The following is a 72,089-nucleotide window of genomic DNA, read 5'->3' as shown; positions in this document are numbered from 1 at the left end:
GTACAAACTGCTACATACAGAGCAGGTAAACGACAAGGTCCTCCTGTAGAGCACAGGGGGCTATACTCGGTATCTCGTAAGAGCCTATAATGAAAAGAACATGAAAAAGGATACATTTGTACATGCATAACTGAGTCCCCGTGCTGTACACCAGAAACTAGCATAATGTCGTGAATCAACTACACTGCAATAAAAAAAAAATTACGTAAACAAATAAATAAATAAGTTATGGCTGCTTCCCCGGCCGTCGACCCATCCTGGCTTCAGCTTGTCTTTCCTTCTGGGGGAGCAGCCCCACGCAGGCAGGGCTGCGTCACACTCCCTCCCAGTCTCCACAACAGGGAGTCTGTATTCCACACTCAACAAATATTTGCTGGTTTTTGAAACTTTACTGAGAAGTACTGAAGAGCCCCAGAATGAAGGGAACCAACACATTGGAAACTTCTCTGGGAGAAACTCATGTTTGCAAAGAAAAGAGCATCTTCCTTTAAATACGTTAAATAAGTTCTTCGCGTGGAGATGCAAAAAAAAAAAATGGTGCTGATAGACTTGCTCAACTCAGGGTTGCCATAAACCTTCTATTTGTTAAAAAAAAAAAAATAGAAAGAAACCCACGCATTATCTGTGAAGATTTCATGAAGAGCCTTCACGAAAGGAGGTGTGCCTGCAGACGTGCCAGCACCTTCTGTGCGTCTGCTCCAGCTGCTAAGCTGAGGGTATCATCTTCCAGAACTGGGGACAGGAAGGCTCCCCCACCTCGGTGGCCCGGAGCTCCAACCGCAGGCTTCCCCCGGTTTCCGGCTGGAGGGTCAGGTCTGGGGGAGTCTGCGAGGTCTGCAGGGTCAGAGCCGCCCTTTGCCCTCACTCTGCAGAGGATCTGGGCACCGGGAACCTCCCCCAGGGCTTTGCAGGAGTCTCGGGAGACCTCTTCTCAAATCAATGCAGGAATCAAATGAGAAAAAAGGTTTTGCAGGCAGATGTCCCTGCGAGAGGTGACCACCCTAGTTCCTAGGACGTGGATGGTGGGTAACCCCAGACAGATGGAAAAGGGAGAGGAAGGGGGATAGTTCAGCAGGGAACAAAGAAGGCAGCATTATCACCTCACAGCTGGGTCACGGGCCACAGGGGACTGTCCACCGTTGGCCACCACTGGAACCAGCTGACCCACCTGGGCCTGGCCCCCTAGGCATGCCCAGCTGGCACGGAGCTCCTCCACCATCTCGCATTTTGCCTTTTAGGGGGAGCTACTCCCAGCCACCAACCCAGGTGTTAGCATAATGACTAACCTAAGGTCCCGAAGACTGAGGTCCTGGCCCCCCTCTGCCTCTACTTAGTGTGAGACTCAGGGCCTCAGTTTCCCCTTTTGTCCCATGAGCTAGTTGCATTTGAAGCCCCCAAGTTTCCCTTCAGCAATCATCCCCCCAATTCCAAGGTAGACACCCCAGCGTTCTTAGCACGAAAACAGCTTCCCCAAAACACCCATCGTGAGGGTTAATTGTATGTGTCAACTTGACTGGATCACGGGGTGCCGATTTGGGGGCTGGAAGATTACTTCTGGATGTGTCTGTCGGGGTTTTTCCAGATGAAATCAGCATTTGAATTGGTGGATTCGGTAAAGCAGTGGTGGGGGGGTGCTTCATTCAATCCACTGAGGGTCTGGGGGCGGGGAGACGTGGGCCCTTCCAGCCTGACTGCTGCCCTGGGACGTCGCTCTCCCCTGCCCTTGGTGGTCCTGGACCTCTGGCCTTCAGACTCGGACGGAACCACGCCACCAGCTCCCCTGCGTCTCCAGCCTGCAGGGATCATGGGACCCTGTAACAGCACAAGCCAATTCCTTTTAGCAAATAAATGAATAAAGTTCTTTAAACTAATTCAGAGAAGAAGAAAGACAAGGCAAGGCTGTGACTCCCCCAGCCCGGGCTCAGGAGTCTGGCTCTGGGAGCTGCCCCAGCTCCACAGCCGGAAACGCCCGCTCCAGGGGGACCGGCTTCTCCAGGCCAGTGGAGTCAACCGCCCTCCTGGGAGGGCTCTCCCTTCCTCACAGCATCATCAGGGCCTGTGAGTACAATTCTCATTATGGTTCATTTAGAGGAGGGGAAAAGAAAAACATTAAACATGTGTCCTGCAATGCTGCACTCTAGCAGGAAATTGAAATGCCCTTTTTTCTGGCACCGAGGAGCGCCCGGCGGACGGAGCCTGAGACCCCAGAAGCCAGCTGTCCCGGGCGGCCTCTCCGGTCGGCGTTCTGCGTTCACGTTCTGCGGCGACACTTAGGATCTGAGCAACACAGGACTTTTATTGTCTGCCTCTCTAAATCTGCCCTGCCGTAACTTAAAAAAAGATGTTACAGCATCTCTATAAAACTATTTGGTTTTAACTAGGTTGTTAAATCTGTTTGCTGAAGTCAGCTCTCAGGCATTAAGAACTCCAATGGCACGGGGTGTCAAGGATAAATACTGCAGACCATGTGTGGCACTGGATGAGATTTATTTTGCAAACGGTGCCAACCCCAAAAAGGAGATTATATGTTTCGGGAGATAGGGCACCATTCTATGAGCGATGTTCATTTAGATTTTTTTTTTTACACCAAAGGGCATTAAGTCTCTTCATAAATATTAACTAAAGTTTGTTGCAGGGCATAAGCTCCCAAGTAGGGAGGCCAGCGGGCAGACTGGGCCCCCAGGTACGGACTGTGCCTTCCCCAGGGAGAGCTGGCCTCTCCCTCCCGTGTGACATAAACCGTCTGCTTTCATGATTCCTGAAGAGTCAGGAAACACTTAGAGTCAGCCCATCCATATTTTTAATTGTGTCTCTCACGGTAGCTGCTTCTTTGGTGGCAACTGAAATATTCAAATACCTAATCAGTGATGCTCTTTTCCCTTCCTGTGACTTATATTTGTGACACCGCAGCCGTTCCGAGGATGCCAAACCCTTACAGCTGTTTGTTTATAAAAGTAAGAAGACACACGAGCCTATCACGTGCATTTCTAAAATTTACTTTATTTAAACCAGGGGCAGCTTTGCCGTCTGCCCCCAGGAGGCATTTGATGATGTTACTTTCTGTTGTCGCTCCTGGGGTTGAGGGGTGTGGCAGCACCTGGCAGAGGCCGGGGAGGCTTCTAGACATCCTGCAGGGCAGAGGACAGCTCCGCAAGCAGGATTCATCCCACCAGGAGTGTCCGCAGTTCCAGCGGCAATGAAATCTGATAGATCAACAAGAGCTCTCCTTCCCACAGAAAATGGGAGCGAGGGCTCCCGTACTCGAGAGCTCTGAAGGCACCGGTGCTTTGCTGAGATTATCTCATTCAATCCTGCGTCTATTTGAAACAATCTTTTCTAATACGACCTGAAATTTTGTGTTCTACAAAAGCCATGTGTGATCAAAAATTGTCAATGACCTAAATCCAACCAAAAATGTTCCGCCTACATCTCATTTGACCTCTGGGCAGCATTCAGCCCTGCCCACCTCATTTCCATCTTGGAAAACTTTGCTGACTGGCTGGTGCCACCTCTCCAACCTCCAGCCTCCCCTTCTCTGCCACTTTCCCAGACCTTCCCCAAGCCAGTTAATGCCAGAGCCCTTCGAGGCTCAAATCGAGACCCTCCCCTCCTCTCCTGGTGGGCTCTGTGCCTGGAAAAGCTTGGCCACACCTCCCACCACGGACAACTCAGAGTATAGGATTCCAGCCCCAAATTCTCAGTACTCCACATTCATCCCGCTGCCCGCCTGACTGTCCTCTCCTCAGGGCATCTCAAAGGCAACTCGAAGAAATGTAACTGAAATCTCCCCCTCCCCATCCCTGCCCTCTTCCAGGCTCCCTGGCTGGCTGGGGGATGGCCCCCATTTACCCAATTGTGGGGCTGGAGCCCACAGTCAATCTCTCCCCTTCCCTCTTCCCAAGGGCCTATAACCAAAGCATCACCCAACCTTGTGGTTACTTCCAAAATACTTTCAAACCCATCCACTTCCCTCCAATCTCTGTTCCACACCCTTGCACAAATTGCCACTGGCTCTAACCTGGACCCCCGAGGGAGACCCCCTCCTAGAACACCAGCATCCCTCTGCTTCCTCTCACCTGGAGCCACCATGGCCTTTTTAGATGCATGTCACACCCTGATAACCCCAAAGCACCTGCACACTCACACACATGCAGGAACGTACTCCTGGCTCTCCAGTGCTCTCAGGGTAAAGCACAACTTCTGACCTTGGCCTGTGAGACCCTGTATGTTCTGGTCCCCACCTTCCCTGCCAATACTTTGGCCTTTCAGTGCCCCCACTCCCCGTGACTGCAGGGCCTTTGCACATGCTCTTCCTCTGCCTGGAGCACCCTCTCCTCCCCCATCAGCTCTTACCCATCCTTCAGATCGGCTCACCCTCACTTCCTCCAGGATGACTCTGCCCTCTCCCTGGCCTGTAATGTCCTCTTCGAGCATCGTGATCCAGGCTCCGAAGCACCCACCCACTTGTGATTTTACGTGTTTTTCGTGTGTCATCGTTCAGCTGTCCTCTGTGTCTCCATCAAGCAGAAACAGCTTGAGGGCAGGGAAACTGGGGTCTTAGAGACGTTAAGTAACTCAGCCAGCACCGATGAGTAAATTCAGATGCTGTCTGACTCCATAGGCCACCATTCTCTTAAGGACATGGAATTGCAGTTAAAGACGTGTAAATATCTAAACTCTGGTTTGATCTAAATAGCACCTCGATCACAGACAAATCTTCTAAATGGAACAAATGAATGAATGAATGACTTACGCTCTCCATTTGCCTTCCTCTCAGATCCTGATCTATGTTTACAGTTTTCAAAATTTAAGAATTGGCTGCCTAGAGAGAAACATCCCCACTTCCACAATGTCCCTTCTGATCCAGTGCGCCCTGTTTGACGAGCGTGCCCCTCCCTCCATCAAGAGCCAGAAAGGCCGTTGCTACATCCTTGCCTCTTCTCAGCGCCCAGCCCTGATTTGGGAAGGAGGGAACTGCTCAGCCTTCAGAGCAGGCACGTCTCTTGTTCAGGCCTGACAATCACGGGGCCCTTTTTGTGGTGTCAGTTTTATGAGGATAAATGCTTTTAGTGTAAGGCTTAGCATAATCATTAATAAAAAGAGTCACTGGCAGCCAGTAATTACTCTGGACCTGAGAACGCAGAAAGAACCATGGTGAAATCAAGTAGTTTTCATAAAGGGAAAGGGCAAAAACCTGGAAATACATATTTAGTAAAGAAATGGGATGAGAAGGAAAAAGAGCTCAAAAATGGAAGATATAGGAAAGTGAACCAAAGACAAGATACTGCAGAAAGTGGAAGTTTTATGGTTTCGATTGGGGGAGTGATACATGTTGACTGTCCAGAGACTGACCCAAAACGTGGCAACAGGTCACTGTAAAGGGGGGGGTTGATAAATAGGTAGCTTTGTTCCAATTTTCCATCTCTAAATTTACCTTCGTTGCAGAACACAGCTCAAAGTCTTAAAATGCATTTCAGAGTAGCTTTATAAGGTTCTGAGCTGACTTCATTCACTTTGTCCTGCACTTTCAAATGTGAGAGAGATTTTGCAGAGCCCACGAATCACATTGCCTGTTAGGTGGGTAATTGATCTTAAATTCTTTGTTTCTGGGATCCCCAGTTGGATCACACTTAACTACTCTAAAAAGAGTGCAGGAAGCCGTGGAGGGCCGTGCGTGGGGCGCCGGGGAACCAGACGCCCCACCCCAGGAGGTGCGGGGCTGGCGGGGCCGCACCAGCCCCGGTGTGAAGTCCCAGGCTCTGCACGGCGGGGATCAGCAGGCGCCCTGAGGACAGACGAGCAGGGAAGCCCTTAGTCACACCGACTGCTCGCAGCTCTCTTCTCTCTCCTCCCTCCGCCCATCCTCCACCCCCCTCCCCGTGCTTGGCACACAGGAGGAAGCTGGCCACAGAGTCCTTTCAAACCATCTCAACCAGACCCAGGAGGAAGCTCAGCTCTTCCCGGTAGCAGCCGAGTGGTGGGCTGACCCTCCCTGAGCGCCATTTCTTCACCAGCGAGATGGGATCGTAATGCCAGCAGGAGAGGCTGCTGTGAGGATCAACAGAGGTGACCCAGATTCCTCTCCCCGGACAGTGCCTGTCACGTTCCACCAGCCACTGCTCCTGGTCGCCTCCCTTCACTCCAAGTTCACCCCGAGACTGTCCTGATGACATTTGCTGAGTCATCGCCTCCCTAGTGGAAAGCTCTCCTCCCTCCCCGTGGTCCCCAACAACCTCAGACCTGGGACTCCTCTTGCCTCCTGTGTACTTTGGGGCCTGATGTAGCTTTTAATGCCACAGGACCAGAGTCACAGCTCCGTCGGGGTCCACCGCGCCTAGATCGTAAGGAGGCAGGAGTCACCAGAACCACCTCCCCACATGTCAGGAAGCAGCTCTCCTCCCCAAGAACATAAGGCTTATTGCAAAGTAACCCAAAGCGATGCTTCCCCAGTGCCCCTCGGGTGTATAATCTCATGCAAGCCTCTGCACCCAAATTACAATTTTTGAGAAGACAATGTTTCTGCTACTAAAGAATGCAATATCTCAGGCAATCGGAGAAAAGATCTAGGCAGACGTGTGGAATGAAAGCTTCATCCCGAGTTCTGAGGATGGAGCCAGGGGGTGAGGGGGGAGCCACAGCACCCACAAAGCCACTTGTCTAAAGAACCCTCTTATTATACAGCCTGGACCCCCAGGTGCACACATGAAGACGAAAAGCTGGAATGGGAAGAAGGGGAGGGAGGAGAATCAGAGGCTCAAGTCTGCTGTGCAGGAGGGGACGGAGGACGGGCCAGAACTCACCAAAACATCCTCCCAGATCCCAAGCTCCTCATACGGCCGTACTTTCCAGCAGGTGATGGTTAACATCATCAGTGTGCGGACACGCCGAGGCTCCTTGACTTCTCCACTCCCTGTGACTTGACACCTAGCTTTCCTTCCCTTTCTAGAACTTTGAAGGGCGCTACTGCTGAAGCTTCCAGTGCTGGGCACTTGCTGGCTCTCACACAGACTGTGTCCAATGGCCCAGTCACTCAGGATCGAGCTGTTCACTCACTGTCAAAGGCGGTCACAGGATCTCCAGCAACACAGAGCATCTCATTACACTGGATTCAATTAGCAGCAAGGTCGCAAAGATGGAAAATGCTGCAGCCTGGGGGGAAAACGAGCTGAGAAGTAGAAGGCTGGATGTCTTGGGAAGGTGGGCATGCACATCGCTCCTTTTCCAACTTCTCGAATTCAGTTTATTACTTTTATAGTCCCAAATCGATTTTTTAAATTGTAAGTGGCTAAAAAAGATTGTGTCCAAAAAGTACGTTTGTTAGTCAGTATTCTTTATATCAGACTGTAATGTCCCTTGGAAAAAGTATTTCCAGGCTAGCTCACCAATGTAATTTTGCTCTGATTTCAGCAACTTAACACCTCTGGGGACCACAGAGGGGGTTCACCCTGTTTCTTGGGAAAGTCGTTCTCCAGTCGTGAGCCTCTCACTCCTCCTCCCCCAGCTCAGACAGGGCAGAGCTCCAGGGAAGCCCAGAGGGCGGTTTCCTGGAGCCCTGGCTGAAAACGGGGTGTCTCTAACCCGCAGGTTGCAGAGCCAGAAGGCAGAGTGACACCAGAGTCCTGTGCACCAGAGAGAACTTATTTAGGTCAGGAAAGTGCTCTGACACCAGGGCATCCAGCCCCGGACCTCACACAGACTTGGGTAGAAAGGGGCCAGTGGGAGGGGAGGAGAGGGGCTTTGGGGGAACAAGAGGGCAGAGCTGGTAGGTGACCAGCGCCCTGGCCTCATCCTGAAAGGGAGGGCCCCTTGCCCGGCCTTCTAGCAAAAACCCCAGCAGGTGCATATGCGCCCTTGGGCCCTGAGGATCCTGGAGCCCCCCGACCCTGTCTCTAGACCCCACTCCCGTCCATAGGGACAGGGGCAGGGCAGCCCCATTCCTGCCCTGGGCCCCCAGCACAGCAGTCCGGGCAAGAAACAGGACCACATGATAACGGGGGCCCTTAGTGCGCCTCGGGCACGGCTGCCCACAGAGAGGAGTCCGGGGCTCGGGGCCTTGTCCCACCCCTCCACCCACAGAGTTCAATCCTTCCTGCAGAGAAGAGCTCGCTGGCCGGCCGGTCGTGCACAGGAGGAGGAGGAATTGCCTTTCACATCCACGGGGTCACCACTGTCAGGGCAGGACCCCCGCGGCCAGCGGGCCAGGCGAGGCGGCGGCTCCAGGCGCGCGGCAGCACTGGAGCTCAGGGCTTGGGAAGGGAGAGGTGACTTCGCCCCACCTCGAGGCCCGGTCTCCCTCTAACGACTGTGGACTCACTCCAACCGCAAGCTTCTCCTTCATCCATGACTCTCACAGGCCTGTTTCAGTGCTTTTCAGACACCACTTAGAGAAAGCTCAGATGCATTAAAGCAAATCTCCTCTCACCTGTTCACCCCCCGCCCAGGTGCCCAATTGTGTGCCACCTGGCAGCTACCAATCCTAACTTCACCCAGTGCCTCTCGTCCTGCCAGGTCCCCGCGCCTTTCATCTCTCGCCCTGGAGGTAAGTGGCACGGTTGCCTGTCAGTCCCATGATGATCGGCATCTTCTGAAGTGGGCAGCCTCTCTTTTTGAGTCAATTTGTAACAAACTCCCAGAATGAGGGACAGACATCCAGCATCTCTCCTCTGCATCTGCTGGATGGAACCTGCACTCCCCCTCCCTTTCTCACATGTCCTCTGCTCTGCCTTCTGGTTCAGAAGTCACCTCCTTGGAGTCGATGGAGAGAAATAAAGTGACCGATGACCGTTGACTTGAGGTATCTGGTGCCCAGTATCTGAGACCATCCCTGGCTCGGTCACTTTGGAAGAAACTCAAACTCAGTTACTCACTTAACCCTGATACCTGGCACCTGTGATGGAACTCAGGCGGGAGAAAGAAAAGCCTGGGGAGTGATCGAGAGAGAAACTAACCACCACCCTGACAGCTCAGAAAGAAATGGCCCGGGGGCTCCTCTTGGTGGAACAGCACAGACGCTCTGGGATGTCCTTGTGCAGGAGAGCACCTTCACCCCGCAGTGAGCCTGTGTTCTCTTCCAGTAAAATCCCAGTTTGCACGATGATGTCTGAAGCTGGGCCTGGGAGAAATAAAAGGAGAGCACCACCACCCCCCCGGCCCCGCTTACAGCAAATTCCCAGAACAGAAATCATTTAGGGCCACCGTCCCCTCATGGCATCTTCTTCCGGGGCCACATCTGTTGTCTCGTCTGACTGTGCCTGTTTGGTCCCTTCCACTGACTTCCCCGCTTCCTTTTCTCTTTTAAGCATCCCCACCTCCTGCTTTCAACCCTAAGCCTCCTCTCGGTGATGGGTGGTGTCAGCAGGACAGGCAGGAGAGGCCAGTACAGCCACGTGCACTTGGGGCTCCCAAAAATAGTCTTTGTTTAGGGTGGATTTGAGCCCGACACTTGTGTTTGAGTCAATGTCTTTGCTGTAAATGGCCTCAGTTTCTGATGCTGTCCTGAGAGGCTGGCCATCCAGTCCCCACCCCAGGCTCATGAATCACAGCCGACTGTCTCAAGACAAGCTCTGGGCTGTCCTGGAGAACCTCCAGGGTCCTGTCCCATGCTCGCCACCTCCCGCTGGCCCTGACATGCCGGCCAGCTCCCTTTCCTGGTCCCTAGCCCAAGCAAACACGTCCAGTGGGGTCAGAAGCTCTAAGGTGCCCATCTGGCCACTTTCTTGGACTTCCTGCGACCAGCTCCATGTGGCCACACCTGCCTGCCATCCTCTTCACCTTTATTTGTGTTTCGTCTCTTCCTTCTGACATCCACCATCTTTTCCACAGCCATTAGCCAGCTGAAACAGACTAGAGAGAACAAATATGGCGCCCAGCCACCCCTGCACCCACCACTCCTTGTCCAGCAGCTGGAGTACGCTGAGTAAATCACTGGCACATGGTGACAGTGTTGGAGACGTGCCAAAGGCCTGTCATGGCCTCACCAGGCCACACGGGGTCAATGGGAATGAAGAGGCCACTGTCTCCATTTTATAAATGAGGAAACCCCACCTCCAAGGCCTCGGAGCGACTGGGCCACACAGCGAATAACTGGCCGCCCCTGAGCTCAAACCTGGAATCTCGGCTGCCAAATCCTTTAGTTCCTCAGCATTGCCCTGCTCCCTCGGCTGCTGGGAAGTGAGGAGACAAAGAAGGAAGATGGCCTTGACCCTCAGAGAACTCAGGCCCACAGTGGGGTGCAATGTTGAAGCAGCAGGAACACAGACTACGATCAGGGGCCCAAGGGGTGGTGCCCAGGAGGGGAAGGGGTCGGGGACGAAGGCCTGAAAGAGCGGGGCTGGACCTCCCAGGACACCCCCACCCCCGTTGGTCTCTCCCACCGTGTTCTTGGCACTTAGAATTAGTCCTGATTGTTTCTGGCTATATTTAGATTCCGATTATGAGCTATGATTGTCATGTACGATTCCAGGCTCCAATCCGAAGGTGTTCTTGTGTATTGCAGGCTCCCCAGCAGACTTTGAGCTCCAGGACCATGTCTGGCACTTAGTAAGTGTTCAGTGGACATCTGCAAAGTGAATGGATGGTGGGATCAAAGTCATGTTCTTTCCTACCCCACACACTTCATTGTCACTATAGAGTGATGCTCCCCCGAAGGGCTCAGGAAGGCAACAAACAGATCACTTGGGCTCTGGTTCAGGAAGACTGACAGCCCTTGCAACTGTGAGAGGCAGGACAGGGCAGTTTCCATCTCCAGAAGCAAATAAAATAGATGGGGTTAGGATATAGGAAGAAAGGCTAAAGGAACGGTGATTATTTTCACATTTAAAGGGAAAAGTCAACTGGGTAATTTAATAAAGAGCTCTAAGAATAATTCATTAGACTTACTGCTCCTTCACTAGATGAAGAAAAGAAACTGGTTTTCAGTTTCACCAAGGTAGTGCATGCAAGAATTCACTACAGTAAGAAAGCAGAAAAGAGAAACCATTTCCTTGGAAGGCGCTTTCTAGAAGCATGCAGGCGTCCTGTGCACGGGAGACAGCCCGGAGGCCGGCAGAGCAGGTGTCCCCATGTGGTCTCACCTGGATGTCGTTGGGGAATTTCTCTAAGACAAGCATTTCAGGGCCCATGGAAAGGTCCCTCGGTTATGTGTCCATAACAGAAACAAAAATCTTCTAATAAAAATATTCTTGTTCCAAGTTCGCAAATGTTTTCTTTTAAAACTATTCTTAAAGAAATTCCAATTACCATGGTGTCCTGACCTGTTTCAGTGTTTTTCAGACACCACTTAGAGAAAGTGACCACTCCCCACTGCTCCTGGGAATCCAGAGCACAAACCACATCAGTGTAGACACACCCCGGGGAATGAGGGAGACATCACACACACACACACACAAACCAATTTAAAAATAAAGCTGTGTCTTCATTCTAGAACAAATAAAGGAAGGGCTTGTCAATGGCGTCCAGTTGGTAAGAGCTTTGTGGTGGACACTGAGTCCCAGCCCGGTGCCCCACCTCCCCGGGCGCCGAGGACCCGCGTCTCAGGTAACAGAGCAACGTGGAAAGGTTAGCCGGCCTTCCCATTCATCGCGGATTTCCACGCTTATTCAATACGCCAGACAAAGCCATCAAGGCAGCAACCAGTCACCAGTGACGTCTGTTTGAATGTTCCTCAGGAGACTACAGAGCAGGGCACTTCCCAGCACACCCAGCCTGGATGAAGTTAGATCCAAAATCGTCGCCCCGCTCTCCAGGTCTCCCGGTACCCAGCGAAAGTACTTCCTGAGCCTCGAGAATCAAACACTTCTACAGATTCTGCCGCTTCTCCAACTTAACCACAGTGATCTTCCCAACCCGACTTGAATCGTCAAAAGAAAGCTGAATCTGATTTGTGCCTCTCTGCTCAGTAGAGATCGCAGTAGCAACGCCAGTTCGGGAGATCAGAAAAAAAGGGGACATCGAGGCAACACGGAAAATCAAGACAGAAAAGTCCTTTTATAATAAAAAGTTGCTCTCGCTCTGCTTCTCAATCCAACTACCTACCTGCCTGGGGTGGCGCACAGACATCGCCCGTGTCTTGCTTCTGTCCTTACAAGGATGCCCAAGATCCCTCCAATAAGCCGTGCTAATCAGTCAGTGGGAATATTTGGGGAGCCTTTTATATATGTCTTTCATGTGTGTGAACTGAATTGCCAATTCATCTCAGAACAGACTCCAAGCATCCAGCAGATCTTTCCCGGCTGGAGGTCATCATAGCAGAAAGTCACCTAAAAAGCTTCCTCAGCATGTAAACTAATTTCAAAAGGAGCAGCGCAGTTTTACGCTTGGAAGAAAATAAGATTAACCAGAAGGAACTGAGAGAGAAAAAACCAAGATCAAGGCAGAGCGGGGGGAAAAGCTTGAAAAATAAAACCATGAGAAAGCTGAGTCATTTCTGACAGAATTTCAAGGCCCCGTGGAAGTCCCCACCCAGCATGAGCGTAAGAAGGGGTCACATCATTCTCTTCTTCTAGGGGTCAACCAGTGGCATCCAGCGTCATTGCGGGGACAGGCGTCACCAGGCTGAGTTGATAACACTGTGACGCAGAGTAGAAGACATGGCCTTCCTTTGATTTCGGTGGCGTGCTGCAGCTCACCTGCCTTAAACTGACCAGAAATCACATCAGATCCAGGGAGAGACACGTCGGGCGGCTTTTGACACGGGCTGCAAAGACCAGCAGTGAGACTTCATTAAAAATGTTACAAAGATACACGAGGTTCCTATTCAAGATCATCTTTCTGTTCTGAAAACCCAAACATCGATGTCAGGCTCAGAAAGTAAAACTGACAACGAATAGGATGTGAAACTGGCCAGACAGACGGCTCTCACTTCGCCATGATGCTAAATGAAAGTGCTGAAAATTCCAGCGGTGAATCAAACGTTTAAGGTTCCTCGGACGAGATCTCTGAGGTCTCCCTCATCCTCATGCTCAAATGTTGTTCACAATAGAAAGCGCAGTTTAAATATGTGATTCCGTGATTTTTTTTTAAATGCATTTGGGGTTCTTTTGAGAGTTCTGAAATTTCCATGGCAGCTGCATACTTCAGTCCTGGTGGCATTTGGGGAAACACTTGTCAAATCCATCTTTGGAGCCAAAACCGCCTATGTGAAAACAATTTTTCCCCCTATTGTTGAGTGAAAATTCCATGAGCAAAAAATTCTTGCACTGTGTCCAGTGGAACTACGCATTTCCACTGAAAGTATTACCCCAGTGAGCTTACTCGTAATGTTGACATTGGAGATAAAGGAACAGGATCGCGCAAGATTGCTCCTTTGCTGTTTCTCTTCTGCTTCTCTCCCACCTCGTCCTCCAGTCCTCAGCGAGGGAGTGGGAGGAACGTGGCAGAAAATCAACATGACAAATGCAACTGCTTGCCTCTCAGGCACCGGGAGCCCTGAGCCACCCTCCTACCCCCACCACGCACCTGTTTGCCACCCCCCCATGGTGTGTCCCTCTTTGAGGAAGAGCTCCGAGGTTCTGGCTTGGAGCTGTGGCCAAGGCTCTTGGCACCGCACGTTTACAGACTGGCGGAAGTAAATCTTTGCTCCTTTATCAGCCAATTTAGGTCTCAGCTGCAGTTTCCGGCTTTGATCAAAGCTGGAGCCCATATCATCATCCCATCATGTGTGAGCCTGGGTCTGGGAAGACCAAGATGAAGCACAGAGGGGACACAGAGCAAGGCTGGGCCACCTGCTCCCCACATTAGGATAGGAGGAAAGGGTGCAGCTGATTGGCCTGGGGAGCAGGGCTTGGGCCGGGGAGATGGGCAAGAGAAGATTGAAGCTGTCTCTGACTTGGCACTTTGCAGAGAAAAAGAACCCAGCCCTCAAGAACTTAGAGTCTAGAGGGGCCCCCGACACACAGAGACGCAGCTAATTCTGATATATGTCAGGCCGACGAAGGCATGAATGAGGAAACAAAAAACACTAGGGACAGAGAGAGAGAAGGAAAATAGCAGCAGGAGAGTCTGCAGGGAAAGCCTGGTCGCAGAATCAGCTAGAAAAGGGAAAGTTGAGGAAGAAAGTCACTAGGACCTTGCTCCTTTCATTCAAATCTGTTAATTGAGCACCTACTAATACAATCATTTACTAAGCACCTACTACATGCAAGGCATACGAATAAATACAGTATAGTTTCTGAACTTGCAGACGTTAAGACAGGGACGCAAATAATGGAAGAAAAGAATTTGTGATAAGTTATTTGCTCGCACAAAGCACCGGGGGAGTGTGGAGGCCAGAGGAGCCCCTTTTGACTGGGAGAGCCTGGAGGACTTCCTGGAGGAGCTGCCATCTGCAATAAGCCTCCCAGGGTGAGTGGGATTTCACTTGCCAGGCTGGCAAATTTGGGCTGGGCTCTTGGGAGCCTCAGAAGCTCCCAAAGCCAGGTAAAGAGCTTTCCTCCCTTTCCTGGAGGTCTGAAGGAGCGAGTCTCACAGCCTGCCGGCAGCACACACCCTGTGTTTTCTTAACAGAAGGGGTATTTTGAGCAATGGCCATTGTGTCTGCAAGGAGGTTGTCAACACTGAGCAGTTAGTGGGGGCGGCCCTCAGATCAGGAACCCGGGAAACAGCCGGGCTGTGAGAGAGTGGCCCTGCCCCTCCGGTTTGCACAACACGCTGCTCTGGTCCCCGCACTTCCTTCTCAGCCTCCTGGACAACACCCCTTCCCTCCTACTCTCCTCCAAACGCCCCAAACTCCAGCCCTGCCCCCAGCCTCCCACTGCGCTGTGCAGCCTTGGGCAAGCTACTTAACTGCCCTCTGCCTCAAGTTCCTCCTCCGTAAACAGCGATGGTTAAAAATAGCATGTTACAGGATTCTACTGAAGATGGCGTGGGCTGGGGCTTCCCCGGGCTCTGGGCACAGAGGGAGTGCCCACAAAGCTTGGTTGTTATTAGTTATTGTTTTCTTACAAAGTGAGCTCATCCACACCGATGGCCTCATCATAGTCTGTAAGCTGGTAACCCCCTAGTCTGTATCCCAGGCTTGTCTCGTCCTAGAGGTCCGCCCTGTAAATGCAAAGCTCTGGTGGACATCACCCTGTATCTCTCGTTGTTCTGACGGGCACCGCAAACTCTTCAGACCCATCTAAAACTGAATTCATCGTCCTTCTCTGACCTCCTCTCCCTCCCCATCAGAACTTCCCTTTGGCCACTCGGAACTCTTTCTGGTTCCCGAGACTTGTCATCCAGGGAAGGGGACTTCTGTCTCTCCTCATCGGATCCAGCTGGTTCCCTGCTGAACCGTCAGCTTCCGGACTCCCCCCAGGTCTATCTCCCTAAGAGTCCTTTTACTGGTGGTCATTCCACTAATCTCAGAATTCCCTGAAGTCCAGAATTATTCATGCTTAACAGCAAGTCTCTGCAATAAAGTCAGCACACTGCCTGGTCTAAAGTCAGGCATTCCATTAACGATGTATTAACCCCGGAGAGAACGGATCCAATGCCAACGGTGTTACATAACAACACCAGCAAACGGAGAAATCAGTGTGGCATCTCTTTTTTTTTCCTTTTGGCTCTGTTTCCATAGGACCTTGCCCCGAGTGCCACATTCTGCCTTCAGAGATGAGAATGGCCCTTCGTTCCCTCCCCTCTATTTCTGCCAGACTCAGTTCCTGCTGCTGCCTTGACAGACTTTTGAAAGTTTCACCTTTCCCTCCAATTTCTCATGGTGATTAAGACCCATAATTGCCACTGAACAGTCCAGTTGAGTGCCAAGAAAGCCAACCAACCTTCACCGGCGGACTCTCAACACTGGCAGTGGAAACAGCCAAGAGAAGTTCATTAACTGCCGAGCAATAAAAAGCGCAGGGGAAAAATAGAGACAGAACAGCTCCCCCGGGCACTGCAAGAGGGGACCTTGGTGATGCAACATTCCTCAAGGAATCTGGGGAAATTACATTGTAAAACTGCAACTGATGGCAGGGTAGAGTAACAAGCTCCGCCGAGCATCAGGGCGACGCAGTAACGTTCCTGGGGAGGGAAGCGCCCCAGGCAGCCCCGGGCAGGCAGGCTGTCCAAGCGCCCCCAACGCCCGGCCGTTTCAAGCGCCCTCTGAGTATCGCCATGAAGACCACCGTTATCCCCATGGCACATGCACCCGGGGGGTGAGAAATTGGGATAGCGCACTTCCCTACTCTGCATGTGCGGTTGAAAACTGAGCGCCGGGTACATTTTGACATTTTTTGTTTGTTTGTTTGTTTCTAAAGGGGCCAGGGGTCCACAGAAAAACTGGTCAGTCTACCATGAATGACTCTGACATTAAAAGGGTTGTTTTCCCACACAGGACCGGCTGGAAAGCTGCATCTTTGAAAATGCAGAGCAAAAGCATTACGCAGAAACCAGGAAACTTGAAGTGTTGCAGGATATGCCAGAGCTGCAGCAGAGTGTACACTCTTAGTGTGGTACTTATATGGTATATATTGTCCACAGCAGGACATTCTTGAGAGCAGGCAGGTAAGGTGTTAACCAGTCCTGCAAATGAGCAGGCATGGTCCCCTGGCTCTGAATGGTGTCTCTGTGAGTTAGACCTTCAGGTGAAGAGGACAAAGTGTACCTAGATTACAAAGGCCAAAAAATACATTTTTAAAAAAGAAGGTCCCTCTGGACTTAGTTCTTTGACTGTTCCCTGATGTAGCTGCAACCCAAATTACACAGGCATTTCTTATCAGTAAAAGCAGACAATAAAATATGGGAAGAACTATAAGAGAAATGGGCCAGGGCTCTTGTGAAATTCTTTCGCCACCCTCGCGTGCTTCTGCAAACAGGAAGACATTTAGCAAGAGGTGCGCAAGCTAGAGATGCGACTAGATGACCCCAAGGTGACTATCAGCGGGTGCGCATCAGCGTTTCTCCCCTTTAAAACTCAGCCGTAAAAGTGAAGCCTTGCCTCACATGTCCAAGTGTTTCTGTGTCACAGAAATAATCTCTATCCCAAGCAAGTGATGTTGAAAGAGGTGACAATGGGATACGGAGCATGTGCGCTGGCAACTTCAAAGCCTCCTTAGGAAAAAATATTGGCACAAAACGGCTGATTCCATCGTACTGCCCTTGTCTGTCACTTCAAGGTCAGGTCATCTGAGACAAGTTTTATTCCAGCCCAAACCCCCCCCAAAATAAAATCACCCTAAAAATCTGAAGTCAATGTGACCATGATTTTCTTAAAAAGGAGAGGAGGTTGTTTTGCAACATTTTCTTCTATTCACTAGTACCTTTTTTACTCCTGGATCTTTAATCCCTTCACCCCACCCTCACCCCCCCCCCCAAAAAAATGGATCTAAGACCTCTTGACCCACAGTCAGAGCAAATCTAAAGAAGAGAATTGTTGCCAGCAACTACATCTCTGCCTGGATGATGCTCAGCTCGTGATGATGCTTCTAGTGGTGACGCTTAATCCGGTTAGTGAGGGAAGCATCGTTGAGATGCTTACGGCAGGGAAGAGAGCCATTTCTCTTCTCCCCAGTACGGCCAGTGCCATGCTGTGAGCCAGGACCGCTGGCTTCTGGGCAGCCCGCACAGCGCACCCCGCAATAGCGGGCAGTTAGCCCTTCTGGGCTCAGCACATCTGCTGAAGGGTCTGGAGAAAGTCCTGCGTTCCCCCTGAGGCCAGGCTCTGACTCTGCTGCTCCTTAGCTGGAGGCACCGAACAAGAAGCAGGCAGCTGGGAGCTCAGGTGCTCCAAGCTTCCCAGGTTTACACATGTGCTCTGTGCTGCACCCTGTGAAGGAAATAAAACGTCCCTGAGATCTGTTTTCCGTGGACTGTCCCCATCAATCCTCCAAAATGTTGCCTCCACCACTTCCCCTCCCCCAAGCATGTTTCACATTTTTGACAAAGCAAAACCTATCACTGTGAACTAAGGTAAAATTTCATTAACCCAGAATACACCGATTTGAAATCATTCATGCTGGGCTGAGGTTTAACTTTGCCCAGCAACCCCATTCTTCTCTCACACGGCAATTTAAATTTATAAATAGTATTTGGGGGGAAGTGTCAAACGCATCAGAGAAGACATTGTTTCAACACATCCGAAGCACTCATTTACAAATAATTGTTACAGGAAGTAAGTAATGGTTAAATATTCAGTATCTCAGCTCCCTAGAGACTCGAAAGGCAACATTTCCATCTCAGTTGTGTTACAGTAACCCTTTCAAACAGTCTAAAGTTCTGACTGCTTGCTCCCTGAATTATTGCAGATGAATGCCATCTTGTCCAGAAACCTTTAACAACTGAATTTTACAGCGTTTGATAACTAGTCCCCATCAGAGTGTGGTATTGATGGAGCTGCTTTTCATATTTAAAAGCAAAGAGCCACACATTTCCAATTGCTCCACCACTGAGCGCTCTCTGTGCCCAGTCTCACTCCCTGCACCCTATGGAGGAGTGAAAGTAATTGAGGAGGCAAGACTAGAATTTATGAGAATATTTGGATCCCAAATTCTATGGTATGGAGCCCAAGCGAAATAGAAAATCTCAGAAAGGCAAGAGACTGAGCAGAATTTGCCCGAGTCAGGGACACTGCATGTGCCAGGGGGAGCCCCTCTGCTCCGCCTCCAGTCACCTGTCCGGTCTGCACACCTCAGCTCAACAGCGTCTGCAGGGCGCCCTCTGGTTCTAACGGCAGCCTCGGTGTGCCTGCCATTTGCACTGCCCTGTGCACATCATAGTGTGTCTAGTTATCATTCCCCACAAACCAGCAGAGGACCAAGCCTGGGCCTCCGGGAGGCGTCAACATCTTACCAGGAACCAGGCACAAATTAAATTCTCCAATGAAAACGAATGTACGTACGTATATGCGTGACTGGGACATTGTGCTGTGCACCAGAGATTGACACACTGTAGCTGACTGTACTTCAATTAAAAAAAAAGAATTTTGCAAGACAAAAATTTATTTATTTATTTATTTATTATTTATTTTAATTAATTCTCAACAGTGCTTTGCTGAATGAATTAATAAATGCACTTTCTCCTGTACATTCCTCTTTGTGGAAACTTCCCAGCTTTCAGAAATTAAGTAGTAAGTGGGGGCTGCCCCATTTTTGCCCAGCAGCCCTCCTGCATCAGTTTCTGTGGCCCGGCTGGAGTGTACACATCGTTTTTAAAGGTCAGCTTTACCAGGCAGTTGCAAAGGTGCTACTATTCCCCCAGAGCGGAAAGTCCCTCAGCTGAGTGGACAAGTGAGCTTCCGGTTTCCGTGACCCACATCTGCAATTGCTCAGGCATCTGTACATCACACTGGGCTGTGCCCCACATTCAGCTGGCCTCTTTTAACTGTCATCTTGTCTTCAGGCATCTGTAATCACCTCCATGGCAACAACTTTTCTTATGTGGTACGACCTGTGCGTAACAATGACTCTGTCTTCTGGATGGAGGAAATCTGATATCATCAATATACCAAGCGACGGAGCAAAGTCCTAACATTCTCAAGGGGGGCTCACATCAAGACCCTCAAAATCACAGCATGAATTATTTAGCCCATGAATGCAAGCAATGCGTGACTACAGAGGGAAAGGATTTCTAGCTGCCTTCTTTTCATATATATTTTAGTGTTTTCACTTATCTGAAACAAGCCATCAGCTGGACTTAATTCCCTTCTGACCTTAGTTTTTTATTGTTACCCTCTCTGACACATCTGTTGCCAGAGAACCTGTATCCTGACTCCAAAAATGTTATTCTAATTGAAAACTAATCAATCTGTAACCTTTCATTACGTCACATGCTTGTTTCCAAAGTCTGAACCGCTCCTTAACCCGGGCCAGGTTTTAACCTTCAGTACTCTGATCAAAGTTGGTTCTAACCTGTGCTTCAGCTTTTTCCTAACATCCTCTAGAATCCCTTGCCCTGCCAAGACATGGTCACATTCAGTAACTAGACTGGGCGCTCGGGCAGCCTGTGCCTGGTTCTGCCTCCAAGTGCCGGGACCTCCTCCCAGGGCTGCCCCAGGGAGGAGGGGCCTGTCTGCCCTCACCCGCTTCCCAGGCAACCCCCCCCCCCCCCGGCCCTGCACAGGCAGCACACCCAGAAAGTCAGCTTCCTCATTCCCTAGCAAGACAGAGGCTCCAAATGGCCCCCAAATTCCCCCGAGGACCGACACCTCTCCAACTCCGTCAAATGGCTGAGTGCGTCCTCCTAGACTGACCGCACGGATGAGCAAGCCCACAGCGGAAATGCAGAGGATGCAGTGCCCACCTGGCACCTGGGAGAACCACTGACTTCATGGTCCTCCAGTCTGCCTTGGATTCTGGCTTTCCTGCTCACGGGCTGTGTGTACCTCAACACCTGTTGTCATCTTTCTGTGCCTCGGTTACTCAGACGTGAAAAAGCAGCAATAATATTACCTGCCGCACAGGGGAGTCATGAAGACTCACTGCGATGCTGTGGTGAAGGCAGCAGAGCCTGGCGCACAGTAGACACTCAGTTAAATGTACACTGTATCTGTCTTCCCCTCTGTTTACCTGTCTATACATCTGTGTCTACCTGTATCTTTTTCTTTAACCAATTATCAGCTTTCTGAGAGCAGATACCATTCCTGGTTCATCTTTTCACCCATCAGAGAAGGTAGTCCCTAAGTGCTAATTGATTTGATGTTGTTAAATTCACACTCTGACTCAACTTTCTATCATGTTAAAAATATTTTAATTACTCCAAGACTTTGCTAAATAAAAATATGAGCTTCTCTTTTCTCTTTCCATAGCAGGCTTCCAGGATTTTATAAACCTCCGTACATAATCCTACTTCTTCTGAAAACATCTGCAACCCAGCGTGGCAAGAAGCGTGGGAACTAGCCTGGCTGAGGGTGGCCACATCATGTCTTGCCACATGCGTGCCGGCTCTCGGTCTGCACACAACACACACACGCGTGCGCACACATGCAGACACGTGGAGAGGGGGCAGCCAAGGTGACCGATATTATACGCACGTCTTATTTTGTGAAGGCTTCACCCGGTAGCGCCCACAGGCTACACTGTACCTGGACAGACCGATGACCTGTTTATTTGGCCAACAGAGAAGCAGAGGGTGGTTATTTACATGCTTCAAAAAAAATTTTTCTTGCCCTAAACACAGAGACAGTTGAAGTCAAGGTCAATTTCTTGGTTGGCAGTAGCTGGGTAATTGAGGCATCTGCCTCACACCATCTATGAAAGATACACTTTAAAGGACTCTTCAGCATGGGAGTCACTGCCAACAAAACGCCTCTGAGCGTTGGCAGTGTGCCAGGTGCTACGAAAGCTGCAGGTGGCAAGAAGGTGCCCCCATCTTATCGGCGGGGAGGAGCCACGTAAAAAGGACAGAAGAGGGAATCCAGGGTTTTGCTGCTGCGACGGAAGCTTGTTCGGAGGCGGGCCACGGGCAGGGAAAGATCCATCTGAGTTTACAAATGAGCTCGACAAATGGGGCTCATTTTAAAACGTAGATCAAGTAAAAATTGCAGTTTATTCAAAACCACACTTGGAATGGTGTCCAAATGTTCCCAACCAAGACAGTTCATGGAAAACCCTGAGAAAATGAGCTCCAACCATCCCTCTTCTGTTGCTATAATCACTGGGCAGGGGCAGGGGCCCCAGAGGCTCAGGTCTGACCCAGGGAGTGAAATGCCTTGTCTCTCACCAGTCTGACACAAGAGAGTTGACTCTACTGGGGGCAGAAAGACTTCAACAGCACAATATTTCGCAACCAGAAGCCGGTGCCTCCAGCACTGCTGAAGGGGGAGCAGGGGCTGTCTTCCCTTGGACCCCAACCTTGCCTCATTCCAGTCCACCAGGGTGGACTTTTCCCCTGTCAGCAAATACTCCTGGGCGGTCACCATGTGCAAAGCATCAGGCTTCATCTGGAGACAAGCAGAGCGAAAAGCCCCCACCCCCGATGGTGCAGTCCCTTGAGCCTCGTTGGGAACTTTAAGTAGCAAATTTCTCAAAGGCAGGCAAACTGCAAGGATAATGACGACACTGAAAAATCCATAGACTGGCTTCCTCCTCTTGACCTGCCCCTTCTCCTAGACCAGTATGGTGTCGGTTGGATTTAAGGGGATTTTTATGGGTGTTTTGGAGCACTCTGGAGGTCACGGCATCGTGGTTCTTCGTGCCTGAGCTGTACCAGTGCTGCTGCGTCCACTCAGGCAGCATCTCCTTCCCAGCATCCTTCCAACCAGTCTCTCCCCTCGAGAGTGCAGCCAGGTCAGCTTCCTGGGGCTCTGTGCTTCCAAGGCCCCTGGAACCCTTGCTCAAGCCACGTGACCTCTGGTTGGAATCCCTTCCCAAGCTTGTTTTCATGGTATCTGTTTCAAGAACCCTCAGCCCCCCAGCACCCACATCGTATCCTGTTCATTGCCAGTTTCGGTCTCTGAGCCAGTGGCCTGCTACCCCATGGTTGTTTTGCCTCCTGTCAGTCAGTGTATGGCTCTCTGCAAAATTAGCATCCCCACAGTTGCCGCAACCTACAGAAGACTGGTTTTGTCTGGAGCTCTTTAAAAAGCAGATTCATCAGGAGCTATTCTACATAAACATATGTCACCCTTATATATACCAGAACTTTGGGGAGGGCTGTTGCATGTTACCATCTGATAAAAAGTGCCATTCTTCTACCCCTCACCAGTGCTCAGCAGCCCCACAGCCCCACAGCCCCTTAGCCGAGTCTATCCCGGTACCTGGAAATTCTACGCATGCCGTGGAGGTAAAACTTACAGTGATCTCTGGGGAAGTGAGTCCTGGTCAGCTGTCCGTTCCCCTATGGCCACTTCAGTGATCAGCTCAGTTGCCAACAGCTGGCTATGGGCAGGGCCCAGCTGGAAGGAGGGACGAGGGAGGCCAGAGGGACCCCAGGGCTAGGTGGTGCCGCAGAATCAAAGAGGGAGGGGCACGGCATGGGCAGCCTGGGGGCCCCAACCTCACCGTCTGCATCACCACACCTCAGCAGGGCTGGAAAGTAGACAGGACGTGACATCCCTCCCTGCGACATGCTCAGGCCCGTCCTTAAAAAATCACAGCTCGTGACTCCTTCCATCTCTGCAACGCTTTCTCCCTCCAATTTCACAAAGGTTACCATTTGCCCTCCCATCAACCAATTTTAAGTGGACAAGGGTAGGTTTTTAAGAATTTCTTAGAACAAGGCCTTATTTTGGCATTTGATGGTGGCGTCCGTGAAACCTACCAGGTATTTACTCTGCGGAAACCATGTGTTTTCCTAACTGAGAGTTCACGATGCATTTCCAGAACGGAGGGCCCAGCTGGAGCCCAAGCAAAGTCTGCGGTTGTGACTGAGAAGTCGGGTCAGGTCTGGCGGAACTGTGGGGAGGACCCTCCAGGGCTCCATCTGCATGAAAAACCAAAGGGCCTCCAGGTGACTCATCTCAGGTCTGCAGAAGACCGGGAAGCTGCGGCATCAGATCACGGGGTGACCATCGCAGTGCCAGACAGGCCCGGTCTCAGGTTTCTCCTCCAGGGGCTCTTGGGGCACCCTGCATCCCAGGAGGCGGTGGTGTACCAGAGGGGAAAGCTTTTGGCTGAAAGTGACAGAAAACCTACCCACAGCGGCTTAAGCAAATCAGGGGCTCATTTTTCTGGCTCAGCAGCCCCGTTCTGAGACAGCTGCGGCCTCTCCCTCCTGGTCTCCGCTTGGTGAGAACTGCCCCACCTATCACATCTGCGTTTGTTCCATCAGAAAGAAAAGGGAAGTCAACCCACAGCAGAAGTGTTCAGGAACTCTAAACAAACCCTGCTTCCTTTCGTCCCTTCGGGCGGCACTAGAGCAGGTGGCCACTCCCCGCTGCAAGGAAGCAAACCTAAAGGGGATTGGACATGGGGTTGGGGCCACTAGATTGTGGTATCTGCCACCAAGGGAAGTCCCACAAGACAGGACTGAGCTGTAAAGTCCCCACAGTCCGAAACCTGGAAAGCAGCCTCCCTGCCCCCCCCATGCCTGCAGGGAACACAGGGTGACTTGGACACAGCAGGACCGCCTCCCGTGGTGCCGGGCCTGCCTCGCGGGGTGCGCCTCCCCCACAGCGGCGGGGTGCCTCCCAGAGCCATCGTGAAGCCCGGATGGGGCTCTGTGACGTGCAAAGGTCTCCCAAAAACAGCTAGAGCAGGAAAGGAGGATGAAGGGAGACCCCCCGGGGACAAAAGCAGGGGCCGCCCCTGCACCCCTAAGGAGCCCCGAATTCGCCCAGGATTAACAGAGGGGGGCCTGCGTGGGGGGCCTGCGTGGGGGGCCTGCCAGAGCGCGAGACCACACGGGAGTCTCGGGGCCCGGGGCCCGGGAAGCACAGTGACCTCCAACAGCTAGAATCCACTGACTGGGTGATGGAATCAATAAAAGACCAAACGTCCGTTTGCTGGGGCGTGAATTAAGAATTCAGTTCTGAACACAGGTCTGGTTTCAGATGAACAGGGGAACCAGAAACTTGCGGAGTCTAGAGGATGCCAGACTCTTTGCCCAGATTGTTGTACTGGCTCCTTGTAATAACCCTATAAATAGGCACTATTTTCATTTACTGATGAGAAAACAGGCTCAACGATCTTGAATAACTAAGCTAAAAGCTGGAAGCGCCAAGTTCAAGCCCAGACGCTACCCGAACCCAAAGTGCACTTCCAACATCACGTGTTCTCAGGTGACGCCAGTTTTATCTGGAGAATTATTTTTACTGTTTATAAAACCTCACCTCTGTCTAAGGAGATTTAAAATAGCCCCCTCTATAAACACACAGCCAGATGACCTGCCCCTCACTTTCCAAGATAACAGAGACGCTGAGACTTTCCCCAAATGTATAAGAAGGTGAGAAGCCCAGGAAAGACCTGGAATCCCAAACTCCCCATGCGATACCCCGTCTAAACCAGGGCTGTCATCCCTGCCAGCAGCTCAGCACCGTGGCCCGTTCAGCTCCGAGCAGGAGGAGGGGCGGAAAGGGAGGCGCTGTGCAGCGAAGATCCCCCCTCTTCATCATCAAGACAAATGTTCTTAATGCAATCATTTCAAACATAAAAATGAAAGTCAAAGTCCATCCTGAACAAAACATCACACACTTTGTAAATGAAGACAGGCAGTCTTTGTTTGAGTCTGTGGTTTCTGAGACAGCAGTTTCTGGCCTGGCGTGGCTCCCGTGGCCCCACCACCATGACGGTGGGCCGAGCCCCCTTATCCCCAACACCTCCCTGAGGGCCGACGGTGGGTGAACCCAGACCGGACAATGTGGGGCTATATGGAGTCACAGTTTGTTTTTGTTTGTTTTTGTTTTTTTTTTGTAGAATTTCTATTTAATTTCTGCTGGGTTCAAAACATGGGAGGACTTTCTGCTAAGTGTAAAAGGGCACCTAGTCTTAGTTTTTCCTCTGGTGCCAGAGTGGCCCAGTCCCTCCAACCGCTCAGTATGTCACACAGCAGAAATTGACACAGCATCGTAAAGTGACTATACTTCAACAAAAATATGTATATACAAAGAAAAGAGAAAGAGAGAAGGAGAGAAATAGAGAAAGAAAGAGAGAAAGGAAGGAAGGAAGGGAGAGAGGGAGGAAGGGAGGGAGAGAGAGAGAAAAGAAGGAAGGAAGGAAGGAAGGAAGGAAGGAAGGAAGGAAGGAAGGAAGGAAGGAAGAAAGAAAGAAGAAAGAAAGAAAGAAAGAAAGAAAGAAAGAAAGAAAGAAAGAAAGAAAGAAAGAAAGAAAGAAAGAAAGAAAGAAAGAAAGAAAGAAAGAGAAAGAGAGAAAGAAAGAAAGAGAGAGAAAGAAAGAAAGAAAGAAAGAAAGAAAGAAAGAAAGAAAGAGAAAGAGAGAAAGAGAGAAAGAAAGAAAGAGAGAGAAAGAAAGAAAGAAAGAAAGAAAGAAAGAAAGAAAGAAAGAAAGAAAGAAAGAAAGAAAGAAAGAAAGAAAGAAAGAAAGAAAGAAAGAAAGAAAGAAAGAAAGGCAAGCAGAGAGGAGACAGACGAGGAAGCAGACCTCCGCGGGCTTCGCGAGCTCAGCCTCCTGGGACCCCCGGTGCCGCTTGCTCAGGGCCGGCTGGCGGATCCCATCCACACGAATCCTACGCACGGATGTAACGGCAGTACCTTCCAAACACCCCTTTCCTTGGGAGAGACTGTGACTTTAAAATGACCCTAACAATGGTGGAACAATCTTTCCGCCCCCTCCCTGGGGTCAATTTAACTTTTTCTTCCTTTTTGTTTTTAAACTGAAGCCTAGTTGATTTACAATGTTGTGCTGATTTCCAGTGCACAGCATTGTGATTCACGTACCCATATACACATATATTCCTTTTCATATTCTTTTTCATTACAGGCCATTACAAGGTATTGAATATAGTTCCCTGTGCCAGTAGGACTTTGTTGTCCGTCTATTTTATATATAGTAGTTATTATCCACAAATCCCAAACTCCCATTTTAGCCCTCCCCATCCCCCTCCAAAGCACTCAGTGTGCAGTGGTGAGCTGACACCTTCCTTGTTAACGGGCTCGCCCGATCATCACTTGGACAACAATGGAAAGGCTAGAAGCTATTACACTGGGTACCTGACGATGCAAACAGGACTAGATTAATTTGCATTCAAAAGATTGCAAGAGCAATTAGCACCTCATTAATATGATGTAAATGCTAATTTATACAGATCCCAAGCCACCCCCAGACTCCTTTCGTCCAACCAATGTTAAGTGTCGCTTCAGAAACCAGACCGCGAGAATTCCCAGGCAGGCAGGAGCAGCTCCACCTGGGCTGCCCTTTGAAGGGGGCACGGGTCACCCGCATCGCAGCTGCTCAGATGAAGGGCCACCTGCGGGAATTCCATGCAGCCCACGGTGCTGTGTTCCAAGGGGTGCCCAGTGACCGACTTGAGAACTGCTGGCCACAGCAGGATGGGTGATGATAAGGTGTCCCCGCTGAAGGGCAGGGCTGTGCCACACGCTGGGCGGGGAGGGGGCTCCCCGAGAACAGCTAAGCTTCTCCACCACACACTGGCAGCTGGTAATGATCAAAGCGATTGCCTTAAATAATTGATTGATTTATACCAGTTTAAAAAAAAACAAAAACAAAACCCTGGAGGGTTATGAATAGTCTGAGATATGATCACACCATTTGGGACTAAGAGATGCTCAGAAACGCCCTGTGTCTGGCAACACCCTGAGGGTGTGATTAGGGTATCACACATCAAAGGATGGTGGCAGGGCAAGTCCACCCAGTAAATCACCACATACAATTCATTTTAAGCACTGCCAATAAGAAAACTTCCTCAAGAGCTTCGCACTGCCCCTTTTTGTTCACCACTAATCCCGCCGGGGGAAGGAGGAGACAAAATAGGGAAGAAATGTGGAGGGGAACTGGAGAGGGGGCACTTCCCTGGGTGGAATGAATGTCTTCCTGTTGTCCTCACCTCCGCCTACAGGTACGCTCACCTCAGGGATGCGGTGAAATGTGCACATCCTCAAACACACACACACTCACACACACACTCACACACAGTTCATGACAGATGTGCCCCTTTTCAAGACTCTTCCTGGGTCGTCCTCACCACGTCGGTGTTGCAAAGTTGTATGAAACTCAGCTTAGGAGACCCTGTTCGCCCAACAGCGTTTCACTCATCCCGTGGATGATCCAAGATGCTGAAGAGAGACCCGCGAATCCAGCTAAATTCCAAAGGCGCCCTGAGCACCTGGCGGGTGCTGACACTGCCGGGTCCCATGGAGGGAAGACCGGAGTCAGAGCAGGAGATGCACGGATCCCACGTGGTTGTTCAAGGTCAGTGCCACGACGGAAAAGAACCAAGTCGACAGCAGAGAGGGCTTCCTGGAGGAAGTCCAATCTGAGCTGGTCTCCCTGAAGAAGGAGAGCATTTCAACAGGGATAAAGGGACAGAAGGATTCCAGGGAGACAGGAGGGGGAGGCAAAGGCACAAAGCAGGTGACTCAAGATTGGTGCTCAGGACCTAAGTCTGGGGCCATCGTTCCTCACAGCAAAAGAAGAATGGAGAGAACCAATAACAAGGAAGCAGCAGGCCTGAAATGGGAACAGCCTGGAGCACGTGCCATCGAGTCACTGGACTGACACTGGACAGGCTCAGATCCCGGGACATAGTCTCAGCGGTCTACTGCTCTTCTTAGAAAAAGATAAAATTCCCTGTTGTCATTGTGATATCGTCTTAAAAGAAGATGCTGTCTTTGCCTTTTCTGCGTCACCTGGCAGGTCTCCCAATAACCAGGCTGTCTCAGCACCTGTGCCGCCGCCCCTGTGTCTACGGCGGGGCCGGCACGCCGAGCTCTGGGGAGAAGAGCCGAGGCTGACCTGATACACAAGTGATGCAGGAGAGCAGAGTGAAAGGTTGAGTGACATCACCGAGTCCTGTGTGAGTGAAAGCTTCACAGCAGTTCAAATAGAGGCCTCCAGTGGGAGGGCTGAGTCACCCCAAGCCGGGCAGGGATCAAGGCCAAACTCACCAGGGCCTGGCTCGGCTGCCAGCCCCGGGACCCATGTGCGTCAGCAAAGCATCATCACATGAACTTGAACTTTAGTGGATTTCAGTTTGGTTCACACCTAACTCGAAAAATTGTTTTATTTTATAGAAATGTGGGAACTACAAGCAATTCAGAAGGTCGACTCCTAGTTGTGTTTGTACAAACAGAACTTGTTCAAAACAACACCAGGTGTTGGAGGCTTTTTTGTCCTTTAAAAAGAGTCACTCTGTTTCTCAAGTTTGAGCAACACGGCCCCAGACCAGGAGCTCCCGGGGGGCAGGGACACCAGTGGTACCAAAACAAGACTCCTCTCCATTTCTCCAGGGATGTTTTCTGTTACAGTTCTGGCTTGATGCTGCCATGCAGGGTGGTGGTTCCAAGGAAAGTCGGAAAGTTCTTCTTGTACAGAAGCAAAGAAGCTAGAGCTGGTTTGGGAGGGTGTGGGGGAAGCAAGTAGACAGAAAATGGGCCTTGGAGGCAGAGGTAACAGCAGATCACGTTCAAGACGCTGTCGTGTGTTTGGCCCGATTAGCCCGAGCGGAGTGGGTGGGAAGTTCTGACGCCTGGGGGGGCCCAGGCCACGTAGGCTCACAAGCCAAGCTCAGGAACACAGCAGAGAAGTTAACCACTGTATATAAAAATAGATTTTTATCTACTTCTTTCTATACAAATTTCTATCTATACAGATCTCTTCTGTACAGCACAAGGATCTATATTCAATATCTTATAATAATCTTTCATGAAAAAGAATATGAAACCGAATATATGTATATATACGCATGACTGGGACATTGTATTGTGTACCAGACATTGACACATTGTAACTGACTGTATACTTCAATTTAAAAAAATGATACTAACTCTTTACAGGGGCAACCCCATGAGTATGGAATGCTAGACTTGTGAAGATTTCTCTCTCCTATTAAAAACCATAATAAGAATGAGATTTTAATTTACTCTTCAAAAAGCAATGAAAGATTTCAGTTATGTTAAAATAATGTTCATGTTAATCCTTGAAATTATTCATTGGAATCCAGACTTTGCTTTTGTGCAGGTAATTTTAACAAATTTGGAAGAAAAAAATTCTTTGAAGGGATATATAAAAATAACTTTCATATCTTGGATTTTAAGTTTTTTTAATGTATACATTAACGATGATGTATTCAAATTTTGTAGACTTTGAAAACACCGCATTTGTATTTTCATTACTTAGATCGTCACCGTTAATAGAACACAAACCTTCTGGAAATCTTAAGTAGAATAATTTAGTTATTCTGCTGAACTTATGGTGAGAAAATTAAATTTCGTGTGGAATAAACTAATAATTTATAAGTTGTGCAGATCACCCGAACACCACTGGCCCCTCCATAGAGCAGGAGGCCCAGCACACAGAAGAGGACCTTACCTGAGAGCAGGTGCTCGACAATCATTGCTGAGTGAGTGGCTGGGGGAGTGAATGAAGGGCTGCTTGTACGGCGGGTAAAGCCAGACGGCAGTGGGCCTTGGCCATTGGTCAGAGACTTTAGCCAGGATGTGAGCAGGGAAATGATGCTCTCCGCTGCAATGCTGGGGAATGAATTGGGCATTAGGGTACATATCAGGCTGGAATTAGGCAACACCAAAAAGGATTTGGTTAGCTGAGTACTTTAGTTTCCATTCTTTGACTTTTATTTTGTTTTGAAGCTACGTCTATTTTATGTAAAACCGTGGGCGTAAATACCATGGCCCCTTGGTTGCGGGCGGTCAGCATCCCATCAGGGAGGCCACTCAGGGTTCTGGAGGCAGCGCGGCGCCAGGGAAGGACCACGGACAGGGCGCCTCTCAGCTCTGGTTGGAATCCCAGCACCACCCATTAAAGTAAGCCTCCAGGCTTAACTTCTTTGAACCCCAGTTTTTTCATCTGTAAAACAGAGATAATACCACCTCCCACATAAGACGGCTGTGAGATTAGAAGTAGTGACCGGCAAGCAGCGGGTCTCAGTGAAGGGCAGCGATGGTCACCACCCAGGCTCCAGAAGCCACAGGCAGAGAACAGCGTGTTCCTTCCACTCAGAGCCCAGGCTCCAGAACCTGCTACCGGGCGGGTAGAACCAGCAACGTCATCACCTGAGAGCTTGTTAGAGACCCAGGGCCCCGGTCCCTCCCCCAGGCCAGCTGACTCAGAGCCCGCAGGTGCCAGGCTCCCAGGGGATCACTACGCACAATGGGGTCTGTAAGCACCTAGCACCTGAGCCATTGGCTCAGCCCTGACCACAAATATCCTGAGGGGCTTTAAACATCCAGTGCCTGGCAGCCACCCCAGACATATTAATTCAGAATCCCTAAGAATGAGGTGGGGCTAAGCTTTCTAAAAAAAAATCCCCAGGGAACTGTGACATCCAGCCAGGCTTGTCAACCACAGGCTGCATCAAAAGATGTGAAGCCTCGGGTCAGGGCCTCGTGATGACTTCGTGGGCTCCTGGCATGTTTCCCCCCGTCCATTGGCTGTTTTCTCCATAAAATGATATTAAAAATTATATTTTACTATGTGTTCATAAAAATATAAATACGTCATTATCGTATATTAAAACATGTTCTTCAATCTAAAGGTAGCTGTTTCTATTCTAACTCAAAAATATATATATGTAAAAACATTTCATAGACCCTTGAAAGTATTGTGGGCCTCAGGCACTGTCCCTAACGTAAACTGGTCCTGTTTGGGGACGTTACGTAAAACTTAGGGTGTCAGCATAGTGGGTGAGAGGAAGGAAGTCTTAATGGAGCTGTGAAGCTAAGGGTTCAACGTGTGTGAGCTAATGGCTCACTGATACTGAGATCCTGCCCCAAAGGAGAGGCAGAAGAAGGGAAGGAAGGGAGGGAGGGAGGGGAAGGAAGGGAGAGCCGGAGGGAAATTTAAATAAGAATGAAATTCTAACCAAATGGAGAAGTGCTGGTACAAAGAGCCAGCGCAGTCACCACTGCAGAGTTAACACAAACAACCCTTAATGCCCCCCTGCTGTTCACCCATCCCTTCTTTTACTCACTCATTCCTTCATTTCTCCAGTTCTCGGCGGAGCCCTGAGTAAGTGCCAAACCCAGACAACTCGAAGATGATGATGCTATCGTCCCTTCCTTCCGCCCAGGAACCAGACGCTCAGAGCAGGCAACCCCACCCCCTGTTGATTTCATTACTTTCCAAAGGCCGTGAAGGCAAGAATGGCTATTTCCTAGAGTGACCAAACTTAATTAACGCAGCACAACTAAAAAGAAATCAGCTGGAAACACGTGAAAAGGAAGGGAAGTGGACACTTCAGGTATCCTCCACACAAGCTGTGTGGCCGGACAGCCACTCCCCGGGAGCCTTCCTATAAATAATTTTTATTATTATTAAAAAAAAATCTCGCTTGAAAGGAGTGGTTACAAAAAGCCGATCCTCCCCCGTAGGAATCTTGAGGAAACTGTATCTACACTACAATTGCCCAGGACCAAACAGAGCATCCTGCACAACGGGGAGTTCAAATCAATGAAAATAAGAATTCTGCTTTCATGAGCACTTCCTGAAAGAAAAGGAGAAGGTGAGAAGAAAGGTGGGTTCAAAAGTTGCAAAGAGACCGAGTAATTAGAAATCCAGAACCACTATTCAGTGCACAAAAGAGCAGGGAGTTTGGGTGTGAAAAGTAAACATCTGAATATGAAAGTCTCACATAGACAAAAGATTAATTGCTCTATGCATTGGCTTTTGCATATAAAAAAGAGACAGCAACCATGCCAGCCAGCCTCTCTGTGATTTTCCTGTGCAAAGGATAACTCTAAGGTTTGCGGTTTCCTTAAAGAGATTTTTTTTTTTAATATGAGGAAATTAATGCAGTCAGTACCTGTTCAGCTTGTGATTTCTTGCCAGGCCCACACATGAGGGGTGTACTAGACAGTTTCCACTTGGGAAGGACTGAGTTCCCTTGAATGTTTTGTACGTGAACTGGAGATCCACAAAGCTGAGAGAGAGCCTGAAATTTTTTTTATTGAACTATAGTTGATTTAGGATGTTATGTTAGTTTCCGGTGCACAGCAAAGTGATTCAGTTTTAGATGTATATTTCTTTCTTCGATTCTTTTCCATTATATGTTATTACAAGATACTGAATATAGTTCCCTGTGCTATACAGTAAGTCCTTGTTGTTTATCTACTTACTGTATAGTGGTATGTCTCTGTTAATCTCAAGCTCCTTCCTTAGTCGTCCTTCCCCCATTTCACCTCTGGTTACCGTAAGTTTATTTTCTATGTCTGTGGGTCTGTTTTGATTTGGTGAATAAGTTCATTTGTATTATTTTTTAGATTCCACATATAAGTAGTATCATATAGTATTGTCTTTCTCTGACTTACTTCACTTAGTATGATCGTCTCTAGGTCCATCCATGTTGCTGCAAATGGCATGATTTCACTGTTTTTATGGCTTAGTAATATTCCATTGTATATATATACCACATCTTCTTTATCCAGTCATCTGTTGATGGACATTTAGGTTGCTTCCATGTCTTAGCATATTGTAAATGTTGCTTTTGTCTTTTAAAATGAACCCACCTGCCCTCCCACACACAGATCACAGCAGCAGCCAGTGAGGAATGTGCTAGACCTGAACTGGGAGGCAAGACTCTGTAGGACCTGGCAAGGCATTGACAAGAATCAGGGGGCATATGGGGCTGATAGAGCTGGGCAGAGCCTAAGTGTGCAAAAGTGTTCATCCGTGTGGGTGTACTCTCCCATAATAGCATGTTAAATTCCAGCCAGGCCTCCAGCAGTGCTAACCTGCTGTTAGAACAGCTCCTAGTAACTTGGAGAAAGCGGTGGTCCCCACTAAGAAAGCAGAAACACCAGGCTGCTGCCCAGACAATGGAGTCAGGGAGGAAGAGGTTCAGGAAAGTAGAATTCCAGAGTAGAAATATCATGTGAGGTTGGAAACCAACCAGTCATGTTCATCAAGAGAGCCTGGGAAACACTCCATTTGTCAATTTGTCAAAAAAAAAAAAGAAAAGCATTGCTGAGAGGCGCACCCTTGAAGAGCTCTGAATAATCCTATTATTACAGAACTGGACTCCCTAAGGGAATCTTGAAATAATAGAAGCTAGTGTGACATTTAATTAGCAGCAACGGGGACACAATTATAATGGGGCACATGGCTGAAGGGGCAGCCAGAGGGCCCTGAGCCAGAGAGAATAACGGACACAGCATGACGGGGTGGGGGGGAGGATCACTCAAGTTAGACACTCAAAAAAAAAAAAAAAAAGAGAGAAAATGTAAGGAAAGATGATCAAGAGGTTGAATGAACTGCCCAAATAAAAATAAAAATCCAGTCTCAGCGCTGGACCTGGTATCTGAACCCGAACCAGTTTTCAGACCCAGACCCCATGGACTGAAGGACAGGTGAGTCCCTGAGGGGAAGAATCTACAGCATCACAGCAGGTGTCTCTGTGAAAGCTCCCCAGCTCCCTAGACAGCCCCTGCCACGTGCTCAGGGAGCCACACACTGGAGGGCGAGGGCTGCCCAGACGCTCTGAGGACTACTGGTTACAAGATCTGAGATGACACTGATAACTGGGGTTCTGAGACGTGATCCTCCTGAACCCACTTGTTAAAGCAAAGCCATGGGTCCAGTTATAAAGGAAGACCTGCCCAGGTCTGGGTCCACAGACCCAACCATGGTTATTCCTTCAACTCCCAAATATATAATTCAAACTGCCTCTGGAAATTGGAGGAACGACTACATTGGCTTCTTGGAATAGGAGGTAAGAGTTACCAAAATGGGGAAAATTAAGTGCAAGTCTCTGAAATGTACCCCACACACATGCATACACACACACACGTACACACACACACACACACACACATCAAGATACAAAATTAAAAATTACATCACATCCTGGGGGAGATGCCAGAGATTACAAAACGGTGCTATGGACTAAATGTTTGTCCCAAATCTTAGACCTAATTTAGACCTAATCCCTAGTGTGATGGTGTTAGAAGGTGAGGACTTTGGAGGGTGATTAGGTCATGAGAGTGGAGCCCCCATGATGGAATTAGTGCCCTTAAAAGAAGAGACAGGAAAGAGATGATCTCTCTGTCTGCCATGTGAGGACAGCAAGGAGGTCCATCTGCAAACCAGGAAGAGGGCCTTCACCTGACTATGGTGGTACCCTGATTTTGGACTTCCAGCCTCCAGAACTGTGAGAAACAAATCTCTGTTGTTTAAGCCACCCAGTCTGTTATAGCAACCCAAACTGGCTAAGAAAGACAGGACTTTATAATTGCTAAGATGCAGGAGATCAAGAAAGAAAGACGCTTCCTGCTTTCAGGATTGGGCACCTAGACAGATAGGGGACCACAAAACAAAAGGAACTTGGGAAGAAGAGAGCAGGAAACATGACCACCTCTGCTTTGGAATCCTGGGTGTGAGAAGCCTGTGGGAACCTCCAAGTGGAACTTCAGAGAGACATCTGGGCTAGAGATGGAGATTCATCAGCACTGAGGGGATGGCTGACACAGGGGGAGATTCTGGGAGTATCAGAACACTAAGAAGACCCCAAGGATGGAGACCCCCTAGGAAGAGACCACCTCACTGAGTCAGCTAAGAGGATCTGACCAGTGACACTACTGGGGATGAGTGGAGGGGCGCACATGAAGGGCCATCATGCTGTCAGCTTCAACAACAGCAAAAAGATGGGTAAACCATAGGCAGCCATGAATGGAGACATGCCACGCGGCTTCATCTCTACAAACCTTTACGCTGATCTGCATAGCCCCCATCTAATCCTTTATTACAAGTCAGTCCCTTGTGATGTGCTTCACTGCCTTCTCCCTTCCACAGTGAGAGAAGGTAAAATTCAGTCAACATACAGGTTCATATCATGAGGCAACTAAATAATTGCCCTTATGTTACTGACACATTTTTTAGCTCCAAGGAACTGGGATCATTCGCAGAAAGTGATAGTCGTGGAAGGTCCCGCGTCCGCCTGCATCAAAGGAAGCACATCTGTCACTAGAACCACTGTGTGGGCAGAGCCTGCAGGCAGCCTTCCAGGCCAAGAAGGAGGTGGTTCTGCTTTACAGACCAACACATTTGCAAAGGAAACCACATCAACTACTTTTGCTCGCCAGCACAGTCCTTCATTCATTGAAGATTCAACCGGAAATCAGCAGGTAAGTGAGAAGGAAAAAAATAAAATCAAACAGTCAAGAGAAAGAAATGAGCAACTGATTCCAGTGAAAAGAGAAGTATTAACAGAGAAAAAAATTATGTCTAATGGCATACATAGAGAGATCTCCAGAAATGGACAACCATGACAACAGAGAGGAGATAGCAGAGAAACAAAACAGAAAAAACATTATCTAAAGAGAAATCTGATTTTTCAAGTAGGTACACCAAAGGCCAAGCAGGATGAGTGACAGGAAATTAAAAAAAAAAAAACCTACTATTCTTTGTTAACAATTCAGAACCCTAGAGATAAAACAAAAACCCTCAACACCACCAGAAAAATTTCAAAAAACAAGATTACTTACAAAGGACCAGAACGAAACTGACCCTAGACCTGTCAACAGAATGTAAAGTTGGAGGGCAAAGGAGCAAGACGTTCAAACTTTTAAAGGAAAGTGATTTTGAAAGTAAAATTATATTCCAAACTCTTAACCAAGTGGAGTGATGGAAAATAAAGGTATTTTAAGAGATGTAGGACTCAAAAGGTTTTACTTCCCTTTCTCAGAAAATTGCAGAGTAGTCATATTTGCAAGGCACTCTTCTTAGTACTTTGCATGTACTTAACTCCTTGCATCTTCAGATCAACCCTATGACATTATTTTTACCCTAAATTTTTAAATGAAGAAACTGGGGCACAGAGAGGCTACACTCTGCCAAATGAAAAAGGGAACTCAAGAAAATAGATGCTATAAAACTTAACTCACAGCAACCTAAAGAGGAGACCAATGGAAAAGAAATGCAAGGCTGACAGCTAAGCAGTGTGTCTAGAAAGCAATGGACCAATTAAAAGAGAAAGTAAGATGGCTTGTGAAGAAGGCTTCAAGACAGAAACAAATCCAATTGCATACACTGTATGATAACTAGAAAGGTCTTGAAAGGTCTAAAAACCATGATGGATACATATGTCCCTGCAGTCAACATTTATTTAAAAAAAAAAAAAGAAAAAGAAAAAGAGAAAAGAAACACCAGGGGAGTGAGCAGGAGAGGAAGATAGCAATACAAAACATACATGCTCCAAATATGAAGCAAACTTACAGGTGCCCTAATTTTGAGGAATAGATAGAGTTTAGGAAAACAAAAGTAGACTTAATCTTAACTCTTGGAAGATCACCCTTCAAATAGCACCAGTTCAGTAATATAGAAATAACTTTTCCTTGATTTGTGTTGTAGTTAAAAAAAATTAAATAGTCATAAGAATATAAATGCTGTTCTTTAAATTTTCATTTCTAGAATTGGTCCTTAGAAGTATAGAAAACTTAATTATAGTTACAGTAACAAAACAGGTAAATATTTTCAATTCTGACAGCGTAAAAACATAATGGCACAGCTGGACAAAGAGTAAAGAAAGGCGGGAGTAATAAGGATGCTAAACTCTCACTTTTCTTAATGGAGAATCAAGAGATAATATCTGATGCTGATGGAGCTCCAAAACCAAAAGTATCATTCATGAAAGAAATAGTAAGCTGGACTTCGTTAAAATTAAAAACTTCCGCTCTGTGAAAGACACTGCCAAGAAAATGAGAAGACAAGCCACAGACTGGGAGAAAATACTTGCAAACGATATAAAAGAGGAAGAACTGTTACCCAAAAATATACTAAGAACACTTAAAACTCAACAATAAAAAATAAACAACTCAATTGAAAAAATGGGTGAAGGACCTGAACAGAAATTTGATGAAAGGAGATACAGAGATGGCAAGTAAGCATATGAAGGATGATCACCTCATCTGTCATCAGAGAAACGCAAACTAAAACGACGAGATACTCTTCACACCTATTTAAATGGTGAAAATCTACAGATACTGGATCAAGAAATAGATACGCATATTAAAGTTTTGAAACTACAGAAAAAACTTTAGAAAAACAGAATCGGCAAAAGTCAACATGTAAAAGAGAGATGGAAGCTTGTGTACTGGCATTAAATTCTATTTAATTTTAAATTAAACTTAAATTCCATTACATTTAATTCCAAATTATTTATTCCCTAGTTAAGAATTAATGCACACTGCCCAAAGTTGATTGATCAGGATATAAGGGTAAAAATAATTCTAGATGAAGTTATGGTGGTAATTTCTAGAAGAATTAAAAGCAGAAGTTCTTATCTTTGGGAGCATGAGGGTTTGAGGATGAGGAGATATTTAGAAAGAGTTGTTCTTATTTTGTATCCTCTGTGCTGCTTAGATAGATTTTTTTCTATAATGTACATGTGGTGCTTTTGTAATATAAAAGCAATTTTTAATCAGTAATTTTTCTGTTAGGGAAGAAAACAGCTGGAGGATGAAGTCTATGGAAATGTTTCTGGAAGCTTAATAATAAATGTCACTAACAAAGCAGTGTTGAAAATAATGAATTTTTGAATTTTGAAATGCCTTGAAGTTTTTCTCAAATTGTAAATCTCCCAAAGGGTGTTCATCCAAGCCCTACTTATCAGACGCACTACTAAGTTCAAATTATAAAAATCTTACCTGTAATTGAAGCCAGCTGCAACCTTTTTGACAAGGACTAATTGCCGATAATGATTTAAGTGCTGTAAATTCACATGCCACAATTGTTTTAAGTAGGGGAACCTCTCACAGCTTTCTCTGAAAAGAACTGTTCATCTTTGCTGCTGACTTATCAAATCCTTCAGTCACCTGTTTGCCATCATTTTCATGAGCTGATAACGTGTTTATTAGAGTCATAATGTGCAGGTGGAGGAATAAAGGTCTCATTTGATGGCTCTGGAATTTCATTTGACATTTCAATGTGGTAAAAGTTGGCTGAAGCACCAGCCTTGGCTACAGCAGAAAGAGACAGTGAAGGTAGCATAAATTGTTTAATTCAAAGCAAATGAAAAGTCAGCATATGTTGACGGTCAGTAGCTTTAGAGGGTAGAACAGGGGAAAACCCATAACCTATAAGATGGTCCTTTTACCTCCTGTAAACCAGGGGTCCTTGGTGCCAGTAAAACTGGGAGCCTGCTGGCTTGGGGTAGGCTGTCTTCCTCCATGCTCAGCATGCCTGGCTCTCTTTGGATGCATCTGATCACTTCAATTTTTTGTCAGCATTTCATCAGTTTCCATTGTCTGCTCATTGCTAAGGTTTGGAGCACTTCATACACCCCTGGAAGGTGTGAATTATTAACACCTCTAGTTGTGGAGACAGGAGCAACTTGGCAGCATATATTCAAGAGTTAACCTGGCCTTTGACTTTGCAATTCTACAGCTAAGGATTTCGCTAAAGAAAAGAAGGAGTCCTGTGCGAATTTCTGGCCACAAGAATTTCACCAGGATATTGTTTATAACAGTGGGAAACTGGAAACCATCTAAAGGGCTGACAATGGGGGATTGATCTGATACCTTAGTGCTCAGACCTGGGAAAGATGTGCAGGGACAGGTCACTGTGGAACCAGAGACATCTAGTTCCACAGCCAGGACACCCACTTGCCAGCATAAATCTTTAACTTGTTGGCTACACAAGCACTGTCAGCCTCAACTTCCTCATTTTAAAATGACAGTAGGTGTGTGGGTTTATTTCTGGGCTCTCTATTCTGCTCCATTAAGCCATACATCTGTTTCTGTGCCAATACCATGCTGTTTTGATTACCGTAGCTCTGTAGTATTGTCTGAAGTCTGGGAGGGTTATTCCTCCAGCCTCTTTCTTTTTCTTCAGTATTGCTGTGGGAATTCTGGGTCTTAAACGTATCCCTGTTTCAGATTTCGACTGTTCACAGACTCTCAGAATGTGGAGAAAATTGAAGTGTTATCTACTGTAACCCTCTCACTCAACTGAGGAAGAAATACGAGGGCTCAGTAAGGAGAGCTGGCTCCCTGCCTCCCCTCAACCCCATCCTCTGCACAGAGAACCAGCCCCAGGGTGGGGGCTTCCCTGCAGCCTCGGAAAGCGTACTGGAATTGGATGTCCGGATCTGAGTCTCTCCTGGCTCCAGATCTGTCTGGACTCTCTCTTATTCTACCTTGGGTATAGTGCCTGGCCCAAAGTAGGAACTCAACAAATACTTTTTGAATAATCTCTAATGGAAAAAAAATATGTAAATGAATATATGTATGTATATGAATGACTGGGACATTGTGCTGTACACCAGAGATTGACACATTGTAACTGACTGTACTTCAATTAAAATAATAAAAAAGACTAGGAATAGACTTACCATATGACCCAGGAATCCCACTCCTGGGCATATATCCAGAAGGAACCCTACTTCAAAAAGACATCTGCACCCCAATGTTCATAGCAGCACTATTTACAATAGCCAAGACATGGAAATAGCCTAAATGTCCATCTACAGATGACTGGATAAAGAAGAGGTGGTATATTATACAATGGAATACTATTCAGCCATAAAAATGACAGCATAACTCCATTTGCAACAACATGGATGTTCCTAGAGAATGTCATTCTAAGTGAAGTAAGCCAGAAAGAGAAAGAAAAATACCATATGAGATCGCTCATATGTGGAATCTAAAAAAACAAACAAACAAAAAAAAAGAACATAAATACAAAACAGAAACAGACTCACAGACATAGAATCCAAAGTTGGGGTTGCCAAGGGGGCAGAAGGTGGGAAGGGACAGACTGGAATTTCAAAATTTGTGGATGTGCTCTACACTGGAATTTAACACAGCATTGTAAAATGACTATAACTCAATAAAAAAAATAAAAGAGAAAAAATAAATAAATATAAAAACAAACACTTGTTGAATAAACGCCTGAATCAATGACTCGCCTGTGCACTCAGATGATGCCCTGCTCCCGTTAAGTGTCAGAGGACCTACACGGTGCTATGAAAGCAGCCGCTAAGCCTTTGGGGTGGGGAGTGGGGAACTCAGAAAGACTTCCTAGGGCACTGAGCCAAGTCCTGGAGAGGGCAGCCAAGAGATCTCCAGACCCGAGAAACAGCCCTAGGAACCGGAAACACATTGTGAGTCGGGGAAGAGGATACTGTCTTAGGCCAAAGGTCTATACGAGATCATGTGTTAGGAAATCGGGAAAAGAGAAGTGACATAACCAGTCCATCCTTCCATTCCTTTCTCGGCCATCTAAAGAGGGCAGGGGGCTATGTGGGGAAAATGATTTAAGATTGGTTACTAGCTAGTAATGGTTTAATAGGTCTTTCTGTGCAGATAACCTTTCCATTTTCACCGGGGCATCTGACTTCACCCCTAGGAATGTGAGAATTGCAGGTAATTAGGGCGGGGTGGGCAGGAAGGGGTTCTCTCCAGCGAGGAGTGCCTGGCGGTCTGCGGTGAATCACCACGCGCTGACAGCGGGCTTCTCCAGCCGAGGAATCCTGCTGGAGAGACTCTAAAAGACAACCCCTCATACCTGCCCGTAGGCAGCGCGACCCCCGGCCCGCTACCACGCCCTCTGACAAACGTGCTCCCCGGGCCATTTTTATGATGGATTTTCTTTTTTCATTTAAAGCTAATCACATTATCCTTCTCATCTGCTCTCTGTACCTCTTACCATTTAAGAGAGGTTGAAAAGAGTTCAAGCACACACACACACACACACACACACACACACTCACTGATTTTTCACCACTTGTCCCCTGCTCATACCCACATAAGATGTTCCACTTGGTCTTGTTGGAACCCATTATTTCCCTGGCAGACTTGATGTCTGTTTTGATAGGAGCAATTTATCACCCTGGTGAAATCACACTGCTGTTTGGAAGGCAGGGTCGGGATTTCTGAATCCCTTTCCACTGGGAGTGAATTTAATTCCCAGGGGTGGGAGCGGTATTAAGAGGTTCAGCCTGCCGCCCCTGTGGCATCGGAGACGGTGTCTCCCAAAGTGAGTGGCAGCTGAGTCTCCTGCCCGCCCCGCTTCCCCATCCATGCTGTACTAGAAAAGTCTTCACCCTTCTGAGCACAGAGGAAGCTCAATTTAGGGTGTGGAATCCAACAAAGTAGGGTATAAAACAATGGTTAAGTGAGTAACGAATTTAAACCAATAAAATTGATTTGTAGAGCATTTCCACTCTATTTTTAGTGTGTATGAGTCTTTAAAATTATTTTTCTTTGAAGATACTTTTTTCAAAGGGTCCATTTTTAAGTTTCAATCCAGGTTCTTGCTCTATTTGAGCCAACTTCTTTTTGCAATTTATAGTCTAGTGTCCCCATTTGCTTTGTAGTTCAGGTTAGGAGGTCACAAAGCCTTTTGGAATTCCCTGGGGAGCTTTAAAAGCTCTGGATGCCTGACTCCCACCCCCAGGGAGTCGGCGACAATGCCTGAGAATCAGGATTTTTTTAAGTTCCCCAGGTGATTCTAATGTACAGCTAAGTTTGAGACCCACTGCTATAATACATTTTATATAATACATATTTTATATGTTTAGTATTTATGTAACATATAATATAATGAGCTTGAATTTTTGAAAGGAGCGTAACAGAATTTCAAGTTAGACATCCATCTTACAACTGTTCATCTATTTCATTTTCTTAATTCTATTTTTAACTTATTTTTTAATATTTTTAAATGTTTATTTATTTATTTATGGGGGGGTAATTAGATTTATTTATTTATTGAATGGAGGTACCAGGGATTGAACCCGGAGCCTCAGGCAGGCTAAGCATGAACTCTAACCTCTGAGCTCTACCCTCCCCACCCTTCACCTATTTTATATCTCTTTTATATGAACCAGTCCTGACTTATTAATCATTTCATTGATCAAGTCGGTATCTGGACAAATATGCCTTAACCAGCAAGAACAAGCGAGTTGTTCATGTGATGAACTGTCTTCACCTTCTTTAAAACTTGCCTGAAAGCAGGGATTCTGGCTGCGAGCAGTGCTTGTGCTCTGGGATTGTTCCCAGTTGGTCAAACAGCTCGCTTGCATCAGTTCAACTCCTCGCGCTACTTGGTATCCATTCACTGTGCCAAGTCATGGTCACGTGTCTCTGCTCCCCATCTCTGCTCCTCACCCATCACCCATCCACCCATCCTTCCAGCCACTCAACAGTTGTCAGGCACTGGTAGAAAATAATAAATGACACAACTTCCCTTTTAAAGGAGTCCACAGCCTGGTGTGGAAAGAAGACAAGTTAACAGAAGTCAGAGGAAAGGGAGAGATGAGCTGAGATGCCCAAGGAGCACACAGATGGGCACCTAACACTGCATCGGGGCAGGGCAGACAGCTGTCACAATCACAAGAAAAAAGGACTGCTATTTTGGCAAAGTGGCTTTTTGTATCATTGAACTATTGATCATTATCTACATCGTCTGCATAGAAAGATGCTCCCCACATACAGGTATAACTGTATCTCTTTCCATCTTCATTCAGTCATTCATTGGCACTTAATAAGTATATTATTCCACAATTAGATCATTAGTGAAAATATGAAATAGTAGAATTCATTTTCTGATTGAGATATTCTTCGTTTGAGAAATAACATAAGTACCAAAAACTCTTTGTTTTGGTCTCGCTGGTTCCACGGCTCTTTTTAAAAGTGCAAAACTTACATCCAAGGATGGATGTCCCCATGAGGAAGGCTGTCAGCGGGGTCAAGAACACTGCGGTCTTGCTGGGGCTCCCTGTTTAATCATTGACATTGGGGATTTCTTCACATTAGTAGGTCAGCACATGATAAAGCATGTGACTATTTTAAGACCAAACAAATGATACTGGAGAACCAAGGACCAAGGCGAATACCTAGAATTCCTGGGCAGTCACCTGGAAGAAATGTCACCAGTGAGTCAGGGGACAGACCGAGACCAAGTCACCTTGTCCACGTACTTTAAGTGACTGCTTACGGGGCTACATAAAAAGCAAGCATGAAACGGGATAGAAATGAAAAGCTTGCAGGTCGGTGATAAAGAAGTAAGAGGGGAGGGGGAGCTCAGGTGATACTTTCCTTTCTCCATTTGAAACAAATTTAGGAGCTGATTTTAATTTTCTGGCCTTCCAAAACTGGAACTCTCAGGGACATTAGAAATAATTTAACCCAATGTTAATTTATAAATGAAAAAACCTGAGATCCAGAGAGACTGAGGCCATGCTGTAAGTAAAAGGCAAAAACACCAGGCTTCCTGCCTCCTGTGACCCCTCGCCCCCTGACCTCGCAGCCAGGTCATGAAGGCGTACCCAACATCCCGACCGCAATCGAGAGCTCTTCCTGCTGGAGCCTTCTGAGAGCAGGGCCGTCGCTCGTTCACTCGGACAGCGGCTGCAAATCTTGGCCTCCAGCTCTGTGCCTCCTGCCAAGACAATGAGGTGGATGGGGGCGTGAGTCCTCTGACCCGGGTCACTGCCACGCACCAGTGGAGACATTGTGGCATCCACAAAAGTGCCCTCCTTCCATCCGGCCTCGGTGTCAGCTCATGCAACTGACCCCTCCATCCTCCTTGCCCCGGTTGTGGACCTTCTTCGGGGGCAGTGGCCCCCTGGGCTTCTCTGCCCTGAAGTCAACATCCTCCGCTGTTACTTGTCCTACAGGCACAAGGTGGGCCTTGCGAGGAGGCTGCTTCAGGCCTGCCCATCCAAACACACGCTACAACTATCCACCTGATGGGGCCGGGGGGACTCAGGGTTACGGCTACTTTCCCGGACCCTCCCGGGAGAATTTCAGGAGTGTTCAGGTGCTAGCTCCCCCCTCTGGGAGTTCTCAGACATACCTGGGGTTTCTGCATGGACCCCCATCCGACGACTCAGCACTGGAGAGGGGTATGTGGGTGAAGACAGAGACTTGAGCAACTTCTCAGTTCTTTTCTCCCTTTCTCCAATCTAGAACCTTTATCTAATCTCAGGGCAACACAGAACAAAAACCGGGTCCGAGCTAGTATTCCTCCAAATTTATTGTCTATGCCCTGAGTTCTTTTGAAATTTGGAAGCCAAGAATTGTGTTCCTTGCCTCACCGTGCCACGCATCCCCTGAGGTTTTCAAAGTAGGAGACATTCAGGGAACAGCAGTGAAAACTAATCACTCAACTATTACTCTCCATCACCAGGATCCAGGTGCTGACGCAGACTGGGTCCCCTGCCGTTGGACCACACTGCTTGTTCCTTGCCTGTCCTTGCCCCCAGACCCAGGCAGGTTCAAAGTGGCAGCCACAAAGAGAAGCTGGGGACAAGACACGCTGGAGAATCGGCACACGCCATCGCCCCTCCCAGAAATCCACCACAAGATTAACACGTCCTCTCTAAGCTCCACTGTCCTTATTTGTTTGAGGCAGGTGGATTCTCTACTTATAAAGACTACAGATAGGCGAGGTCAGCCCTTAGCAAGTGCATGTGTGTAGTAATTGCATAGTAAACAGCGGCCATTAGCAGATACTCACTACAGTATACAAAACAGGTTAACAACAAGGACCTACTTACTGTACAGCACAGCAAACTCTATTCAATATCTTGTCACCATGTATACTGGGAAAGAACCTGAAAAAATAATATAGATGGATAACTGAATCACTGTGCTGTACACCTGAAACTAGCACAGCATTGTAAATCAACTATACTTCAACAAAAATAAAAATAAATAAATAGCAGCCATTATTTAAACCTTTCTCTTCTCTGTCATCACTAATATCCTTCTTAAGACGGTGAAACTCCTAGCTGGCAACCTTCTGAGTTTCCCAGCTGGCATGGTGCTAGCGAGGAGACACCAGGTCATAATTTTGGTCACTGCACAGGCCACGTGATGGAAGTCATGTTTGAAGAAGCCCACACGTAGAAGATGATCTAGGAAATGTGAATGATTGCTAACGAAAGCGATTTGGCAAGGGTATGAATGACTCAGGGCAAGCCTGTTACCATTTCTAGGAAAACAACTCAAACCGCTCTGTCTTAAGCAGGACTGAGCCCGAAGCACAACTGCTCTGAGTTACGGCACATCACGTACTTGGTGCAAACCAGGGGTTTCCATCACCAACCTTGAGTCAGCACTGGCTCCAGCGATTCTCACCCGGGATTAAAAATGCAGGCTCCCCGAGCCCACTCCCTAGACCCCTCCACTCAGAATTAGTGCCAGAAACGGCTTCCTGGGGGAGAAAGAATCTCGGAGCACATCAGCAGGAACCGCCTGGGAGAATGTACCCAGCCACGGAACGGCATTGCGAGTGAGAACAGGCACAGCCTCCTGGGGCCCCCGTGCGCATCCTGCTGGATGTGCCCCAGCCCGATGTGCTGCCCAGCACCCACACTGGTCAGAAACAGACAGCAACCCTCTGCCCAGCCCTTGGCGCCATCTGGGTATTCCACGGTGTGCTCTGACAAGGTGCGCTATTTTCAGATACTGGTACTGAGTCATCAAACTGACAAAACACCAAACTTCCTCATTTTTTATATTCATAAGACCCAGGGATAGTTCTGACCAGTAATCTCCTGAAACTGCATTTTACATAAACTTGGTGCTAACACCGATTATGCCCAGACCAGCACCTCCTGGAGGAGGTCCCCCTCCACAGAGCCCTGGCCATGGTACCAACGTTCAGATCCAGTTCTCCAGAACTCTACTCAAGCCCCACCATTCCAAACTGTCTAAAGACCTAAAAACTCACAAGAAGTTAACGCAGTTATTCCAGTAGGAATCCACTAAGTAACTGAGAATCCAGGAACGTACATTAGCTAATGGTTTCCATTTGGTCTGATAGGGAAATAGGTCAATTATATTTTTCCTTCTCTCTCTCTCTGTTTAAACAAGAAAATTCCAAGTCACACACCAAGAGCTGGATTAAGATCAACAGCTTAGCCAAACAACACAAGAATAAAATCATAACTAAGCCCTCACTTACATAGTACTTAGGCAACCAGGCTCCATTCCAAACCATTCACTTATATTAACTCATTTAATCCGCACAACCCTGTGTACAAGTTCATACTATTATTATCCCCGATTGACCAATGAGAAAACTAAGGCACAAAGACACTTAAGTCACACAACTCATAACTGGCAAGGCCTGAGCTCCAACCCAGACTGCCCAGCTCCCCAGTGAACACCCTTAAACACAGATGTTCGAGAAGTGGAACTAGATAGCTCTGGATGCTGAACAGAAGACAAAAGAGTTTTAAAGTAAGGGAAGAGGATTTCTAGAAGCACAACCATCATTATATACATTCTAAGCAACCTCTCAAAAGCCACAATCCTTTCTGAGGCAGTAGCATCCAACCGCCTCCACCCAGCGGCTCAGTCACACACCAGACTTGTTCCATCTTTCATCCATTCAATATGGCGCCCAATCTCGAAACGCCCAGTGTGGTAATGCTTCATCGTACTGAGCAACTGGGACTACAGCAGGGGGAAGAAGGCCGCTTTCTTCCCAGAGACCACAGGAGTCAACGGCTCTTATGTCACTCTCTGGGTCATGTGCAGGTGTGGCCCCCAGGATCCCAGCACCACTTTACAGGAGGTCCTCTGGACGCATCCTGCTTAGGCATCCCGGCAGCAGAGGCCACCCGCAGTCAGGCCAAAGTATAGGAAAAAGGAGCCACTGGCTGGGTTCTGGGCACCCAGATTGCCTCCACCACACTGCAGGGAGCAGCACATGGGGCAAGCTCCCCTCAGTGAAACCACATTCATGCAGACCCAGGGAAGACACCAGGAGGGAAGGAGGCCCAGCTCTGCCACCACCGCCAGGCTGGAAACACACAAAGACAGTAACCAGGAAAGACGTGGAGCTGATGCACCCGCGATCAGAGCAGATGTGTGCATGGAAAGTTGTGGAGCCAGGAGCATCCTCCGCGGGGCGGGAATTTCCCCAGCTTCCATCATCAGCAGGAGTTTATTATTTCATTGAACACTGAAAAGTGTGCCTTCACAAATGACTTGGAAGAAACCTTTGAACAGAAGAACAGTTTTTTTCCATCTTGACCCAGATACTAAACAGCAGAACTGACAAGCTCCGTGGCAGGCTCTCATGGCACTGGCCACGGTGGTGAGACACTTAGTCACAACGGCGGGCTTGGCGCTGAAAGTCAGAGGGCGGCTGACTAATGCCAACAACAGCGCCTGTCTGGGGGGACCCAGGGCATTCTTCCTGACTTCTTTAAAACTAGGTCAGGTCCTTCCTGCCCGGTAAGATGGCACCAGGATGGAATCATGACGTCTGAAAGGTCTCTCTAGGCCCAAGACGCCACTCCCCGAATCGCTGACCCTCTGGCCTCCACAGAGCAGGGTGAGGCCGCCTCCACCCTGTCCACCTGTCCATAGTTTGGCACAGCGCTGGGCAACCCAAGGGACTTTTAAAACCTGCTTTTCCAGAGTGCAGCACACAATCAGCAAAAATGAATATGGTTCAAAGGTTTCTGGGCAGGAAGTGTCAAAGCATGTGGTATCTTGATGAAGGCAACCAAGAAAATGAAAGCAGTCTAGTCTCTGAAACTCAACCGCCCTGCTCCCCCCTAAAGCCCTTCAAAGGCTCCCAGGACAGGCAAGTTGGCAGCATTCAGGCAAAACCCCGTCTCCCCCCCCGCCCCCTCCCACAGGCACGCACACTGCTCCTACCCGCCCACCACCGGGCTTTGCATCCTCGCTCACAGCAGGAGCGTCAGGAGGGGCCCATGGAGAGAGCTGGCTTTGTCGGTGAAGTAGAGCATCTTAGAGATGCTATGATCTCCCCAAACCAGCCGAGCAAACTCTGGCGGGCGGCGCATCGGCTGCCTTGAGGAAGCCTCAACCTCTCGGTTCACAAACCCAGCTGAGCACCGTTTGATCAGGGCTATTTCGTTGCTCATCTTGAGGTGGGCAAGGTGACCCCGTGGGCCAAGCGGCGATGAGGGCCCTTAAAAACTCGTATCACAGGAGATGTTTTGCGGACTTGATTAGAGCCGCTGGGAATAAGGCAGAGGGTGGGCCAGAATTCAGCCGCTGATGCCCGCGCCAAGCACCTGGGCACCTGGGCACCCGAAGGGGCGGTAGGACGCAGGGCCGGGCCCAGCCGCAGCCTCACCGACCACGAGCGTAGGGGCGCTGGCATCCCCGGCCCCTCCAGAAGGGAAACTGAGTCCCCGCGGCCGGCGAGGTTTCGAACTCAGCCCCCACTGGTCCTTTGAGGGCGGGCTTGGGACGGATAGGGCGCTTAGCCCGGGCCACCTGTGTCACTCGCCGGGATGGCAGGGATGCTCCGCCCTGCTCCCGCTGGGTCGGGGGCGGCGGGGGTCGGGGCGTGGGGTCAGGAGGCGTGGGGGAGGCGGGGGGGGGGGGCGCGCGCGCCCAGGCTCGGGACGGCGGCGGCGCGGAGTCGGGGAGGGGGCGGGACGGCAGCGGCGCCCGTCCGCAGCCTGCACCCACGCCCCGCGCCTGCAGCACCTGCGAGGCAGCAGGGCGCGCGCCCGTCTCTCCACCCCGTTCTCCCCAAAGCGCCGCGGCCCCGCCGGCTGCACCCGGCTCTGCCTCCCCGCCTCCCCCCTCCAGCCCCCGCCCTCCGGAGCCCGGCGGCTGCGGCTGCTGCCGGATTCCCAGCCCGGATGCAGGGAGCGGGGACGCTGAGCCCGCCTGGTAGCTCTCCGCGCAGCCAAGCCTGCTCAAGTCTTTCTTTACTGACTTTACTGAACATGTGTGTCTGTGTGTGTGCGTGTGTGTACACAGTCCATGCAGAAAGGGGTGCTGAGAAATGACTAGGGTCTCATATATGTATGTAAGTGTCTTAAATAAATCACGGAAAATAAGCTCAATCACACATCCCAAGCCAGGTTTCAAGGGCCGCCCTCCCCACGGCGGGTAAGCCCACCCTGCGAAAGAAAAGGGAAAGCCCCAGCCGGGTGTTAGGGGCGGCACGGAAGCGGCTGCAAACAGAATCTTCCCAGAGGAACGACCTCCTTCCGCAGCTGGAGGTGTGGGGAACCCAGAAACTCGTGACAGCGTTCTTTAAAGGGCAGCTAAGAAAACAGGTGCTGCCTACCTGGGTTTATGGGCTTGGTTTTTACCTGCTGGAAATATCCGTCCTTTATGACCCCCTGTGCTATATTTAGGATCTCATTGGTTTCCCCAGGCCTTTTCTGCTGGTCCATTTCTTTTTTTCTTATGACCTTCCTTGTTGATCTAAGCAGGCAGTTTTAATCCCATTTAAGACCTGTGAGTGATTCTCACCCCCAACCCCACCCCACAGTCTACGCTCTCTTAACAAGCAAAGTCAAGTCAATTTTCCAGGTGTTAAAGAACATTCAACAATAACTATATAATCAGCGTGAAAATTAAGTGCTGGGTGACACAGGGAAACACCTTGCATTTTCTGCCTGGTTTCTATATTATTTCTTGAACTCCCAGGGAGCCTAGCCTCATGGCTGCAATATTTATTTCCTTATTGATTTTTAGTGTCTTACTTGAAAATCCTAATTTCCAGTGGAGAGAATGAATGCATTTTCAACATGACAGGCAAGCACGTGGATGGAAGAGAAGGGCTGGAGGAATTGTTTCCTTTCTATGGTTTGGTTACTCCAGGTGGAAACTGGGTGCCCAGTCCTAGTAAAGGCTGACCCACCGTTTATCTGCCTGCCCACTCCTCTGGTGTCCTCAGTTTTGTGTTTAGGACATACTTCATTCTGCAGTGAGGATTATTACCTGCTCACACCGTTACTAACTTACCCAGTGGATGGAGGAAGGACGGGAATCTTGGTTCACATTCAGACCACCGCCCAGCCGGAAGCAGACAGCTGCGCAGCCAGGCTCCACATCCTGCAAGCCCGTCAGCCTCTGCCCCAGGGCCATTCTGTGACCAGACCTGCTTCCGGAAGTTGGCATCACAGAGTTCTGCCTCTGAAATGTTGGTCAGGAGTACAACCCAGGCCTCCAAGTGTTGACCTTAAGTCCCACCCACCTCACCCCTAAGCCACAGGTGCCAGACACACTGACTTAACCAGGAAGGATCTCGTGATGGGGTACGTCTCTCTGGGGTCAGTGGCACAGACCGTATCAGCCCCGCAAGCGGAATTTTCAAAAGCCAGTGGAGGAGCTGGAGAAAGGGGGTCAAAAGGTACAAACTTCCAGTTATAAGATAAATAAGTCCTAGGATGTCATGTACAACACAAGGACCACAGCTAACACTACTGTACGATCCTTATGAAAGTTAAGAGAGCAAATCCTGAAAGTTCTCATCACAAGGAGAATTTTTTTTCTTTTTTCTTTTCTTCTTTCTTTTCTTTTTATTGTCTCTATATGAGAAGATGGATGCCAGCTGAACATTTTGCGGTGATCATTTCACAATTGGTGTAAATCAAACCATCGTGCTGTATGCCTTAACCTTAGCACAGAGATGGGTGCCAATTATTTATCAATAAAAGTGGGGGGAGGGAAGCCAATGGGTCCCCAAACTTCTATTTGGCTCTTGCAATTGCATTGGTTCATTCCACCCTAGAAATGTCACATCACCTCCATCCTGGTCATGCAAGTTTCTTCCCACTACTTGCCACCCATGTACACATATGTCTACATCTGACACTACAAATCTACCCAAGGGTCCTTGTCAACTACAGGTTGCCTAAAACACCAGAAAGAAGAATGACTTTGGACCACTTCGTGATTTCATGTGGTCTTTAAAACACACCTCACGTTGGTGGAATAGGCACCATTATTCAGTAGGCTGGGATATATAACCAGCACAGCGTCTGGCCCGTGCGCAGTGCCCCGTGAACACTTCCTGTTGGACCCACAGGTACTTGGAGAGCATCGGGTGTGACTCTTCCTTACCCTTCTTCCGTTGAAATGTCCCTACGGGCTAATGGATTTGTTTTGATTCCTGATTCTCTGCAGCCTCCTTACTCCTTCTTCATCCCTGAGGGACCCTCCCCTGAGAGACAGCCCATCCCGAGCAACATAACGGGGTCTGCAGGTGGATTCCACAAGACAGCGGCTGTCCTGGCTTCCTCCAAGCCAACACCCACCCAGCCTCCATGGTCACCCCCAGAGAACAATTTTCCCCCAAATCTCCTCAAAAGCCTGCAGTGGCTGAAATTAAAAACTGTGGGCTCATAAACTGGGAGTTCAAGATTTGCAGATACTAACTAATATAAAAAAAGCCCTGTGGGCTCTGTGATACTTCCTCAGGGGCATGAATAAATGAATCAAAGCGTAAACAAAGCTACCTCTCACTGTCCCATTTCCTCACTGTCTTTTCGCCCCTACATTCCAAGGTCTGTGGTTCCCAGGCTTTTAGATTTCATTGAAGTAAAACATTAAATTAATTTTCAGTTTTCAATTTCATTTTGATTCACTGAATTAGCCTTTTTTTTTAAGCTGCAGAAGAACTTGACCCTTCAAAGCGAGTCACTGTCCAAATGAGATTCCTTACACCTGATGTCATAGGCCAATTTATTTTAAAGTCTAAACAAATATCAAGTCACTTTTGGCAGCAGTGGAAGTTACCTACCGTGACGTCAGAGCACCCAATACAAACACCGCGACAGAGATGTTCTGTCTCTTAGCCCCGAAGAAGGGACAGTTCTGAGCTATTTGCTTCCCTGGCCTAAGATGCCCTCTGCTTCCCTCCAAATTTGGCCTGTCTTTCAGAACTTAACCGAGGTCCCCACCTTCTGCACAAAGGCTTCCTGGCCAACTCTGGCTCTTCCCAATCTCTGACTCCAGCATCACTTCTAGTCTTTCAAATAGGCATTTAATTACAAGGCCGTCTTGTCTCGTTCACCCTGACTTCAAGCGGGTTATTCTGGCCTCCTGATGGAGATGGTGGTGCGCAGGGCCCACAGCTTTATGTCTTTTACTTTTTCTGGGTCCTTCCCAGGAGAAGCAGGTGTGGACTGAACACGAGGAGGGGCTCAAACATCCTTGCTGATTGGTTAACTGGATCTTTCCACTAAAGGTCAGTCTCCATGGCAGTCCTTTTGTGACCAGACAATACTCCACCATCAGTATTGGGGAAGGAATTCTACCCTGACCTCATTAAAGCCACATTCCAGCCCACTGACTACCTTCCTAGGATTCTAGGTGAGAAGTTCAAGGGGGAAACAGTGAACAATGGCAACTTGCATTGTACCACCTACCCAAACAACTAGCATCAGAGATGGAACACCAGGACCATGACAGCAGTAGGAAATGCCGACGGGGCTCAGAAGAGAGGAGGATTCTCACCCACTGGGGGTGATCAGGCCGTGTAGACAGAGAGGGAGGCAGTGGCGGAAGGCACCCAACTGTGGAATCAGTCCAGCAAGGACTCAAGTGTGGCTCTGTCATTCACTAACTCTGTGACCTTAGCCACAGCAATGCCCTTCACCTCCCGGTGTGGTTGGGGTTGTGGGCAACACCTACAAGCTGGGTACAGACTCTGAACCTCGGGCTCCACCCAAGGCCTCTGGATGAGAATCTGCATTCTAAGGAGTCCCCTAAATGAGAATCAGCATTTTTTTTTAAATTAAAGTACAGTCAATTACAATGCAACAATTTCTGGTATGCAGCACAGTGTCCCAGTCATGCATATACATACATATATTCATTTTCATATTCTTTTTCATTGAAGGTTATTACAAGATATTGAACATAGTTCTCTGTACTATACAGCAGAAACTTTTTAAACTCTATTTTTATATATAGTGGCTAACATTTGTAAATTTCAAACTCCCAAATATATCGCTTCCCGCTCCCTTTCCCTGGTAACCATAAGATTGTAAACATAAGATTGTTTACTATGTCTGTGAGTCTATTTCTGTTTGTAGATGAGTTCACAGTGTCCTGTTATTTTATTTTGAGACTTGGTATTTTAATGATGGTTCACGTGTATGGGGGCGTGAGGAGCCTGAAGTCCGGGAGGGTGGGTATTACCTCCCCCAGGACAAACTTCTTACAGCACAAGGGCCTTGGTCCACTTTGGAGGAACAACCTCTCTCCTGTGAGTCACTGACCAAGGGTTCGGGGTCTGGGGCTAAGCTAATCAGTACTTCCATCTCCCAAGCGGGGCTGGGGATGGGCGTGTGGCCCAGGTCAGGCCAATTAGGGTCAATCTGATAAAGCCAGGGCTGGTGTTTGATCACGCAGAAAGCTGACTTGCTCACCCTCTCAAGATGAGGAGAGAGGGCATGGGGTTGTCATGCCTGTGAACCGCCTTGTGACTCCTGGGGACCTGAAAATGGACCACTAAGGAGAGCAATGCAGAGACACCCCTTGCGGTGAGCTTTAAGCCTGGAGAGAGGAGCTAGGTCTGAGAAACTACTTAGTTACGTGGCCCAGTAAATTCCCTGTTCAAGTCAGTTTGGGTTAGATTTTCTGACACTGGGGAATAAATGAGGCAGCGTGTGGAAAGCGTCACACCGAGTTGTCATGCAGATGCTGTGGCTGTGGTGGTGGCCCCTGCAGGGATTGCTATGGCAGTTGAACTTGTCCTTGAAGTCTCTGAAGACTTTCTGTGACTCCAATGTAACATACCTGAAGAAGGAACACTTGAGGTCAAGTTTATTGAATGCTGACCAATCTAGACAGAACAGAGTTTTATAGAATAAAACTGGGGATGGAAAAATTGAGGGCTTGAAGGTACCTGAGCAGGAGACCAAGGGAATCAGCGCTTACACAGTCTGTTCTCCTAAGGTGCCTCCCGCAGGAGCCTCTCTCTGCCTGGGCACAAGATGCCTGCCTGGTTGGTGTTTCAGAAGCACAACTGGATGAGTTTGGTTCAGCTCCACCCTACTTTTTCTTCTCTGTTTGAGAACATGCGTCTCCGCTGCTGCTTTGGGCCATTAGTCAGACCTGGGGTTGCCAGCCCCAGGCTAGTGCTGCAAGGGCTGGATGGCTACACTGGCCTAAACTGAGGTCATTCCAGAAACGCCGCTTAGGCCACACATGCAAAGCCGTATCCTCCAACACAGCCTCCGTCTTATTTTACTGTCTTGTCTTTAACATGTTCAGAAGTCAGGCAGGGAAGAGGGCTGCTCTTTCGGGGAGGCCCCACGAAAGTTGCAGCAGATGGGACAGAGTGGAGGGCTGAAATAGAAGTAGGGGGACCAGCGTTGAAGCCCTTGCAAAGGGCTAAGGCTCTGCTAGTGAGACAGCAAGTAGAGACAAGGAGGGAGAGAGACAGAGGCGAGGGAAGGTGACAGGGAGCAGCCATCAGCATTGGCATTTTATGACATGAGGGCGGATTAGGAGTTTGTGATACAGGGAAGGATGGAGGGCCGGCAGGGTGTCTAGAGGGGAAAGTCCAGTGGGAAATAGAAAGTGAGGCAGAGGAGGGAAGGTACAGCTCAGTGGTAGAGCGCATGCTCAGCATGCACGATGAGGTCCTGGGTTCAATCCCCGGTACCTCTATTTAAAAAAGAGAGAGAGCGAAAGAGAAAAGAAAGGTGAGGTCGAGGGCCAGAATCGAGAGGGAGAAGAGTATTGATTGCATAGAAATAAGAACGGAAACAGGCTCAGGGAGGAAATCCTGGGGGAGGAAATGTGGAGCAAGGAAGCAAATAGGACAGCCGTGCCCAAGAGGGCTCAGGAGAACGAGGAGCCGGCGGGGAAGAGCGACCCACCGCGAGCGACATCAGTGATGAGAAGCGTGGTCTCCACGGAGGGCAGAGTTTCCTTAAGGAAGAGGCCCTGGAAGTGTTCAAAGTCAATGAGTAAACTACAGGAAGGGGCCAAGGAGAAGGCCCGCGTGGACCCGGAAGGCCGTTCAGAAACCAGGCGGCAGGGCACAGACTTCGGGGCGCCGCGTACCTCGCGGAGGGCGCTCCGGAGGTAGAGCCGGCGGGGGCCGGGTCAGGGTACCTCGCTGCCGGTTTGGATGCTGAGCAAAGATGCTGAGCAAAGACAGACAAGACCCTCCAGGTCAGAATGGTGGTGACATTTCCTGGTGCCGTCAGGCCAGACTCTCAGACCAGGAAACCGTGGCTCTTCCCTGATTCCAGGCAGACTACCCCCTGTAGCTTGCTACTGAATTCCTGGTACCTTGCTGGACGCCTTTTCTGATGACTTTGGCTGCGATGAATCCCAGAGAGAGGACTATTTTCTCAAAGTCGTGCCTCTTTAAGCACTTAGTGGGGGGAAAGAAAAGCTTCATAAAAGGAACCACAGAGACTAGAAAACAAAAAAAAAGTTCTCTGGTGAGCTGCATTCAAATTACCTACTTAGGAAAGAAATTAATGTTAACTGCTAAGGTCAGAGAATGAACTAAAGGCATGGCTCTGAATGTTTAACTCCAATTTTTCATTCTGGTCACACATTATGACTTCTTGGTGGATTTGACATTGATTCTACCATTTAAAGCAGCCATGCAAATGTGTGCTAGCGCCAGGGCCTGGGGGATGGCTGGCTGCCTGCCTGTCCCAGCCCGGAGGCACTGGGCACCTTGTAAATTTGGTCAGTGGACTCTCCAGCTGAGAGCATCCAGTCCCGCCTCTTACTCTCAGTCTCCACCTACCACATGACAGCCCTGTGACCTGTGACATCCAGGGAGGAAAATTCCCCGCCTCCGGGGGGGGGGGGTTGTCAAGAGTCAAAATCCTCCTAAACCATTTCTCCCAGGAGTGGGTGATTTTTTAAATGGGAGGCCAGTCAACATGAAAGAAATATTGTTGCAGCAAAGTGCGTTACAGCTCACTGTGACAGCAACCTGGATCCCGGCGAGAGACCAAGAAGCACTCGGAAGCTTGGAGAACTCAGGTTTATTATAGCCAGGGGCCCAGAGGAGTTTAACACTCCAAGCTCTGGACCACGTCTGTATGCTTCCACAGGCTTTTATAGGCTGTCAGTCTAGACTTTGCAACATCATATGCAAATAAGGTGTAACAAAGTGGACCAATCAGGAATGAGCATTTTAGAAATGGACCAATCAGGAGTGAGCTTAGGGAACCAATAGAATCTTAGGGGTAAGTTCAGATTTCCTAGAAGCAAGCCATTTTACAGAAGCACAAAAGTGAGATAGTGGCCTTGCCTGGGGGTCCTGCCAGTCTTTTCATGGGGCTTCCCACCTTAATATTTTACCCAAAGTATTTTAAAATTAAACAGTAAAGTCTACTCTCATATTCTGCCATATATCACTCCCTCCACTGATGAGAATGAAAGCCAAGAGAAGATGTGTGACCTTCTTAAAATAAAGCTTTTGCCCAACTGAGGATATTTTCAAAGACTCCGCAAAGCCAATTTAAAGAAACCATTTTCCCAGAAGCATTTCAACAGGAAGTAAGTGTTCTACCAAGGTAATTTTTCTAATACACTTGGGCTGAGCACTTAGACATTCTAATTTCAATTTAGAACCAATTTAATTGTTCAGCCCGACAGACATGATGAAAAAAGGACTCAGCTTTCAGTGAACTGAAAGGAAAAGGCAGTCTGCATCTGTGTTGCCTTAGAACTCACACACTGCGAGTACTGTGTGCTCAATAAATACACATTAAAACTTTCACTCGTCCTTATTACTAGATGAGAGCAAATTTTTGCATAAAGTCCATATTATTAAAATAATATCACACTCTTCCCCACCCAACTGATTGGGCACTGTTTTCAGATTTTCTGCATTAAAATGAACATATTCTCAGTCATCGTTTGAAGCCGTCTAAGGCTTCAGCACATAACTCCTCAGCGACTAAGGCAATGACTGCTCCACTCCTTCCTCTGCACAGAGGTGGGGGCTTTCAGTAAAGGGCGCTGCAGGCTTTCCCGGGGCTTCTGCACTCAATTGAGACCAGGACTGGAAGATTCTGGTGAACCAGCAGTGAGACGGCCCTGGGCTCACTGACGGTATGTGTAGCAGGCTTCGAGCGATGCTCATGCGGGAAAAATCAAATAATTTAGTTTGAAGAGGAAAACTATTGTTCTCTCTTCACTTATTGTCGCACACAGGGACTCTGCCTACAAAACTGGCTCTCGTCTCTCATTTCTGTAAGCATCAGCTGCCCTCTGCCCACAGCAGGAAGAGAATTCACATCAGCAAAATAGAAGCAGTCATTCTTCTTTTCTGCCAGTTTCAATTAAAGCCCAGCACCTCAGCTCAGCCTAGCAGGGGCCCTCACTCCTGCCTACTTGATAAACTTGCCTGAAAGGAATAAGGTTTTGGTGTTTTGTTTTTTTTTTCATTTTTAAGAAAGGGATGCAGATGGCATCTTGATGAGCATTACTTTATTGCAGTTATTGACAGTCACACATCAGAGAGGTTACAGTGGCACCCATGGATAAGAAGTATCTTTCAAGAATGAAATGTACATATAAACATATATACACGTTATTCAGCCTTTAAAAAAAGGAGATCCTGCCATTTGCAACAACATGGATGACCCTGGAGGACATCATGCTAAGTGAAATAAGCCGAACACAGAGAGAATAAAACTACATGCACTTATATGTGGAATCTAACAAAATTAAATGCAGGGAATCAGAGAGCAGAAGTGTTTACAGGGTAAGCAAGTAGGAGAAGTGGGGAGGCGTTAGTCAAAAGGGACAAGGTTGCAGTTGTATAGGGTAAACGTCTAGAGCGGGAACACACAGCACAGTGAACACAGCTGATAACACTGTGCTGAGCACTGGACGTTCGCTAAGAGAAGAGAGTTCAGGTGCTCTCATCACAAAGAAATATGGTGCCCCTGGGAAGAGGATGTGTTAATTAGCTTGAGTGTAGTAATCATGTCACTATATATATGTGTGTCAAATCATCATATTCTACACCTCAAATACATATAATTTTTATTTAAAAAAAAATAAAAGAGAAGTTTCTTCCACAAGAGTAAGTGACCCTACTAAGGTGGTCCCGGGACATGTAGTAACGACACTTTAGTCTGGAACAGTGGTCCTAGGCTGGATATCTTATCAGCTTAGCCTTGTGACCTAGAGGCAAAGCCCGCTGACTTTTACAACGTCTTCATTTCTCTAAACCCCAATCGGTGCTTCCGGGTAGAGTCAGCATTTCCTATTTGAGTGTCTTTTGGTGACAGCTCACCCATCAGCAGCCGTTTGTGCCACGCCCTGTGCCAAGGGTGAGGAATCAGGTAAGCTGGGCCCAGGACACGCCCTTGTACTGCTCACACGGGGGACGATGGATCAGTGTTTGCCACTGACTAGTTGTATCGGGTGACTCTCAACTCTTCCTCTGTCCCCACGCGGACTTCCTAGCTAGCTGGGTCACCGTGAATGAAATGTACACAGCGTGTACATTTCCAAACTATGTGAATATGTACGTGACTTCTATCCTATGGCAATTTATGTGCCTCTATAATGTTTTTTGAATTGTGGAATATTCAAGCATGCAGAAAATTACATAAATAATACAACAAATACCCACTGAAATACCTGAGGCCTGATAATTCTTAATATGGTGGCATATTTCCTTCAGGCCTGTCATTTTAGAAAAGACACGGAGATACGTGAAGCCCTTTGTCTCGATGCGAATACTGTTTTGCCTGTTTATATAAGTGGCACGTGCTACTTATCTTTCAAAAACTAGCTTTCTTGACTCAATATTTTATTTGAAAAGCTTATCCATATTAAGACAGTCCCCCACAGTACATTTAGCTGCTGAATTGTATTCCACTGTTTGAATTTATGGCAATTTGCTTATTCCTTAGCCTGGGGTAGACGTTAAGGATGTTTCCAAGTTTCGCTGTTACAAAAAATCACTGCGTTGGTGTCTCAGCACATAACTCCTCAGGCACGGGAGTGAGAAGGTCCGTAGTGTGTGTCCCCGGATGTAGAATTGCAGAGCCGAAGTGCGTATCTCTCCACATTGGCCAGATATCACCACGTTGTTCCACACTTGTTGCCTTTGTGGTAATGTCCCTATTGAGATGCAAGTCACATGCTGTACAATTCACTCACTTAAGGTGTATAATTTATTGCCTTTTAGTAGAGTCACTTTGTGTATCCATCACTACTATCAATTCTAGAATCAGTTTCTAGAATTTGAGAAATTTTAAATTTCTTGGTTGGGGGGGTACTAAATTTCATTACCCTCCCCCAAAAAAACTCTGTACACTTTAGCCATCACCCCCCTGTCTTCTGATTTCCCCCAGCCCAAGGCAGCCACTAATCCTTTCTCTGTCCCTCTAGGTTTGCCTGGTTCATATAAATGCAATCACACAACATATGCTTTTTTGTAACTGGTTTCTTTCACTTAGCAAAGTTCGAGGTTCATCCATGTTGTGACATATATTAGTACTTATTTATCTTTTTGTGTGGTTGTGGTGAAATACACACAACATAAAACTTACCATTTTAACCACTTTTAAGTGTACAATTCAGTGCCATTAAGTATATGGTGATGCCACCATCACCACCATCCATCTCCAGAACTTCTTTATCTTCCTAAACCAAAATTCTCTATCCCCCTCCCCCCAGCCCCTGGCAACCACCATCCTACTTTCTGTGTCTATGAATTCAACAACTCTGGGTACCTCATGTCAGTGAAGTCATACAATATTTGTCCCTTTGTGACTGACTTGCTTCATTTAGCATACTGTCTTCAGGGTTCATCTGCAATGTAGCATGTGTCAGAGTTTCCTTTCTTTCTAAGGCTAAATAATATTCCATTGTATCTAAATACCATATTTTGCTTATCCATTCATCCATTGACAGATGTTTGGATTGCTTCCACCTTTTGGATATTATGCTCTGGTGAACACCAGTATACAAATATACATTTGAGTCCTTGCTTTCAAGTATTTTGGATATATACCCAGAAATGGAGTTGCTGGATCATATGATAATTCTATGTTTAGTTTTTTTAGGCACTGTCATACTGTTTTCCTATTTCTATATTTCTAACACTTATCTTTACTGGTAATATTTGTCACAAATATCTTCCCCCAGTACATGGTTTTCTTTGTCTTTATTGTACACAATTTTAATATAATACCAAATTTATGAATCTTTCCTTTATGGCTTTTGCTTCCCGTATCTAATTCAATGTGTTTTCCCATCCCAGCGTTAGAAGATACTCTCCTGTATTTCCACATTTCCCATATCAGTCTTTAATCTACCTGGATTGACCTCCTCATATGCTGTGAGGTAAAGATCTAATTTAACATTTTTTCCCCATATGGATAGCCAAACGTTCCAAACAGCAAGCATCCCTCACTCCATACATTCCCCACTAATTTGTAATTCTGTCTGCATCCTAGACCAACTTTCCATATGGATCAGTTTCTGGGTTTTCTGGTTTGTTCCATCGATTCACTTTCTGTCCTCGCCTCACTACTTTTAATTCAAGCTTTTCGATAAGTGTTAATAGTTAGAGGGCAAGTCCCACATCATACACTTTTCCATCAAAATCATCTTGTCTCTTGTTGGTCCTTTACACTTGCAAGTGAATTTTAGGATTCTCTACCGAAGTTCCATGAACTGCACTTATAGATTAATATTAACTAAGGACGTGGGATATTGTACCTTCCCATCTATAACACAAAGGTCCCGACTCCGACGGCTTCATTTTACAAACAATGATGTTCCCACGTGCACACAGAATGTCAGAGGAAGAGCCAAGTCTAAAACCCACATACCAACCCCCCCAATGCTCCTTCCACTGACTTCAGATACAGACCCTCCCACCCCTGCAAATGAGAGAGCATTGTTCTCTGTTATCTTTCTACATAAGTACAGGCATTAAGTCATTCATTCACTCCATTAGCATTTCAAGTGCCAGTAGGCCTTGGGCTCCAGTTGCGGGCACAGTCCCTTCTCTTGAACTCCAGTGGGGTGCAGCTGTTGGGGCCGGGCCAAGGCCCAGACCATCCCGTGGGAACTCAGATTGGTTCTGAGCCCTCGTGTGGTCAGCGAAGAGGGGCAGAGGCAGCAGCTGGGAGGAAAGAGGGCGGCCTGGGGTTGGTGGAAGGACGGGGGCGCGCAGCACTGGGGGTCAGAGCTGCGTGTGAGAACGATGCTGACTCATGCTCACCAACCCACAGGAAACCAAAGCACAGAAACCAGAGCGCCAATGTATTCATTTATTGTTAGAACAAAATGCGACTGCCAGGGCACCAGCACTCACTTCCTATGGCCAAACACTCACCCTTTGTAGGCAAATTACCCGGGAAGGCAAATTATAACTAGGAGTTTGCTTGGAGAGCTTGGAGCCAGAGCAGGGAGAGCTGAATCTGTCCTGATTTGAATGTATCCTGACGTGGGGCGTACTTGTTTCCGTAACAAGGCACTGTCAGCGCTGGACGTGACAGGCTCAGGTGGGACACTCACCCTGCAGGCGGTGACATCAGTGTCTGTCCCCAAGTCCCTCCCGTCTGCTTCCAAAACAGCCAGTTCTCCTCCGGAAACACACACGCTTTCTTTGGACAGGATCACGCTGGGATCGGACTGGAGCCAGGTTCTTTTGCTTCTCGAATTTGAATTCCAACTTCACTTTTAGAGTGGGTGATTTCTAACTTCTCGGAGACAGGAAGAAGATCCATTTGGTCAGCAAGGAAACTGAAGCTCAGAAAAGTTAAGGAACTCACTTATCCAAGGTTGCCCAGGTAGCAATTCCATGAACTGAATTTCAAGCCTGGTTTTAATCCAGTTGAAAGGGGAAAATGTCTGAAAGTACCAAGCGCTGAAGGTTAAGCGGCTCAGTTTGGTGCCTGAGCACATCAACCTCTGAGGTTAGAAACTTGAAAGTGGAGCCCCTGACTTCTGCTCCTGCATCACTTCCCACAGTGCCTGGTCCAAAGTGTGCTCACGGAGGCACTTCACACATGACAGCTAAGCTCTCTGCTCCATCCCAGATGGACCCAAACACACACAGAGGCATCACACACCAAGCCACATTGCTTCCTTCCTCCCATCACTCACCTTTTAATCAACAGGGTCTCCTTCAAGGAGCACCTGGGAGTCCTTTCCTCTGGGGTCCACTGGCCTCCTCTCCCTGCCCCACATGCCTCTGGACCTTTCTGGCCCCCAGGGACACCACCCCATCCTAGAGCTGCTCCCCAGAGTCCTTGGGGTGCTGCTGCCCATTATTTCTGCCTCACCCCCAGAGGCAGAGGTAGTCCTACCCTTACGTCCTGGCCCAGTGCACCTTTCTCTGACCATGGCCATGGCCTTCATCATGAGTACAGGATCTCTTTGCTAGCAAAGCCTCTGTGCCTTCCCTCGTGTAAGCAAAGATTCCCTCCCTGCCAGGACTTTAGAACAGAAGGGAAGAAAAAGTCAGGTCAGAGGAGAATTCCATCCAGCCACACATCGAACAGATACGCGCTGAGTGTCTGTAGGTCTGACAGACGGGTTGCAATGAACCGAGCCTTGGAAGAAGTCGGAACAGGAGGGTTCTAGTCCCAGCTCTGCCACCAACTCAACGGGTAGCCTTGAAACTGTCAGAGACCATCCAGCCCCAACCCTCTTACTTTGCTGTTTCCCCATCTGATACAGCTCCCATCTCTGATAGCGCATGGCCCTCTGCACCTGAGCATTTTTAAGTGTTATTCAAAAGTGGTCTAAAGTAAATAACAAATTTAGTAAAACATATACAAGGAACTACATTCCAATGAGATGCAAGTCCTCTTAGGATCACTATAACGATCTTGCAAAATGGAGCTGGATGATCGCCCGGAAGTCATCCCTAAACAGCTCAGAAGAAGGGATGACAGCCTTGTGCGTGAGATACCCGAGTAAGACAGGAAAAGGAAGTGGTGCTACAGATAAGCTTTCTTATGGATTATTACGTTATGTTATGCTTTGGCTTTTATGGTAGGAACAAACATATCCCTGTAGAATGTTCAAATGAATTGTCCATTTTCCCAGGTGCTTATGAACAAGAAGAATGTGTATCATGTGAGGGGCACAACTGTGTCTGTTTAACCTTGTTTCATTCAAGGCAACAAGTTCAGAATGTGTCTGCTAGACTGACAGCTCGACTTTTAAATCTATTTCCATTAAGGGGTCTTTGTTTTCTGGCTTTTTCTGGGCTCCTTATCTCAGGAGTTCCTGAACTGGGTCTGTGGACATGGAGAGCCTTACGGACGCACTTCAGAGGGCCCTCAACCCCGAAAAGCGAAGGCATATGTACTCGCTTTCATCTGATTTTCAAAGGGCCCCTTGATCCCCAGATGATCCCTGGTTCTGCTCCTTGTTCATATGCAGGGGAGAGAATTTTCTAAGCCAGACCTGGATGTGACTGATTTTCAGCTTGGTCAAAAGGATCCTGATTCTGGTAGCAGAGAGACCTGGCTGAAACCAACTTGCCAGAGAAACTCGACTCTTGGACAAATTACCTAGACTGTGATTCTGAACATCGGTAACAGCGTTTGCCCCCTTCTCGGAGTTATTATTGTGAGGATGAAATTCGCCACCGTCTGTAAACTCCAGGGCATCACTGGTGCTCCATGGGCCGTAGACCTTCTGAGCCATCTCAGGCTCCAGAGCAACCGGGGCTCCTCCCTGGTGCGGCTCCCAGGGAAGCAGCCCCTCTCCTAGGACCTCCCGGGGCCAGAGAACTAAAACACAGACTCCAGTCAGCCAGCTCAGCCTCTTTGAACTCGTTGCTTCATTGCCTTCAGGAGTGAAGTTTCTCCTCCAGAGTCATTCCTGAAAGAATCTCCATACAGCAGACGATGACCCCCCACCCCGCTGTTCCCAAGTCCTGCCTCCTGCAGAGCAGACAAGGGGAGGAGCAGCTCCCGCCCCAGCTCAGGCCTCAGCCTGCTGCTGCGCTCTGCTTCCACCTTTGGCGACAAAGCCACTTCCTTGTCCTCGAGGCACCTACAGATCCCACTTCACTTCCTCCTCCACTTTCATTTCTCATACCTTGTCATGAGCCACATCCTCTGTGCTAGAAACTGCTCCCACTTCCTGCTCACCCAGCGCCTTCTGAGCACTTCCTCCACGGCTGTCCCCTTGATCAGGACACCCATGTCTCCAGGGGATGCTCCGAACTGTGCAGGCCCCCCCGATCGGGAAGACGACAAGCCCGGGGTTTCTTATCAAAGATACCATGTGCTGGAGACAAGGAGGCACGTCCTGCTCCCGTGACCAGCTGGTCCCCACCTTCAAGCAAAAGCAAGAGATTACACCTCCTGGGAGTTCCTAAAGCTTAGTGGATAATGCTGTTTTTCCCATTTCCCTGGGATAAGGAATATGGGTCCGCGTTCAAATCCCAGCTCCACATCTACTGACCTGTGGTCCTGAGCCCTTAATCTCTGTGAGCGCCAATCTAGCAGCAGGTCAGACCTGGTCTCTACGGAGCACAGTCACATGGTGGCTATTAGATGGATTCTGTGGCCAAACTAGCCAAGAGCTGCTGAAGAAACAGACAGACCGTTCCCAGCTGAGGTGAGGAGGAAGAGGCCCCTGGAGCTGACCCCTTCCAATGCTTCTGAGCTCAGAAAGGACTTAGGAAGTTGAGGTTTAGACATTAAGATTGTTCCAATGATAACAACCACCACCACCATTTGTGGAAACTCTGCTTGGTGGCACGTGCTCCGCACGCCCTGTGCCTTAGTGTTGCACCACAGATGTGCAGATGCGCCTTTGGCAGATGTGTTGGAGCTGGATTTGCCTGGTGCCCCCACAGCAGCCACAGCCCCTCCCCCAGTGTTGTCACTTGTGCTTCGAGAAGAAAAGAGGCCCTCGACGGCCACACATGTCGTTGGGTGTTGTAAGGAGCTGAGGAAGCAGGAGGCCTCTGGCTTTGCCTCTCTCCTTCTTATAAGACAGCCTTTCCTTAGGGACACGGGACAGGGCTGGATCTAAACCCTTGGAAAGAGGCACAAGAAGACAAATGGTTGGTGGAAAGGAGTCTGTCCACGGAGTCTGGAGTCTTCCCTATAAGAAAAAAAAAGCCCTTGTCAAGAGACCCAGCCCTCACGAGGCAGTGACAGCTCCAGGGCGGTCTGGGTCACTTCCGCAAGGCAGCTGGACACACCCCCGGTCGCGGCAGAACGCTCAGACTCAAACAGCAGTGCCTGACTTCCTAGACTTAAAATCTGTTGAGCCTTCAGGAAAACTACCGGAGTGTGATGTGGTTCTCTTTGTGGAGGTTCTGCTGTAAAACCTTTAGCAAAGTCAGAGCCCTGTGCCTCAGACATCAAGCTGTCCCCAGCTGGTTAGCCTGACCCATCTGGCCCGTGGCAGAGCCCGAGGTGGCCTACGCCTGAGGTCCAGAACCTCTTTCCCCCCTCCAGGGGCTCCCAGGTGAGACGGAGCTGGGCACTGAGACCAGGGCGGACGAGGGCGCCCCCAGGGGCCTTAGGAGCTGCTGACGAGGCACCTCCCCATGACTGCCTGTTAGCCACGGCGCAGAGGGCGTTCCCGCATCAGCTCCCCCAGAGGCGCACTGCGAGGAAGGACAGGAGACTCAGCTGGTGTGAAGTCCCTGCTCTGACAGTTGTTAGCTCTGTGGCCTCAAAGAGGTGCTTTTTTTTTTTTCAATTCTTTAGACCTTTGTTCCTCATCTGTAAAACAGAGTTAACAACAGCCCCTTACAAATGTGTCAGAAGAGCTAGTGGAGACGAGGTGGATAAAGCCTTTGGCACAAGGCAGGTCCTCAGCACGGGAGGGCTGACCGCATCGTCACTTTGTTGAGTGCCCGGACCTGGGGCGACCTACTCCTCGGCTGCTAAGCAGAGGATTCCTCACAGTGGCCGCCAGCAAATCCTACAGCCTCCAAGTGCTGCATCCGCGCCCCACGCGGCAAGTTTGATAAAGAGCGGCCCCACCCCCACACGCACACACGCAAAATTAGGGTCAGGCTCCAGGGGCCCCTGAAGGATTTTGATTCACAAATCAGATGCATTTCTCTGTTTCCAGAATCAAGTGCCCCCAGATAGCAACCTCCAAAGACTGGAGCCTGCTGACTGCATTGGGTGCTAACGAATTGTTAACAGGCAGATGATTTTCTTGCGGTTTCTCACCCCCGCCCCGCCCCACCCCAGCAGGTTTCCTTAAAGGATTGACAGTCTCCTTGGCAACTGCTGAAGCCCTGCTCACCCCGAACCCTTGCCCCCCCGCCTGCCCCAGTCCAGCTAGTGGGATAGTCCTGGCTGCCGAGTTACTCAGCTTTTTCAGATCCCTGAACAAAGGTTATTTTGAAATAGCTTACTCGGCTGGGAGGAGAGAACTTTGTTCCTGAAACCAGGTGCTGAGATGACGAATGCTTCCTCTTAACCGTTGGACGGTTATCAAACAGGGAATCGTGGGTCCGACGGGCAGGAGAACCAGCAGGTGGCCGGGAACAGGGAGGAACCTTCATCGGACCGTCGGCCTGTGCGCACTTTCCGGAGACATGTGGGCCAAAGAGGTCATGCTGGTCTCTGCAAGTCGCTGTCGTTTGTGGCATTTCTACAGCAGCCTCTCCTGAGAACTTGCTGTCACGGCTTTAAAACTACTTTCCTAAAATCAGCATGGCAGGAGGGTGTAGCTCAGCGGTGGAGTGTGCGCTTAGCGGGTATGAGGGCCTGGGTTCGATCCCCAGTAACTCCATTAAAATAAATAAACCTAATTACCTCCCCCTGCCCCCCCAAAATAAATGAAAAAACATTAAAAAATAAATTTCAAAAAATAGTGAAACCTGGAATCAGCACAGAGCCAGCACCCCGGCTAGCTTGTGGGTCTGCTAAAGCCCCTTTCCGTTTCCAGATTATTTCGAGGAAATCGAAGCAGGAAAAACCCCATCTGGCTACAAAGTGGGGGGTGGGGATCAAGCTTTCCCAGGCTACCTAGTTCCCTGCCAGACTAAGGACGGTGACAGGGAGTGAAATTAAAAGAGAAGGGACACAATGCCCTTTTCTTGTGACTTCAAGGGCACGTTCTTTTGGTTCGCGACGTTTGCCAACCCCTTACCTAGGACTCTCCCCAGGGATATAGGAAGCATTTCAGGCCTCTCAAAAGAACTCACAAAAGGGCTTTAGAAATGGGACTAACCTTTTGCAAGGTGAGAAGTCTGACTTTGTTGGGTTTTTTTTTTTTTTTTTTTTTGGTTTTTGGTGTTTTTTAATCTCAGGGAGAAAAGGGAGCGACAGGAAGCAAGACAAGAAACACACCGCAAAACACAGCAAGAACAAACGGTTTGAACGCCGAGGGATCCATCGCCCTTCACTCGTTCAGACAGCGTCTGTTAAACCACTGCCTCCCAGACACTGTGGGAGGCACTGGGTCTGTGTCCTTGAGGAGATCACAGGGGAAGGACGGACACTAAACCAAGAATTACGTTACCAGGGACCAGCACCCCACCAGGAATAGGAGCCAGGAGATGGAACCAGCTTGTCCACTCTGGGGTTCAAGAACAGAGGGATTTTGCTGGAGGGAGGCAGGTGGAGCCAGGATAAGAAAGGATGGTGTTGAAAGTTCAGAAGTGTGAGTTTCAGCCGTACCTGAAAGCACACCTCTGCCTGCCTTAGTGCCTTGTTAGAACACCTGTCCCCAACACTGTAGAACTTGAGCAAAGGTTAATGAGAAAATGTGGGAAACCCATCCTGAGAATTTTTAGGAAAGATCCTAAAATCATGACATTTGAGAGCGCTTTCCTGTCAGTCAAGCTTTTGGTCCTAATCAACGTGCTTCCATCTGGCACCATTTTTGTTACTGATTCAAGCCAACTGCTAAATTTTTTAAAGTATACCTGTTTCCTTCGAGATCTTCAAATATATTGCTGTGTTTTAATCAATTAAAGAGTATTTACTGAACACCTCCCATGCGCCATATCCTGTTTGACTTCTATAAATAAGTCTTTAAAACTGCAACCAAGCAAGACTATATCAATGGTGCCAATCTTCTGGTTTCCCCTTTCGTTTCTGTTGGTCTGGTACTCAACAAATGCGATTTTTTTTTTCCTTCAAGAAAGGATTTAGCCGTTCATGCTTCTTTGTGTTCTTATTTTCTCTGCAAAGAGCCTAACTTGTGGTAGAAATAAAGACAATGGCGTTTGGCAAGAGGAGTAAATGTTACATGTGAGGATGGGGTTTCACCATCCCCAGTAGATAGACTTATGAACCAAGGTCTGAAATGGACATCTATGGTGTTTTCAATGGTGACAGGTTTGAGAGACTCAGTTGGCCAGTGGTACAAACAAAAAGGCAGTGGGTTACCCCAGGCTCAGCCGTTGACAGTACCCACACCTTCCTTTACACACACATCCATCCTTGGTCCTCCCGGGAAGCCGGGAAGCATCACTGAAGGGGCGACCAGCCTTCCAAGGGACTCTGTGACAGCTCACTGACTCACTTCGCCCTCTCTTGTCTGAGTTATATCTGGGCACTGTATTTTTTTTCCCCCTGAAGGAACAGACAGAAGAAAAAGAATGCTGAGATTACTGGTGCATTAAACGATTGAGAAATGTTTGCCATTTAAAGCCGTTCTACTTCCTGCCTGATACCACAAAGAAGCTTTTTAATAAAGTTAGCCTTTGCTTTTCTTAATGTCACTATGCATCTGGCTTGTTTTGCCCACTTTTCATTTTCAAAACAGGGCATAATAATGAAACACTTGTTTCCTTTGCATAAAACAACCGTATTTCAAAGCAGTCAGTTTAGAGGAGAAGAAGTCAGTGGAAGCCCAGAGGAGGATAAGGATGGCCCAGTGGGAGCAACAGACAGCAGGGAACGGGCACCCAGGTCCTCACCCTGCTCTGACCCCAGGTTTCCAGAGGAAGCGGAACCCTGAGGCTGTGGAGGGGGGATGGACAGTTAGCAACGGCTGGAGCAAGGGCCACCCTCATCTGGCATTTGCCCTTGCTTACCAAGCCTTACAGTGGGCATGTGACTTTCCCCAGCTTCAGCCAAAAAGAGAAACACCATAAAGGGCTGTGAGATGCCCCCAGGCTAGTTCCCAAAGCAGGACGAACCCATCCCCTGTGGGAGGACCAGCGCTGCTCCCGCCAAACCATACTGTTGCTACTGAAATCCAAGTCCTCCATGTGAGTCACAGAATACCTAGTTTAAAATAACTACAGCTACTGCTTCTTAAGTGCCTACTGCATGCCGAGTACTCCACGTTTTGTGTGCACCTTCCCATGTAAACTTGACACCTTGTAAGGTAGATATTATCTCTCTTTACAGATGGGGAAACAGGAACTTTATAAAGAGGCTCCATGATTTGATCTGGGTCAGCTGCTAACGAAGCCACGCCCAAGGGGCGTGACCACATGGCCAAACTCTGAATTACCGGCCACACTGCTTCAGGGCTTTCTGGTCGACCTCCCAAGTGCCTATGTTTGAGACCTGTTCCCAACAGGGTGGTCCTATCTGTTCTTCAGTATTTACTGTGGGCCTATTCTTCCGCAGGCACTAGAGACGAGGAGATGAATAGAATGGGGCCCGTCCTTGAGAACTGTGCTTTCTAATATGGTAGCTACTGGCCCATGTGGCCATTGATCACCAGAAATGTGTCCAGTCTGAATTGAGATGTGTAAAGTGTACCATACCAACCGGATTTCAAAGATTTAGTAGGAAAAAGAGTGAACAATATCTTGCTAATAGTTTTTCTATTGATGAAATGTTGAAATGATGTTTTTAATATGTTGGGTTAACTAAAACACAGTTTCAAATGTATTTTCACATGTTTCTTTCCACTTTTTAAAATGTGGCTGCGATGCAGGTTAAAGTTACACGTGTGGCTCACATTGCACTTCTGTTGGGCAACCCTGCTCTTGAGCCGCGTGCCTGGTGGGGGTGACAAGTGAGCTGAGCTGCTCCTGTGACACAGGACAGTGGAGTGAACAAAGGAAGTACAAGGGAAGGCCACGGGGAAGCATGTGAGGCGCTGCACTTGGGCATAAAGGACACAAATGGAAGATCCAGTCCTTCTCATTGACCATCTAGTTGACCAGACGATGACTTACCACCCTCACTGGCCTCTACCACAGAGACTCCGTGACAACCCAGTTAAGTTACAGGGACTGGATAAGAGCAGGGCAAACTCTGACAGCAAGAAGGATGCTGGATTCAGTTCCGACACCCGCATCAGCTCAGATGCAGGCTCTGCTCTGGTTTCCACCTTGATTGGGCTTTCTTTGTACCAAGTATTCCAGACCCAGAACCACTTACTTCGTCCTGGCTGGGAGAAGTTCAGATCTCACTCGCCATGTTTTTATGAACCGCTCCCCTCACTTCAAACTTCTAGACCATCTGTGGCATACGCTGTGTATTATCTAGTCCATATCCATTTCTCTCTCGTTTCTTGCTAGAAGAATCGCATTGGGTTCAGAGCAGCCACCGGCCAGCCCCAGTGATGGCAATGACGGGTCTAAGCGGTCTTGACAATTCTGCTCCTCAGTCCCCAGCCTCCCTGGTTGCAAGAGGGGAGTCACCCAGTTCTGGGCTTGCGAACGAAGCCAGAGACTGCTTCACAGCCAGAGTCTTTACAGCTTTGCTTTCTTGATAAAATGGGATTTCATGAGTAGGGCTCAAAATGTCTCTCCTTGCCCCACTGACATCATCCTGCTCCAGACGTGACAGCTGGGGCTGCAGCAGCCATATTGCAACTATTAGGGGAACTCCAAGAAAATTGCAGAAGCTTGTCCCTAGTAACACTGAGCCTCTAAACCAGTGCCAGCAGCCACTTATCTCCAGTCTTCTTGTCTGTGAGGATAAATAAACCCTCTATTCTTTATACCACTGCAGTCGGATAGTCAGATGTGCTGTTTCTTGCAGCCTTTGACAATCTCTACTGAAAAGGGAAAGTAGTCTGTCCAAAAACTTGGACTCCAGCGGAGCTCAGTCACTGCTTGAACCTCTCTTTGCCTAACAGCTCACTTTATTTGTTTATTTTTATTTTCATTGAGGTATAGTTGATTTACAGTGTTCTGTTAGTGTCTGGTGTATGGCACAGTGATTCAGTTACACATACACATAATCTTTTTCACATTCTTTTTCATGCTAGGCTATTCTGAGATATTGAATGTAATTTCCTGTGCTATACAGTAGATCCTTGTTTATCTGTTTTGTGTCTACTAATCCCAAACTCCTAACTTGGCCCTTTCCCCCTTCCCTCTTTGGTATCCATAAGTTTGCTTTCTATGTCTTTCTGTTTTATAGTTGAGTTCATTTGTAACAGGCCATTTTACTCACAATTCCCAGAGGTCTCTGTGGATTCTTTTTCTTTGTATGTCACTGTGTCTACCTGAGGTGGGAAAACTGAGGGTTTAAACTAGTAGTTACTGTAGAAGATCTACATGGATCATTTGAATTTGCATAAAAACTTCACAGTTATAGTGAAGATTTCTCTTTACCAATGGATTAACGTATCATTTTTTCATCTCCCAATGTATAAGAACTTACAGAGGATAATTCATTGCTCTGAAAGAAACAGATATGGTCACTCTCTGTCTTCAGAAGCTTAAAACCAAATATTTGTTGTTTAAACAGCAACAAAACATGTATTATATAGTTTAAAGTTGTTAAGAGAGTAAATTTTAATGTTCTCATTACATATATATATATATATATATATATATGTATAATTATATGAGGAGATGATGTGTTAACTAACTCTTTTGTGGTAATCATTTCCCAATATGTATGTATGTGTACCAAATCATTGCATTGTAGACCTTAAACTTGCACAACGCCATATGTCAAGTATGTCTCAGTAAAGCTGGGGAACAAAACCGACAGCCTTTCTTCCCCTCCCCTATGGCAAACAGTTTGCT

The 72,089-nt window shown here is 48.1% G+C and overlaps 1 long non-coding RNA gene across 1 annotated transcript; it reads right to left on the bottom strand.

Moving 5' to 3' along the window:
• Positions 1–23,117: 23,117 nt before the first annotated feature.
• On the bottom strand, positions 23,118–52,399 carry LOC140685940 (uncharacterized). The gene is made up of 4 exons (XR_012059408.1): positions 52,135–52,399; positions 50,195–50,365; positions 29,856–30,016; positions 23,118–23,334 (listed from the first exon to the last, which is right to left on the bottom strand). It is a non-coding gene; the product is annotated as an uncharacterized lncRNA (long non-coding RNA).
• Positions 52,400–72,089: the final 19,690 nt, after the last annotated feature.

The sequence above is a fragment of the Vicugna pacos genome, chromosome 15 (genome assembly GCF_048564905.1).
Source record: "Vicugna pacos chromosome 15, VicPac4, whole genome shotgun sequence".
NCBI classification, from domain to species: Eukaryota; Metazoa; Chordata; class Mammalia; order Artiodactyla; family Camelidae; genus Vicugna; species Vicugna pacos.
Note: the sequence above shows the minus strand (reverse complement) of the source record. Positions and strands in the feature narration are given on the sequence as shown.